Raw genomic sequence first — 72089 nt, 5'->3', positions numbered from 1 at the left:
GCTGTCTGAGGACTCAGTTTCCCAAATCAGCGTTACCCTTTGCCCGTAGCAGATTAGAAATCAGTCCTTCTTACAAGTCTCTTGTTGGGAAACAATTTACTCGCTTGAATTCTAGGTAGAATGTTCACTTTTATGTTCTTTTCTACAGGAATCCATTCATAATAACTCCACAGTCTTGGCAGATTAGCTAACAGATGAGTGTCAGACTTCTTAAAAAAGAAAATTACTTGAGTAAAAGTCTGACTAAACAGCATATGGGTTTTTTTGTTTGTTTTGTAATGTTTTTTGGGGGGGGTTTTTTGGTTCTTTAGTTCAGATTTTTTAAACTTTTTTTTTCTTTATTGATTTTAGAGAGAGAGGACGGGAAAGAAAGGAGAGAGATAGAAACATCGATGAGAGAGAACATCTATTGGCTGCCTCCTGCATGCCCCCCACTGGGGATCAGGTCCACAACCTGGGCATGTGCCCTGACCGGGAATCGAACTGGCGACCTCTCAGTGCAGGGGTCGGTGCTCAACCACTGAGCCACACCTGCCAGGCATGGTTTTTGTTTTCATCAGTGATAAAGACACATAGTTGAAAGAGTGAAATACATAGTTCTTTTATTTAGTTAGTTATTTTTTGGTATGTGTCCCTAGCCGCTTGGGCCTAGCAGGAACTGAACCTGGGACTCTCTGGTCCGCAGGCCGATGCTCCAACCACTGAGCCAAACCGGCCAGGGCACATTGTTCTTTTAAACACATTAGAAAGATCAGGGCCCTGACACCAACTCATTTTTAACTGTCCAACTCATACAGGAGTTTCTCACTCTCTAGTGGTAACCAGTTTCTGTTTATAGCTTTTTGGTCATTGTTGTTCATAGCCATCTTTGTAACTCCAAATAGCTTATACTTCTCCTTTCGATATTTCTGTTTCCAGAATAATCTATAGGTTTACCTCCAGGGAAGATGAAGATTCAGGACTCTTTCCCTTTCCCTCAACCCAACTAATCTCTGTATCATCCTATATTAAGTTAGATTACTATTCCATTTTGACCTTATTTAGGCAAATGCCAGACCATATGTTAATCTATAATTACCTTCCCTTTCTGGTTGGGTAGTAGTTTTGTTTTACCTGGAATTAATAATTGCCACATTTTTGTTTGCTTAGTTCTGTGCATACTTATCCTTAATACATCTGCAAATGTTCCCTCAAGTGTTTAAACTTCCTCTCAGAAGTTTCAAGCATGTTCAGTACTCTTAATAAGTTTATCTCTTGGGAGACATTTCCTTCTGACTGATTCCAGTCCGGATAAGTTTCCTCCAAGGCCGCCTCCCCTGCTGGCTCTTTCTTAACGTTAACTGAAGGTTGGATTCCAGTGTCTAAATCCTATGTTTTCCTCATTGTTAGTTGAGTTCATTTTTTTTTTTAATTTATTTTTTTAATGAATTTTTATTTATTTTTTTGTTACAGATATTTTACCTTTTTACCCCATTGGCATCCCCCACCCCACCCCCCTCCACCCTGTCCCCGGCTTAGTTGTCCATGTCCATTGGTCATGCATACATGCATATAAGTTCTGTGGTTTATCTCTTCCCACCCCCAACCCCCCATCCCCTCTTCTGAGGGATGTCAGTCTGTGCCCTACTTCCATGTGTCTGGGTCTACTGTATTCCTCAGACTGTTATGTTCATTATATTCTGTATATAAGTGAGATCATGTGGTATTTGTCTTTTTCTGCTTGGCTTCTTTCACTTAGGATAATACTTTCCAGGTCCCTCCATGTCATCTCAAAGGATAAGAGATCTTTCTTTCTTACCGCTGCATAGTACTCCATTGTGTATATGTACCACAGCTTTTTGATCCATTCGTCTACTGGTGGACACTTGGGCTGTTTCCAGATCTTAGCTATTGTAAATAGTGCTGCTATGAACATAGGGGTACATATATTATTCCTGATTGGTGTTTCGGGCTTCTTAGGGTATATTCCTAGAAGTGGGATCACTGGGTCAAATGGAAGTTCAATTTTTAATTTTTTGAGGTAGCACCATATTGTTTTCCATAGCGGCTGCACCAGTCTGCATTCCCACCAGCAGTGTATTAGAGTCCCCTTTTCTCCACACCCTCACCAACACTTGTTTGATGATTTGTTGATGGCGGCCATTCTGACAGGTGTGAGGTGATACCTCATTGTTGTTTTAATTTGCATAGTTGAGTTCATTTTTTGATGAGGCATATTATCAATAGACACCTAAAGAAAGCATGCGTGTGAGAAGCAAATTTTACAAAGTCTTAATCTGAAAATATCTTTGTTCTTGATTGTAAATAATTTTCTCTCGGGATAGGTAAGGTATTGCTGCTGACTTCCTACTTCCAGTGCTCTTTCTGAGAATCTAAAGCCATTCTGATTCCTGTTCTCTTGTCTGAACCCCCCACCCCAGGGGGTACTTCTCTTTGCCCCAGTATCTGAAATTCACAATTAAGTGTTTGGTGTATTTCTATGTTTATAGATTAATGCTGCATATTTAATGGGCCCTTTCCATCAACAAATTCATATTCCGCAATCCTGAGTAATTTCTTGAATTTTTTGCTTTAATAATGTCTTCTCTTCCCTTGTCTTTTTTATCTCTGTTATTCAAATGTTAGAATTTATAGATTATTCTTTAATTTTCATGTTTTCTCTTTCTCTCTTTTCTCCTATTGAATATTTCATTTTCGTCATATTCTTATTTTTTTGGAGCTTTCTTTGTTGTTGTTGGCTGATTGTTCTGTTTATACAGAATCTTTTTTATTGCATACATAATATATCTTCTCTTATCTTTTTGTTAAAATAAGGGGTTTTATTTTTTCTTCCTGCATAAGTTGTTTTTCTTTTTGTTTGTTTTGTTCACTTTATTCTCATTAGACACTTTTCTCAGATGACTCAGGATCTGGTAAAGTTTACACTTAAAAAACAAAAGCTGATTGGAAAATACATGCATGTTGATGAGGTTTTATCAGCTGTGAACTGTGACCCTCATTGCATCTGCTGGGCCTTTTTGTGGGGAAATCCTGACAGTGGGTTTTTTTCCCATAGGCCTAGTCAGATTGCCAAGAGAAGACTTTTCCAGTCTCCCACCTTGATGCTAAAGCCTGACCCTCTGTTCGGGGAGCCAAATTGGGGAGGATTTCAGATGTTTCAAAATTAGTACATAAACTTTCACTGAGTCCCTTTGTTCACCCTCAGTTCTTCTTCAAGGCTTCCAGACCCAAACCATCTGTTTCACCCAGGGTTCTAGCATAAAACTGAGGATTATTCAGTAGGATAACTTTAAGATGGGTTAATAGCAGTATGGATGGGAAGTGTATGGCGTACAGTGCGTAAGAAAACCTCCAGGGAGAGAGCTGAACCTCTTTTATCAGCTGGAGGCCCAAGGGATTAGGGAAGGGAATGGTTGCTAGAAGCTAGAAGGAGAAAGTCCTATAAAGAGGCCAGCTTCTGAGGAAATGTGACCCTCATTGGAGAAAGGAAGTCATCCCAAGGTGACCTCACGGGGAGGGAACTGGAGAATAAATGGCCTTACTTTCTTAACAACCTCATCTCCTGCCAGGGCTCTCCAGGGCCAAACTCAATGGGAGGTCAAGGAATGTGGGGTCCATTAATTTAACCCATACAAGTCATCCCCCTAGGGCAAAGGAAGGGCAGGAAGGGTGAAGAACACATCTGGAGGGGCACATGAGAGATATTTAGCACATCTCTGAAAAAGAACTCCAATATTGGCGGGGGCGGCGGGGGGGTGGGGGTATACCAGCCATCAGGTCATGTGGAGGAGGCGAGACATTCTCACTGGGGTTTTGATTTGCACTTCCCTGATGATTGGTGTGATATTGAGTACCTTTTGGATGTCTTCTTTGGAAGAAAAAAGAAGTACCTATTTAGTTCCTCTACTGATTTTTTAAATCGGATTGTTTGTTATTTTGTTATTGAACTGTATGAGTTCCATATATTTTGGATTTTAACTTCTTATCAATGTGTGATTTGCAAATATTTTCTTCTATTCCATAGGTTGTCTTTGTATTTTTATTTTATTCTTTGATGGTTTCCTTTGCTGTGCAGAAGCTTCATGATTCAATATAGTCCTAAATTGTTTAATTTTCCTTTTGTGGCCTGTACTATTGGTATCATATATATATATATATATATAAAAATGATTGCCAAGATAAGTGTCAGGGGGCTTTCTCCATATGTTTTATTTTAACAGTTTTATGGTTTTAGGTCCTATGTGTAAGTCTTCAATTCATTGCAAGTTAATTTTTGTGTGTGGTGTAAGATAAAGATCCAATTTAACTCTTTTACACATGGATATGCAGGGTTTCATTTTGTTTTCCCCCCAAAACCATTTATTGAAGAGATTATCTTTTTCCCATGTGTCTTCTTGGTGCCCTTATGAAATAGTAGTTAAACTTACAGGTGCATGTTTATTTCTGGAATTTCACTGGTCTATGTGTCTGTTTTTGTTTCCCAGTTTTATTGATGTGTTTGTTTTTATACCAGTGCCATACTGTTTTGATTACTACAACTTTGTAATATAATTTGAAGTCAGGAAATGTAATGCCTTCAGTTTTCTTTCTTTCTCAATATTATTTTGGCTACTCAAGGACTTTTATGATTACATATGAATTTTAATATTTTTTTTTGTTTCTATGAAAAACACCATTTAAATTTTGACAGGCATTGTATTGAATCTGCAGATTATATTGAATAGTAAGGATATTTTAACAATATTAATTCTCCCAAGCCATAAACAAGAATATCTTTCCATTTATTTGTCTTCTTTAATTTTCTTTATCATTATGTTATAATTTTCAGTTCACAAGCCTTTTTTTGAAAAGTTATACTGGGAAAGATATTTGTATTAATTTACCCTTTTTATACCAACCAATTAACAATTTGTAAAAGGCAAATTTTAGCAATATTTACTCCAGCATTCGAAAATATTTTTAACTGTAGCAATATTATCTAGCAAATAATATCTAGATTGCAACAGAGATCGTGGTTCAATGAATATTTGCTTTAGAACTCATTGGGCACTGCAATATTTACCCTATATTTACTAAACTTTCCCTTTTTAATTAGAAAGTTAGAGGATTATCAAGTTTAAATCAGGCTCATTGTTCCTGTCTTCGAAAGCCATTCACAACTACTATATACTCATTTTATACACAACTTTATTAGCTTTTTTTAGTACATGGTCATTTCAAAAGCCTAGAGAATACATGTTTTGATCAGATTAGAAAATCTGTCTTTGCTCTCAGCATGAATAAACTGTTGCTATGTTTGCTCATATGGAGGCTGTAAGGCTGATTCAATTATCAAGTTACACCTGTGGTTTCAAATGAGGTCCAAGGGAACTGTGGAAGCACCTGAGAGAGTGTGACCTTCAGCTGCTAATACCTGAAATGCAAAGAAATAACTGAGCTACCAGATCATATTAGCAATGGCCCAAGCCCAGGCCCAGGTCAACAGGATCGCTCAATATCTCATGCTCAATAGTCAAACTTTGACCTTGGCTTAAGCCTCTCACTTTTCAATTTTTCCCCAGGGCCATGATTTTGATATCACTTGAGTTCTTTACTTGTGTTTTTCAAGTATTATTAAGGCAATGCACAGTCTACAATAATAGGGCTAAAAATTTTGTTTCCTTTTCCAACCATTTATGCTTAAAATTATGCTCTCTCCTACAAAATATGGAAGGTGAGATATATATTACTATGGAAAATACAATAAGTTTTGTTACAATGTGACATGTTTCTTAAAATCATGGATGCTATCCAAAATTATGCAATTAACACCACAGAACTTATGGGAAAATGGGGACCAGCACTCAGAAACATTGTCAGGAACACATTGAAAAAGACAGAAACCAATCGTAGAAGTGCCAGGGGTCAAAATGAAGCTCAGTCCCTTTGTGACTTCTAACCAGAGCAAGAAATGGAAAAGGCATTTCATTGCACTTTCTCACATTTGCAAGAATGTTATGTCTTCTCCTTTTTCCAAAGAGCTAAGGCAGGAGTACAATGTTTCCTCCATGCCCACCTGAAAGAACGGTGAAGTTGAGGTTGTTCAAGGACATTCTAAAGGGCAGCAAATTGGCAAAGTAGCCTAGGTTTACAGGAAGAAATATGTCATCTACATTGAATGAGTGCAACCGGAGAAAGTAATGGTCCCTGTTTATGTGGGCATTCACCCCAGCAAGGGTTTTTGTTTTTTGCAGGTGGTTTTCACTAGACTAAAACTGGACAAAGACTGCAAAAGAGATCCTTGAACATAAAGCCACATCTCACCAAACAGGACAGGAAAAGGGCAAAAACAAGGAAGAAACAATTGAAAAGATACAGGAATAAAGTAATCTTATCTACAATTTTCATTATAAAAAGATAGAAAGCTAGTAAAAATAGTGGTACAATTTAACTGGTGATAAGTGCTTAAGAAATACAGAAGTACTACAATAAATGTTGTGCTTTATCCTTAAAAGATGGGCAGTTTAGTGAGCATCACAGGTATGGCAGCTAGTAAACCGATGTGAAGGTGAGTTGAGGGTCAGCTGAAATGAGAGAGAAGTTGTAACACTAGGTGTGGATGAGTGACTATAATTATAACACAGGCTGAACTGAGGTCACCAGTAGATATTTGAGGTGTGTACTTTTTGTGTATTTATAAGTGGCTGTGTTCAGCTAGTGTAATTTTCTACTTTCCCCTAGTGGTTTTTTATAGATGAAACACTGCACAAGTAAACAGAAACTTCTCATGTTCCAATTGTTCCCTAATACCATGTTCCATCCATCATCTTGGGACAAAATCATGCTTTTAGAAGAAGCCTTTATAGTCTCCTCCAACCCAAGCACTTGGGTCTCCTCACTGTCCCCCAGCTTTCCCTTACTTCTGATTCTGCACACAAGCTGAAGACTCATTTGACTGGCATTAAACCCTCCTCTTTAGATTTGGTGACAGGGAAGAAAGACTCCATAGTGTGCAAGAAGAGAGAAGTGGCTAAGTCCCATAATCTAATAATAATTTTGATCTGGTTACATTTTTTAAAAATATGTTTTTATTGATTTTTTTTTTTTTTTTTTTTTTAGAGAGAGATAGAAACATCAGTGTGAGAGAGAGACATCTATTGGTTGCCTCCAGCATGCCCCCTAGTGGGATTGAGCCCACAACCCAGGCATGTGCCCTGACCAGGACTTGAACCAGGACCTGTCAAGTCCATGAGATGACACTTAATTCACTGAGCCACACCGGCTAGGCGACCTGGTCACATTTTTAAAAATAACATGATCTCACTAGCCTCTACTTCCATTAAGGAAAGAATTGTGTCTTTTCTATTTTTATCTCTAGTAAATTTCACAATACTTGGCACACAGTAGGTACCCAATGATGTCTGATGATTACATGAATGTACATTCCATTGGAATAACATTCATATCAAGTTTCAAATGTCCTGTTTCAAACTCTGTAAATAGAAAAATAAGTTTAAAAAGAAGTAAACTGATATAAAGAGAGTTGGTAGTGATGTCTTAACACCAAAACACTGTATATAATGTTTGTGTGTATATATATATATATATATATGATGTATACTATATATAATGTTTGTATATACATAATGTACACTATATATATGTATGTGTGTATATGTATATGTGTGTATGTATATATATATATTATATATACACACACACACATACTCACATACATACAACTTTGAAGTGCAAGAATCTATTCTGCTCTTTCACAAGATGAAGAAGGGAGGATCATGTAATCTAAAGACATGTGGTGGGATATACAAAAGTGTGTTATATAAATGACAGACTAAAATATCAGGCCCAGAGAGCCTATTTTTACTTTATTTCTGTGGCAGAAATTTATGGCCTAAAGTCACCACCAAAATTTGCAAAATTTATGTACTTGCTTGTACTGATTTGTGTCCCAAATCTTCACCAGATCCTTAAGAACCAAAGAAATATTTAGCTGCTTTGTAAGGATTTGAGAAGTATGTGACCACTTCCAAGCTGGAAGAGAAAGCAAATTGGCTATGCCAAAATATTTTCTGGAAAGAATTTTCTGTAATGTTTTTCATCTGAAGCACTAAATAGAAATTGTACATTCTAATGTTTCTATCAAGAAGCACCTATTTAGAGTTTGAGAACTAAGCCTATAGTACATAATTGTTACTCAGCCCTTTCCATTTGTTTTTAAAGATACTTCTAATGGCAAGATTATCAGAGAGTCAGCACATTTTTTTTCATAAAAGTATGCTAGATTTAAAAATAGTAAATGGTCCATTTCTATGTTATAAGGCCTATATGAAAGATCACCAAATATAATTGAATACATTTGGAGAAATGTGTGGGTAAATATTTTGGAAAAATAAAAAAAAAATTTGGAAAATTATTATTTTAAAGAAATGTGTAATAAAATCAATAAAGTGGGGATCAAAATATATGCCAGTCATTATTCACCAATTACAAGACTTACATGGGTCACTAAATGCCTTTGTTTGTCAAAGAAATGATTAAATACAACCAGTTATACTAAACTGTAGATTCTAATTAAGATAAAAGCAATATAGAATGTACCATTCCTCAAAGGGTCAATTTCATTTTGGTGATCAAAATGCTTAATGGGGAACAGGAAGTATAAGCAGGATGAAAGAACCTTTAAAACTGTTGAACTAGTGTCAGTAAAACTTGGCACAATGGAAAATTAAGCTACCAAATGAAAGACAATCCAGCTATGTCCTACCAGAAAGGACAGGTATTCTGTTTTTGTTACCACCCTGCTTTTAGCAAGACAGCATTAATTTAATCATTCAACAGAAGAAATGTAAAGTGTAATACTCTACATCTGTTGTTTGCTATGAGGGATATCCATGGTATATAGTCTCTGCCTTCCAAGAGCTCACAATCAAAATAGGAAGAAATAAAATCAACAATACAAGAGTTAAATATAAAACAACTGCTCAAGATATATCACAGAGCAATGCCTTATTATTTACAAAGTGTATAATCGCCATCTTTGCCTTTCTTTTGGGAAGGTATATAAAAAATCTAATGATTTTACAATTAACTCAATGCCAAGCACTGCATTATTGTGCCTGTGCTATAATAAACATTAACTTATTACAATATCAGATTCAGAGCATACAAATAACTCAATAAAAAGAAAGATATCTTTTGTCTCTGAGTCATTAAAACCCTACAGGGGACTCATATTTCTTTTGGCAAGATGAATTTTCAGAAGGTTTAATAGGGAACTACAAAATTGATTTTGAGTAAAAGCAACAAATATTTTAATGAAGTAATTAAGTGCTAATCACGAGAAAAGAAATGAATCAGCATTCCTTCAGCTCTGCCTAAGAACTTGGCTGGATATAGCAAACAAGGAAAATTAGTTAAAACAGATACAATCGTTTGGGTTGATCCCTTTATCCTCAGCCCCTATCTGCTTCCCTCCCAGGGGCCCCCACTTTCCTTTCCTCCCACCCATATTCCCACTTGCTTCACAACTTTCTCTCCCACTATTCCTCCAAAACTGCTATCAAGTCATAAATGCCTCCGTATTGCTACATCCAAAGATCAATTCTGTTCTCATACTTGACCTCTTGGCGGTCATGACAACTGATCACTCAGCTGTCTAATATGCTCTCTTCGGCTGACAACATGCCCACTTAGTTCTTCCTTACCTCAGTAGTTCCTCTGCCGGTTCTTCCTCTTTCCCCTATTTCTGAATGCTGGGTTGCCCAAGGACTTCACCTTTATCCTCCTGTCTCTCTTTCCTCTCACAAGATGACCTCATCCATTGCCCTTGGTTCTAACCACCATGCTCACACCCTCATCTAGGAATGTAGACCTCCAGCTCCAAACTTCCTCCTGAGTGCTAGACTTGAATATCCAACTACCAACCCAATCCCTTCACTTGGAGGCCTGCTAGCATCTCAAACATACAACATATAAAACTGAACCCCTGGCCTGCCCCCCCTCACTCAAATCAGAGACTTCATTGTCTCAGTCAGTGGCAACTCCATCCTTCTAGATTTTTAGGCCACAAATCCGTTTTCTAATCTGTCAGCCAATCCAAAGGGCTCTACTTCTACACGTATCCAGAACTTGGCCACTTGTTGCCACTTTCAACTGCTATTTTTTTTTTTTTTTTTTTTTATCCTCACCCGAGGACATTTTTTGATATTTTGTTCAGGTAGAGTGGGAGGGAGAGAGAGAGAGAGAGAGAAACATCGACGTGAAAGGGACACATCGAGTGGCTGCCACCCACACAACCCAACCAGGGCCGGGGACAAACTGCAACCGAGGTACGTGCCCTTAGCGGGGACCGAACCCGGGTCCCTTGAGACCGCAGGCCGACGCTCTAACCGCTGAGCCAAACCGGCCAGGGCTCAACTGCTATTTTTTTTATCCATTCCACCATCAGCACTCATCTGGATTGCTTTGCTAGCCCCCTGTCCGCCCCCCCTGCCTTATCTTTGCTGCCCTATCATACATTCTCAGAGGAACTTAAACATGAGTCAGGTCATGACACGTCTCTGCTCAAATGACTCTGAAATGACTCCATGTTTCATTCTGAATACAGACAGAATCCCAAGGCCCTGCACCATCAAGCCTTCTCATTTCGTGCGGTACTTGATCACTGGGCATTCTACCCTCCACGCTGAAGCCACATTGTCCTCCTCGCCCTTGCTCGGATCCCACCTTCTCAATAAGGCCAATCCCAGGTACCTCATTTAATCAAGGAAAACTTACCGTTGCTTTCTTCTTTGCACAACACTTATCACCTGCTAACATACTTTAAAATGTCCTTATGTTCATTTTTATTGTCCTTTTCTTTCAGGGATCTGTGCCAATTTTGCTCGTTGGCATATGTTAGCACTTGGTACAGTGAGTAGCACAAGTCTGCAATTAATGATACTTGAGAGAAGAATGAATAATGGGCTCAACCATTTCCCGGTGGCTCAAACCAAGTACTTTGTAATCACCCTCAATTTCTTCCTCTGCCTATCACTGACCCAATCCATCAGAACAACCTTGTCATTCCTGGCTTGGAAATATGTCTAGAATTAAACCACTTCTCACTCCATGGCCATTGCTCTGACAGGAGCCACCCATGTCTATGGTTAGTACTGGCACAATACCCTTCTTCTTGGCTTCCTCTCTTCCACCCTTGTTCCCCATTACAACCTGCCTTTCACAACACAGCCAAAAAGATGTGTATAAACCTTAATCATGTCACGTCACTCTTCTCAAAACCTTTCAGTCATTCCCATCATGCTTAGAATAGAATCCAAATTCTAACCCAACTTTATAGGGCTCTTCTTGATTTGGACCCTATCTGTCCCCTAAATTTATTTCTTTTCTCTCTCCACTTGCTCACTCCACTCCAGTAAAACTGACTTTCCAGAAGCCCCTCAAAGAAGGAGAATTTAGTCCTGCATTAGATCCTTTGTTTTTATTCATTTATTTATTTATGTGTTTTTATTGATTTTAGAGAGAAAGAGAGAGGAAGGGAAAGGGAGAGAGAGATAGAAACATCAATGAGAAAGAACATCGATTGGCCGCCTCCTGCATGCTCCTCACTGGGTACCTGGCCCACAACCTGGGCTTGTGCCCTGACTGGGAATTGAACCGGCGACCTCTTGGTGCATGGGTCAGTGCTCAACCACTGAGCCACATCAGCCGGGCCTGCATTAGAACCTCTGTACTTGCCCTTCCTTTCCACCCTTCTTCAGTTCCCTCGCTCACTCCCTTCATTGAGTCTCCCCTTAAATGTTAGCACCTGAGAGCCTTCCTTGACCATTCTACATAGAAAGAGTCCCTTTACCCACTTTTAATATCTCCCTTCCACCCTGTTTTATTTTTCTTTATAATATGCAGTATACATGGTAATATTCTACTATATTTTTGTTTATTGACTCCTCAAAAATATAATCCCCATATATCAGGGAATTTATATTACCCGCTGCTCTATCTCTTGTGCCTAGAACACATAGCTGGTACTCAAGAAAACATTTACTGAGTGAATGAATTATCAAGAGATTTACTTTAATCCTTAAACTAGATAAAATACCAAATGGAAATATATTCCAACCTACTAGTGTTCAATGTTAATAAGAACTAAATTCTATTCAATAGATTGAGCTTTAGTCACCAGAGTAAAACATGAGGTCACTCAAAACGATCCATATCTGTACTTGGTTCCAAACTGTAGACAGATACAATTTGTTTTAGACATAAAAATGGCAATGTCTTTTTATAAAGATCTGTGACTTTCTAAATGTATTGGAATGGATTTTATTCTCTACTATTCAGCTCTTACCTCATGTAAAAATTCAACTCCACAAATTAATTGCTGAAGCAAGAATGAATAATCCCAGAACAAGGCTTTGCTTGAGATTAGAGTCACAAATCATAATCACTTGGATTCAGTCCCATCAACCAGATGCTCAACCAAAAGAATTCTCTTTGAGGTTTCTCCCACTACAGATTTTTGCATCACAGGCAATACTTTGCTGAGTATTTATGGCTAAAGTAAACAGATCCAACATTAAACACGTAGTAAGATTTTATCTATAAAACTTCAATGTGCTATTTCCGGTAACTCTATCATCCATCTTCCTAGGTCATAATCAGAAAAAATGGTGATAAGGAGGAAAAAATATGAGAAAAAATATGTACTGACATATCAGATGATTGCTACTATTGGTTTTATCCTGTTTTGGATTTGGGTTTTTACTGTGCTGTCGTGAATGTTGATTTCTGATAAACTTTCATCAAATGTTGACTTTCTTCCCTCAGGTTTTGTCTAAGTGCTAACCATGTGGAAATAATTACAATGTGCCATTATACATACATGAATTATTTTATTAGTAGAGCACGGAAACATCTTTGAGAATTGGCTAAAATCTCAACAATGGTGTATGCAGTAATCCCTGAGCTATTTGCTAAATATTTGAGCAAACAGAGCATTGTTTATTTAGTTCTTGTTAGCTTCCCATGTGTATTCTTGGAATGAGGTTGTAGGTTTTCTGTTTGATTTTAAGGGAGACCACGACCAGAAAATCATAAGCCTAAACTAGAAAAGCTACACAGTCATTCTGTACCAAAAACAAACAACAACAACAAAAAACCCTCAAAAACAAACAAAAAAGAAAACACACACAAACAAAAACCACACTTTTTATCTGATTCTTCACCTGTAACCAATACTCCCCTAGCTCCACTAGTATGTCATGATGATCTCTGCTTTCGCCAGTTTACAGTTTAAATGTGGTCACTGAGCAATTCTAACATCAATTTGTTAACTGCTGGAGGCAGTGGCCTGTGCTAGCCTGGGGATTTAAAAGACGTCAAGGTCATGTGTTCCAGAGTAAAATGATCTTCCTACAGCCGTGCCTAAGAGATCTCAGGCTTGGTTTTGATCGCCCCCTCCTACATTTTCATCTGTAAACACCCACCTCGCAGTTCAGAATGTCAGAGGAGAACATTTTCTCCTGCGGTTTCTGTTTGCGTCCTCCTTAGCTCTGCTCCAAAGGCAATCAGAGCTCTCAGTAGCATGAAAATTAAGGGTGATGAACCTAAGAGTTTCTCTAATCCATCTCCTTTCCTAAGGCAGGAGTACGCCTTAATGATCTCAAGAGAAGGACAGCTTGATACCAGAAGAGCCTGATAGCAATTTGAGATAGTCTCATCCTGTGCTATACAACACAATTGATTATTTTACAGTCTGGGCCTCTCTCAAGTCGTGTCCGTCAGGAAAAAATGTCACAAAACTTGCCATGGAAAAAATCCTTGAATAGCTATATTCTGGCACATTGTCTTAACTTGTTATTGTCCTTTAAAATTAAGACTATTCAGAATAATGGTATTTTCTGGGTATTTATCTTGTGATGCAAGAGAAAGAAACATCAGCACATACTGTCACCTGGACCATCTCCCTAGCTCACAGAACCGTAAATATACTTAAAAACAGCTTGACCATAGAAACATAACTTTTTGTTGAGACACAGTTTGCATGGAAAACACTGTATGTATCTAAAATGTCTCCTGGGATTTTTCTATCCAAGAGGAAACAAAATTCAAAAGAACAAAAATTTTCACATTTTGTTATATTATTGAAGCTACATGTAGCATAATCATTATCACAGTCACATGACACCCTGTTACTTGTACTTATGACCTGCCAGAGACATCTAGGTCTATAGTTAAGAAATCACTGTTTTTACATCATTCTCCCTCTCTGAAATAAAATTTAAACCTTAAACAGATGTTGTAATAGTTGTGTCCATATCTGAGAAATAACCAAATGGCAAATAGCAGCATTACAAAAACAAACAAACAAACAAAACAAAAAACAAAAAAACCCCATCTTGCTTAAATGGGCTATTTTTAATTTTTTCACATTGCTTTGTGTTCAGATAGTTGAGCATCTAAAAATGGATATATGTCCATTTCTTTCTATACTGTTATGGAATTTGTTTATGTTCACCTTTTGTTCATAATGATGATATACTGGAAAATATATGATTTATAGAGCAAAAAGACTGGGTTCTAATCCCAGCTCTGACTAGCTCTGACCCTTCTGATCTGCTTTAAATGGGAGTATTGATCCCTATCTCATGGGACTGTAAACATGTTCATATATGTCAAATAGCTAGGACAAAGCCTCACACCAAAGAGGCATTTTCAAATGTTACAGACTGCCGGTGAGTGACAATGTAAAGGTAACATACAGTACAGCAGAGCACAGTGAAACAGAGGGCTTTTGAATTAAGTATTTTAAACCTAATTTAAGAAAACATTTCTTAAAGAAGACTTGAATCTACAGGTTGTAAAAGGCAAGACTATTTTTCAGGAGAAACTAATCCGGTAGAGCCAACACTGTGGTCTAGCTAAAAAAAATTGTAGAACTTTAAACCCAATGGGCTTATCGAGCAGCTAGGCAAAATGACCACGTGTTTCAGAAGCAGAAGAAAACCCACTTCACATTTTATTTAGGCTGTAAGTGGTGTGGTGTTCCCAGTCAGCACAAGGCTTACACTGCTCTTAGTGTGAATCTTTCCAGAATATGTTAACCTAAGTACCCAATTTTTATATTGGAAAAGAAAAAGAATATACCTTGGTAAGTAAATATAGTTCTGAGTGTTAGATCCAGACAAAGAAGGAACATTGAAATGTAAATAAATTAGAATCAGATGTATTGATTTCTGAAACTCTCAGAGGCATTATTATAGATTACTATTTGAAATATCCTTATGTTGTAATCAAATATGTTAATTAGCTTTTTCTTCCCATATTTCACCTCAAAACACGAACTGGCCCCCTTCAAATGACAACTTTAAAATTAATAAGTAATTTGGTGTTTAACATATTTTTTTCCATTTACTTATGCATCTCTTGCTATATAATTATAAACATTAAATTATTAAAAATAAAATAGTTGCAAATAATTGAGTGTTAACATATTTTTTTCCATTTACTTATGCATCTCTTGCTATATAATTATAAACATTAAATTATTAAAAATAAAATAGTTGCAAATAATTGAGTGTTAGAAATATTGGTATAAACTTTCACTTTCTTTCCCTCTATTTTGGGGAAGTAAGCAGGGGAGCTCGGTAGCAAAGGCCCGATCCATACACCGTCCTGTAACTTCCCTGGCACTTCAGCTCATCAGATTGTGTTTACATGCTAAGTACTGCTCGGGGACACTGGACTGCAAAAGATATGACTTGTCACTATTTAATGAAACATCCTTGCCCCAACCACTGACAACATGAGTCTGTTTTACAAATATAATTTATTCTGATTAGTCTTAACTTTAAAACTATTTTTTAAGATCCATGGCTGTCCATTGAAGGGACCTGGAGAGTATTATGCTAAGTGAAGTAAGCCAGTCAGAGAAAGACAATAGATTAAGTGCTGTTCGTGTAAAACGAGTATATGTGAACTGTTCCAAAAGGAGACACTGTCGGGAGCACTGCAGGGTAAGTTATGGGAGCCCATGTAGGTGGATGTTGTCAATTTCGTAAAGGTGATGGTCTCCAAATATTATCACTGAGCATTTAGCTAAACGTCTTGTGCTAGATAAGAAATGAATTAAACTTAGGCTTTGTGAAACTGACTGAAAAAGCCTCTTACTCTTTCACATATTAAGATATGTGAACTTTTTTTATATAATAAAATGATTTTAATGTAACTTTGATGTTTATGAAGCACCCCTAATTTGTGTGTGTGTATGTGTGTGTGTGTTAATCCTCACTCAAAAATATTTGTCCATTGATTTTTAGATAGAGATAGGGTAGGAGGGAGGGAGAGAGAGAAAGAGAAACATTGATGTGAGAGACACATCAGCTGATTGCCTTCCACACAACCCTAACCAGGGCTGGGGATCAAACCTGCAATCCAAGTACATGTCCTTGACCGGGAATCAAACCCTCAACCCTTCAGGCCAGGGCCGAAACTCTAACCACTGAGCCAAACCAGCCAGGGTGAATCACTTCTAATTTTACATTCCACTTTAAGAAGTTCCTTTAAATAACCGATATAAGTGGTTGGCAAGTGGATAAAAAGCTGTGGTACAGTCACACAATGGAATACTACTCTACTGCATAAAGGAAGAAAAGTGTACCCTTTGAGACAGCATGAAGGGACCTGGGGAGTATTATGCTAAGTGAAATAAGCCAGTCAGAGAAAGACAAGCACCACATGATTTCACTCATGTGTGGAATTTAATGAACAAACTGAAGTACCAAACGAAATAGAGACAAAATCACAGATAGAGAACAGGCAGACAGCTCTAGGGCTGGGGCTGGGGGGTTAGAGAGGTTGGGAGGGTGGAGGGATTGAGCAAAAAAGAATAAAAAAAACTCTTTAAGTCTCAGATGATTTAAGAAAGCTTCCCCCATCCCATTAAGATCTCTCTGAATTCACTTCTGTCCTTTGACTTCTCTGTTTTGGCTATGAAATCCTATGCCACACTCACATTCCTGGTGGAGGATTTCTGAACAAACCCTATAGCGATGAATATCAGCAATTGCTTCTTGATAATGTTTTCATTTGCATCATTCCAGTGTAGCTAGTGAATCTCCTCACTCCTCTTACTCAAAGTTACCTGGAGGCCACACTAAATCCTGATTTGAGGACAGAGAGTGACAGGTCTGCCAGATCTCAGCCATGAAAACCAGGAAGCTGCCTTGCTCAGCCTCTCCGGGCTTCTTTCTCCTTCTGCCCGAGGGGGACTCTGCTTTCCCCAGAGAGCAACAGTCACTCCGTCAGGAAATGTAAATGTGGAAGTTAGTGCTGGAATTTTCCTTCAGCCAATCATTACCCATGACCAAGAATTAGTAAAACTCAATATTCAAATGGATAAATGTGGGTTTTTCCAGCAAAACCAAAAACAGCATTCTACCTTTGTGTAGAGGTAGTTTTTTTTGTTTTTTGTTTTTTGTTTTTTTTATTGTTGAATGTTTTCTTCTCTTCCCCAAACCTCCTCCAATGTAAGGAGCCTGCTGTACAAGAATAAATGTTAGAATGACACATCTAGTTGTGAATTCTTCCAGAAAGTAACAGATAAATGTGTGATCAGGACAAAGAAAGAAAGGGAAAAGGATTCGAAGTCACCCAAACACCAGTGAACAAATCTGAGTTATCTGGTCCCCACGCTCATCTGCTATTTTACCCCCAGCCTCCCAGGGCACTGGAAGGACTGAGTAGTGGAATTATTAGGTATCTGGAATTAGGAATGAATGAAATAAAGTGAAAGGGAGTTGCATGCTCACATTTCAAAAGGTTTTGACAAAAAATAGAATTTCTTTAAATATTAGGAGATACAAAAGTATAAAGACAAATGTTTTATTATTCGTAGTGAGCATTAAATTGTCACAGTAAAATAGTGCATAATGTGTTTAATGGGTTGGTTATTCTAGCAAAAGACATCTGTTAAAAACAAACTTTTAGAAAAATCAACATAGTTAAAATGGCCATATTACCCAAAGCAACATTTAATGCAATCCCCATGGAAATCCCAATGTCCTTTTTTAAAGAAATAGAACAAAAAATTATCAGATTGGTATGAAACTACAAAAGACCCCAAAGAGCCAAAGCAATCCTGAGAAAAAGAACAAAGTCAGAGGTATCACACTACCTGACTTTAAATTATACTACACAGCTACAATAATCAAAACAGCATAGAATTGAGAGAAAACCAGACACACAGACCAATGGAACAGAATTGAGATCCCAGAAATAAACCCACATGAATACAGGCAGATACTTTTTTACAAAGGAGTCAAAAACACACAATGGAGAAAATAAAGCCTCTTTAATAAATGGTGCTAAGAAAATTGAAAAGCCACATGCAAAAGAATGAAACTAGATTGCAGCATGTTCCCATGTACAAACGTTAATTAAAAATGGATCAAAGACTTAAATGTAAGCTTTGAAACAATTAATTACATAGAAGAAAATATAGGTACTAAACTTATGGACCTTGATTGTGGAGAACATTCTATGAATTTGATTCCAAAGGCAAAAGAAGGCAAAAATAAATGAATGGGACTATATCAAGCTAAAAAGATTCTGCACAGAAAAAGAAACTGACAACAAAACAAAAAGGCAACCAACGGATCGGGAGATGATATTTGCAAACAGCAGCTCCAACAAGGGGTTGATATCCAAAATGTATAAAGAATTCATATAATTCAACACCAAACCAACAATTCAGTTAAAAAATGGGCAGATGACCTGAATAGACACTTCTCCCAAGAAGACATACAAATGTCCAATAGATATATAAGAAGATGCTCAACTTCATTAGCTATTAGAGAAATACAAATAAAAACTGCAATGAGATATACCACCTCACACTTGTTAGAATGGCTATTATCAACAAGATGGGTAATAACAAGTGTTGGAGAGGTTGTGGGGGAAAAAAGGAAACATCATTCGCTGCTGGTGGGAATGTAAACTGGTACAGCTACTATGGAAGACAGCATGATAGTTCCTCAAAAAATTAAAAATAGAGTTATCATATGACCCAGCAATTTCTCTTCTAGGTATCTACTCTAAAAACTCAAAAACATTTCTTCACAAAGATATATGCACCCATATATAATGACAAAAGATGATTTGACTTTGGGTGTTGGGCACACAAAGCAATATACAGATCATGTACCATAGAAATGTACGCTCAAAACCTATATGATCCTATTAACCAATGTTATCCCAATAAAATTAATTTTAAAAAACCTGAAATTTTAAAACACTACTTAGATTTGTAAAATTGACAAAAAATGGCTTCTGGAATCAGAATCTGCTCCCCACTTACTATTTGACCTTGACCCAGTTAAGTAACATTTAAGTCTCAGTTTTCTCATTTGTAAAATGGAAATAATAACAGTGTCTATATCAAAGCATTGTTTAGTGTGTTATATGAACAGAACAACTTTAACAGACTGCCTAACACAAAATAAATCTTCAAAAATATTAGCTCTGTGTGAGAAAAGCAAGAATGGGCAAATAGAATACCCTGAGGGCAGAAAGAATGAGAAAAAGAGTCCCACTTTATAAAGGTGAACATCAAATATTTAAAATCTGGATCAAAATCAACTCAGAAGGGACATAGAATACAATTTTTAAAAGGATACCCCAAAGAAGTATCGACCAAAAATATGTTGAAGAAATGTGTCAAGATGACAAATTTATGCGCAGAATTATATAATAGGCTATTATAGAAAACTGGGATGCTTTGAAGCCTATCCATATTTATTTCAAGAGACTGTAAAGGAAGAAAAATATGACCCTCTCAAAAACTCTTTTCCAGCGCAATTGTTGGAGACCAAAGTTCACTTAATGCACAAGAGCAACTTATTTTGTCCACTGATAAGAATTAGTACGAGGCAGAGAGTTTCAGTGGAAAAAACATGACTTTTTCAAGACAGTGATGAGCCCAATCCTCTGTCTATTTCATTAAGTCAACAACTTACTGAGTGCTGTCCATGTGCAGGCACAGTGAAAGGCACAAGGGTTAACAAAAACAAAAAACAAACTAAAAATCCCACTGTGGACAAAAGCCAAAGTGGCCTCGTTGTCTCCCTGTGTTAGCTACTGTGAATAAGAGTGCAGTGAACCTGGAACGCAGATACCACTTTGAGATCCTGATTTCAATTCTTCTGGATATTAAGCCGGAAGTGGGATCACTGGATCATATGGTAGTCCTAGTTTTAATATTAGGAGGAACCTCCACACTGTTTTCCACAGTGACTCCACCAATTTATATTCCCACCAAGGGTGTAAAGGCTTTTGATTTCTCACATCCTCACCAACACAAGTCTTCTCTTCTTTTTTTGATAATAGCCATCCTAACAGGGGTGAGGTGATAGCTCATTGTGATTTTCATTTGCATTTCACTGATGTCCATGTTATTAGAGAAAAATGTGCCTTATCATCCCTTGTTGTTGCTGGGGGTGGAGACCTTGCAATATCCTAAGAAAAAAAAATTTCTGAGACTCGCACGGGAGAACGAGTGATCTTTATTTATGTGGAGTTAAATCCCTGCATTTCCAAGGTCCCATTTCCCTTAGTCCAGTCATAGAATAAGTGCAGCTGGGGTTTCAGTAGGGCTAAAATCAGAGCCAGTGTCCAGAGCAGGGTCCTGTACAGCGTCAAGCTGGTTGTAGTCCATTAGTCCATTGTGTGGGGGGTCTGCATGGCCGTGGGCCACACAAGAGAGTGCCAGGAAGCCAATCATGAGCCATAGCCAAGTGAGCCAAGAGAAACCAACAGAGCAATCTTCTGTGTTTGGGGGGATTATGTATCCCTAATTTACATACACTTGCAATGGCTACACCCATTTTGGCCAACCATCCCTGTGCCCAGGTATGAATAACAGGCAAGTATCTTCCCTCTGTCAGCTCAGCTGTACTGGGTGTGTGTCTGTCTTCCCTATGTGGTTCCTTTCCCCAGTGTTTTACAAGAAATATGTCTCTAATGCCTTTTCTTTGCTCCTTTCATAATATTAATAATTAGCTAATCACAGCAGTGTCATTTAGTGATGTTCAGCATGTCTTAACATACCTGTCGGCCATTTGACTATCTTCTTTGGAGAAATGTCTATTCGACATGTAGAAATAGAGAGTAAAATGGTGATTATGTACAACTCTGTTAAGAGAGAAAAATAAATAAAATGGATGGTGGTGAGAGTTAACAAAAAGCAAAAGCAAACATGGTCTGCATGTTCGTGGTGCTCACATTCGAGTGGAAAGGGGCCGGCTGTCAGTCCAACAGTGACCCCAGGGCTGTTCATCCCGAACTGGAGGCACGTACTGCGGAGGAAGGGAAAATGTGGCCCTAAGAGATCACAGAAAAACACAGATGCTTGAGGGCAGAGTGTAGGTGATAGCTGGAGAGGACAGGTTTGTACTGACATCTAGAGAATGAATAGCAATCAGCTAATTATAGTTCTATGTAATTAACTAGGTGGGAGGTGGACTAGGGGAGAACAGGAAGGGACAGTGTGCCAAGAAAACCCCTCAAGAATGCCACCTGCTGCTACCTGCTTGAAGTCAACATGAACTGAGTGACACTCTCAACTGAGGACTCGATTATGACTCTATCTTGATGTCTGATAAAACTGTGGATACCTCATTTTGGGGGGACGGACAAGCCAGTACTTGGATTCGTATGATAATCATGAAACAGAAATATCAGTAAGGTAAGAGGCAGAAAATGATCAAAACGTTTCTTTTCTGCCCGGCCGATGTGGCTCAGTGGTTAAGCATCAACCCATGTACAAAGAAGTTGCCGGTTCGATTCCCGGTCAGGGCACATGCCCAGGTTGTGGGCTAAATCCCCAGTGGGGGGCATGCAGGAGGCGGCCAATGGATGTTCTCTCTCATTGATGTTTCTATCTCCCTCTCTCTTCCTCTGTCTCTAAAATCAATAAAGAAAAAATAAAATGTTTTCAAAGTTTCTCTCCATCCTCCCTTTATTCCTTACCAATGTCAGTGCTGAGAAACACCCTGGGAGTAACCACAGGACACCTGCACTCTGTCGTCAGCTTTACTGCCTCGGGTTCTAGAGCAGGTACAGGTCACTCTGAGGGCTAGACAACCTCTAATGTGGTATCATTTCTAGAAGAGAGACATTTAAAAGGGATATTTAAAGATCTTATGGTTCTCCTCATTTATCATGAATGACAAGTTAATCTCCAGGAAGTGACTTAAGGACAATACAAACGAGACTCAAAGCGGTTCATCTTGTCCACTTCCCGTTAGAAACCATGTGGTGGCGTTGAGATGACTCCAGGTCCGTGAGGGGACTTTCCTGAGTGAGCCCATAGCAGGCTGTTAAAGCAATCAGGTCAGAGATGCCAAGGGGCTGAAAAGGCAATAATAAGAGGGACAGAGGAGAACTACCAGATACCAAAAGCATAAACAGTCACATTGTCAGGATTTGCGCACGAGAGCGTCCTGGTAGGGAGAGAGGGGAGAAAGGTTATGGCGCTGAGATGCTTCAGTGAAAAGGGAGAATGAGTATTACATGACTGTCAGAAGGGGTTACTGGTCAAGGAGTTTGTAGTTGTTGCTGTTTTCAGGCATTTTAAATAAAAAAACTGAAATTTAAAAAAATTGAATAGAAATCATGGTTCAAAACTTAAATTGTTACTTTCTAAACTAAGTAAAATCACTCAATACCTTAAGAACTGATCCACTTCTTAAATTTCTGGAGTGAAATATATGTCTGTACAGTCTTCTGTTACAAAGGGTCGATGGTCATTTCAGGGGAACCTGGGGAGCCATCTGGTGCCTTGACAAGAGAGACCCTTTCCCCATCCTTTAACGATAAACATTTCCACGCAGGGCAGTGAAGGAGGACACGCTCAGGATTCACTCTGTGAGGCCAAGCTAAGTGACGCTTTTGTCCACGGCTTCAGAAAACCCATTTCTGGATGATAATAATGTCCAAATAACTGTTTGTAAGGGGGAAAATGCAATTTTCTCCTCTTGGGAGCAGGCATTTTTTTTTGCCTATTCGTTCTTCTTTCTAATCACGGGTTTCATAGCATTTCATCAATTTGCGGACTTAACTCCAGTTGAAATGTGTCTGTCTGTCAGTGCCCCAACTTCCTCTGCGAGTTTTCCTGCGACTGCCAACCTCTGGCTGAGCTCTCTCTGCTAGACTGGTTCCCCCTTGACAGATCACCTTAACGGGGGGCTCTCCTAAGCATGGAGGATGTCCTTGCTCTGGGAGCTCTCTATTGACTTTTGGCCTTTAGTAGCACTTGTCTAGGGCTTTGCCTCATTCTTTCAGGGTCCCAGGCCCCTTCTTATTGTGCTGTCAGGGCTACAGGCTGGGTAGGAGCAGACCTTTTGTCCCAAGTGCTATTTACTTAGGGAGCCTGAAGATTTAACAAACGATCTAGATAAAGGGTCTCGAAGCATATCATCTGTCAGTCGCCCAAAGATAAGTGTGACTTATGTCAGACCTCACATAACTGCACGTCAGAATTACGAATGCACCATCTTAGAAGAGTTTGGAGATGATTTTTTAAAAAGCAAGACATTGACAGAGTCCTGAAAAGAGACTGGGCTGGAGACTGTGTGCCCTGGCTCAGCAGGGTCCCCTCAGGGGCACTCGTGTGAGAGAGTGAAGGTAGCAGGACGGTCAGAGAAAGGAGCGGAGGTGTGGGCAGTGGCCACACAGAGGGAAGCCAGGCCCTCAGCAACTGAGCTCGGAAGCTGGGCTGGCCCCTCGCCGATCTTCTGAATTGAGGTTGGAGGCTGGATCTTTGTCATTAGATGTGAGCTACCCCTATCAATGGTCACCTAGTGAAGGGCTCAGCTGGGAGCTGGCATTAGCCGACACTCAGGGCAGCTGGGGCAGTGAGCGCCCCCTCCTGAAGGATTGGGCTTTGCATCCCTCCTACCTCTCCACGCCCTGGTGCATGGAACCACACAGAGGAGCTGGATGTCAAGCAGAGTCAGGAGAGGTTGCTCTGGTTACAGTGGGACGCAGAATCCCACCTCACCCTTGCCTTTCTCCACTTTCTTTCTCCAGGGCACCTATAAGAGTGCACATTCATTTTAGGGTCTCAGAGTTTCTTACTTAATCCTCAAGAATCTCCTCACCCGAGATCCGAGAGGAGCCCCTTTGAGGAGACTACTCCCCGCCTTTGAACGCTGCTCCCTTACACTTCCCACCTCAGCTCTCAAAACCCCCCGCCGCCGCTCACCTCTCGGGAGGGGGCCACTCCACCCCAGGGGAACCAGTAACACTTCATGTCACCTCTAAGGGGAATATGCTAGGATAGGAGTGAAATGATCTGAAAATCACGATCGAGGATTCTCTCGTTGAAAGTGGTTCATCCCTGCGGAGATCGGTCAGGTTTTCTGTCTCGGAGAAATCGCCCCTGCATACTTGGCTTCCTCTTTGAAGTACAATATAATTATAGAAAAGAACAGAGAACACCATGTAGATTAAAATGACAAGTTCTTAGTCCTTATAGAAGCCCCGATGCTGAATTGAACTGCATCCAGATGCCCTGTAGTTCACCTTGCAATGGGAGCTTGTTTCAGAACTGGAAACTTCTCCAAACGAGGCATCCTAGCTGACTGCTCGCTCTTCTTCCACTTAACCGCTTACCTCCCTTGCCTCACGCTAAGAAACACACCAAATCGCCTTCATACGTGTTTATTTTCCTCCAAAACTGCCTTTGGTTAGCATCCCCACTTGTGTCTTTGATATCTTTGTTCAAATGGCGAATAATATACATTTGAGTCACTGCTATGACATTAAAAATAAAACACAGAAGCTACTTGCTGCTCAGAATGTTCCGTACATACATGGCATCCATCATTTACAACTCTCTCCACGAAACAGGGTCACGATGCTTTTCTTTCCCCCCGACTATCCTCACCCTTCTCCCTCACCCGAAACCCCCCGCGCATTCCAATCACTAAGGGCAGTTCTAGGAGCGGGATGCAGGCTTCCTTCTGCCAGGAATGAAACACTTTTTTTTTTTTTTTTTTGCTCATTATTCATAACAGTGCGTTTGGCTGGATGCCTATTTACTCGCTCTGCTTACTCAGCTAAAACATGTAGTCTGGAAAGATTTCAACTGTCAAGTTCAAGAAAGTGATTTTAGGACCGTGTTTGAAAATGGAGACACCTTTCTTGACACATGGTATGAATCCCCCGTTGATGTTTCCAAGAATCTTGTGCCAGGTTACCTCTCTCATCAGGCACCCAAAGAAGAAAGGATGACACCCGGCACAAAAGCATCCCATTAAATATCCAAAGGGCCAACATGCCCAGTAGGAATGATAGGAAAGTTGCATCTTGCCTGTCAGATATAAGCTTTTCTTCTCAGTTGTGTACTTTTCTGAAAAGTAGGAAAAGATTACTTGCATTTCTTAGGTTTGTACATAAAACTTATAGAAAAATAGTACACTTTATTGTTTAAATGAGGCCCCCTCCTTTTTTTTCCAATAGCATAGGCTCCCTTCCCCTTTATGGATGGCTCTCTCCTGTGGCTTCTTTCTCTGTAGAAGCCCGCCTCACCACCTCTCCAGCTGTTCTCTTGAGGGGAGCCCCTGCGCCTCTTCTTCAGGATAGACTCAGCAGACCCCACAGTCGACTGCCCTCTACCTACTTCAGCTGAAACTTGTGAAGCTATTACGATCCAATGAAAACCCAAAGTGGCAGCCACATGCCACACCAGAATGACATTTTTCCATGTGCACATGATAGATCCCTTTTCTATAAAAGCTAACACTGCTTTCTTCAACAAACCACTGGAAATCAAGACACTGAAGCTTGGGTCCAAAGAGACAGGAAGTTCAGCTCCTGGAATCGACAGGGGTAACTTAGTGAGACGTAGAATCACATGGATAAACAGTGAAAAGGGAGTATGCCTTACCTCAGGAAAAGGGTTCTTTAACTGGAAATTTGACCCAGATTAATAAAATTAAGGTTGAAAATGTATTAAGGATTTGCTCTTGTCTTTCTCATACCTGCAACTGCTGCTTCTACCATGGTCTGAAATATATGTTCCTGAAAGTCATAGCTGTCTGTCTAGTCCAATTTGTGTACCTTAAATGGAGGAAGAGAAATCTCTCTTTATAGTCCATCAGTCACATAATCAGATTAACTTTAGAAATTTCACATAGAAAACATGTGGTTATTTACATCAAAGTTCATAGACACCTGTCACCTAGAAACACAGAGACAAATCCACTCTGTTACCAGGTCTAGCTGAAGGCAGCAGAGAGGGGTGCTTTTTGTGCTTTCAAAGGGACAATAGTTGATGTTTTTATCTAAACTAAAAAAAGTCAGGAGACAAGATGATCTCTTTACAAAATTTATTAAGCATAAGCACAGATTGAGTGATGTTTATAAATATTGATTTTGAAAATGATCAAAATAAAAGATTTTTAGAACTAAAAGGGAATAGCTAAGATCTGGAAACAACCCAAGTGTCCATCAGTAGATGAGTGGATAAAAAAGCTGTGGTACATATACACAATGGAATACTATGCAGCTGTAAGAAAGAGAGATCTCTTATTTAAAATGACATGGAGGGACCTGGAGAGTATTATGCCAAGTGAAACAAGCTAAGCAGAGAAAGACAGATATCACATGATCTCACTTATTTGTGGAATATAATGAACTAAACAAGCTGATGAATAAAATAGACTCAGAGACATAGAGGTAGGGAACAGACTGACAAACCTCAGAAGAGGGGATGTGGGGGGGGGGAATAAACCACAGAACTTATATGCATGTATGCATAACCAATGGACATAGACAACAAAGCTGGGGAAGGGGCAGGGGGAATGGGGAGGAGGGTGTCAATGGAGGAAAAAAGAGAAACATCTGTAACAAAAACAAATTAATAAAAATATTTTTTTTTAAAAAAAGGGAATATCTAGCCCCCTCCATCTCATTATTTTTTAATGAATGAAGCCACTGAGGGCTACAGATGTTAGAGAGAGAACAACTTCTACTTCCTAGAATAAATTCAAGAGACCCCACAGTCAAAGGCCCTCCTTCTGTTATTGGTGGAAGTGGGGTGTCCACCAGTAGAAGTGGGGTATCCCTTTTCCCACTGGGTACTGGGGGTCAGGTCCTTATATCTTTTTTTTTTTTTTTTTTTATCCTCACCTGGGGACATTTTTCCATTTTTTGTACAGATAGAGTGGGTGGGAGAGAGAGGAAGAGAGAGAGAGAGAAACATCGACGTGAAGGGACACATCGAGTGGCTGCCACCTGCACGACCAACCAGGGCCGGGGACAAACTGCAACCGAGGTACACGCCCTTAGCGGGAACTGAACCCAGGTCTCTCCGGACCGCAGGCCGACGCTCCAACCGCTGAGCCAAACCGGCCAAGGCAGGTCCTTATATCTTGAGAAAAATAATTTTCTAAGACTTGTATGGGAGAATGAGTGATTTTTATTTGCATGGAATTATATCCCTTGATTTGTAAATACCCATTTCCCTTAATCCAGTCCTGGAAGAGGTGCAGCTGGGGATTCAGCAGACCTAGAAGCAGAGCCAGTGTCCAGAGTTTATGTTCCATGGTGGAGCTGGGTCAGGTACCGAATAAGTCTAGTTCCAGCCCATCAGTCCACTGTGTGTGGTCCAATAAGCCATGTGGGCAAATGCATGGAATTACACCCTCTGCAACAAGAGGGTTAGGAGCATGCGAGAGAGAGAGAGAGAGAGAGAGAGACAGAGAGAGAGAGAGAGAGAGAGATCTCCTTGAAATATGTTTTTTTTTGGTTATTGTGTTTTGTTTTGTTTTTTTAGAGAGAGAGAGGAAGGAAGAGAGAGATAGAAACATTGACGTGAGAGAGATACATCAATTGGCTACCTCCCGCATGCCTCCTACTGGGGACTGAGCCCACAACCCAGGCATGTGCCCTCACTGGGAATTGAACGGACCTCCCAGTCCCAGGGATGACGTTCAATCCACCAAGCCACACTGGCCAGGCTGGGGAGGGAGAGAGGGAGAGAGGGAGAGAGGGAGAGAGGGAGAGAGGGAGAGAGAGAACTCCTTTGTTTAGGAGTTTAAATATCTGAAATCTTCTCATGCTTGCAGTGGCCGCACCTGTTCTGGCCAACGACCTGTTCCCAGGTGTGACTGACAGGCAGGTACCTTCCCTTCCTCACCCAGGCCTTACTGGCATGCGTCCATTCTTCCTTTGTCCAGCCCCTTCCCCCAGGATGTGTGGGGAGCAGACCTGGAGAGTGTGGAACTGCAGCTTCCCCGCACAGACGGCATGCCTGTATCACCTGGCCTTCCCTTTGCTCTTTGTCTGAGGTTAATAAGCAGGTTCATTGCAACTGTGTTACCTCTGTCTACTTCAGCTGAAACTTGTGAAGCCATTAAGACCAGACTCATCTCCTGAAGAACCAAAGCAGCAGCTTTTCACACCAGAATTAGAAACCTCCACTGGTCTCCTCACTCAAAACCCAGTTACTTTCCATATTGTGCTGCTCCCTTAAGGAAGAATAGCATTCATATCATAAAATATCCTGCTTTGTAAATGAGCAATAATATGGCAGGTAGAGATTATTAAATTACCAACAAGGGGTTGTTTACTTGGTCAGAAAACTCTCATATCCTGTGGCCTGATGGTAATCATTTCTCTTAACAACAGGGTTGCATATCAGTTTAGAAGGAAGAATTGGAAAGCTAGATCCATGCTGGATGTTTTTGGTTTTTTTTCAACAGAGACAATAGTAAAGTGCTCTCTCATTTTTAAGACACATCAACTGAATATATATCTGGTATTTATTATATACAGTAGTTAAACAACCACTGTAATTTTCATGTCTTTGGGCAATTTTCTTCAGCTGTATGGGTTAGGTTTAGCAGTAAGGCCACCTGAATGAACATCTTGTGACTTTACTGCTTAAGTATTTGTCACATCTAGATTATTTAGAAAGAGTTTTTCTCTAACAAGGAGAGAGATTGAAATCACCTTTCTCTCCAGTGAGCCCTCTTTAATGTGAACGTAATTTTGAAATCAGTACGTTAGGTGAGGAAATACTTTCTTGCTTGTGTGACTTCTTAGACACAATGATCGAAGGATGAATACTTCTTATTTAGTAAAAATAGTAAAAAATAGCCCTGACCAGTTTTGCTCAGTGGTTAGAGGGTCGGCCTGTGGTCCAGAGAGACCCGGGATCGGTTCCCGGTAAGGGAGCGTACCTTGGTTACAGTTTGTCCCTGGCCCTGGTTGGGTTGTGTGGGTGGCAGCCACTCGATGCGTCCCTTTCACGTCGATGATTCTCTCTATCTTCCTCTCTCTCCCTCCCATTCTATCTGAACAAAAAATAGAAAAATGTCCTCAGGTGAGGATAAAAAAAAAAAATAGTAAAAAATAAACTTCAGCTTGTCTCATGCAAAAAGTGAATATAAAAATACAATGCAGCCCTGGCCGGTTTGGCTCAGCGGTTGGAGCGTCGGCCTGTGGTACAGAGACACCCGGGTTCGGTTCCCGCTAAGGGCACGTACTTCGGTTGCAGTTTGTCCCCGGCCCTGGTTGGTCGTGCGGGTGGCAACCACTGGATGTGTCCCTTCACATCGATGTTTCTCTCTCTCTCTCTTCCTCTCTCTCCCTCCCGCTCTGTCTGAACAAAAAATGCAAAAATGTCCTCGGGTGAGGATAAAAAAACAAAAAAAAACACAATGCATTCAGGGATCCAGTGACCACTGGCATCTGAAATCTTGTTAATGACACGATAACAGTGTTGTGAGTCCCTTAAATTGTCAAGACCAGTCAGAAATGTAACAGTTTACAACCCAAAATTGGGCTGGAAGGGGCAGGGGACCCACATTCTGACAGGCAGTGTTAGGAGTTGATAGATAGTCTTAGCCTATATCTCTTCTTTTAACCTCACTTTTTTGAAGTTATAAAAAGACAAGGATATTGATACATGGGCATAGAAACACCATAAGGAGAAACCATAAAAAAAAACTGAAATGTACAGCCCAGAAAAGATAGTTCAGAGAAAATTTAACTTTTTCTATATAAAGAGTTAACCAGCCTACTTAATGCCAAAAACAGTTACGGTTTCTTCAAAAGAGAGATAAGAAAGCTCCAAACATAATGCAAAATAAAGAAAAATAAATGTGAAACAGATGTCATAAAATCACCCTCCATGCTTCTTTTTTATAAATCATAGAAAAATCATGAGCTTATGTATTCAATAGTTAACCAGTAAAAGACAACAGAACATACACATTGGGAGATCTTCAAGAAACAATTTCTGTAACTAGATTTCTTAAGGATATGGAATGTTATTAGAAGATAAACCTTAATGGATGGAATAGGCTTGAATTAGTCCCTGAGATTTTTTTCCCCCAAAGCTTAAAAGAAGTACAATAGAAAAAAATAAATTAGAAGGGCCCAAGCAAGCTAAGTGCCCCCCCCCCCCATTAATCTGATTTCTGCTGCAGAAGCAAAATTCAAATATGTATCTTTTTTAAATGTTTGAAAGTGCAAGATAAATTTTTCTCTTCAGGAAAATCTAATGGCCTTGGCTCTTGCCTAAGTTTTATTCAGCTGCTCCTAACTTTTTAAGGTTGGTTTCATAATTTGAGACATCTGGAAAGTTTCTCCCAAAAGAACCCAACAAATGTGCAGAGCTTCACCAGGAGCCAAGAAAATGTACCATCCTTGCACCAAAATTTTCCAACAGTGCATTTTGACATCAGTATTTTGCCTCTGAAGGTTTAAGTGATTCAAGCAAAGGTTTACTAGGTTACATTTTATTTCTCACATGGAAGCACTCTTAGTTTAAAAGATATTTGTCTTCATTTTGGTACAGTTGTTTGGTAAACATTAAATTAAAGTTACATTTAATGACTGGATAGAGGGATGAAAAGATAAATTAGCGATAAATCAAATAAGATAATGGTAGAATCTAGGCTATAGAAAAATGTGTTAATTGTAACATTCAATTGTACTGTATATTGGAATTTTTTTTTTTATAATCAAATACTGAGAGGGAAAAAAATCAGTGAAAAAGGAATAACCTTTCTGAACACCACCACCAGCAACCATCTGCAAGTGAAACCAAACTTAAGAACTTTCAAATGAGTTTTGATGGGTGATTAACTCACATCATACAGAGATATTAGACCCAGAGGGCTGGGTCCACATTGAAAAGGCATTTGGCAGGTATTCTAGGTCAGCAAAAAACTGAATGTGTATGAGAGCTGAATATTATTCATTCGAAAAATACACATCTTAACTTCTCTGCAAAGCCTGTACCTTAGAAACTGGTTAGGCACTCAAGACATGTAAGGCAGAAACAGGGCAGACAGGGCTCCTCAAATTAGGAGCACAGTAGTCTCAGACTTTCCTCATCTCCACAGCTGTCTCGGACCCCAAACCTGGTTCTCCTCTCTCTTTACTCAGGATTGGTAAAGTCTCTGTCAGTGAAAGCATCCACAAAACTACAGGTTTTAGCAGGCAACCGGAAAAGGCCCAAGGCTGTAGGAGCCCAGGACACTGTACCTTCAGGCAGGAAGCCCCAGGGCCCGGGGTGGGTCAGGCAGCAACATCCTGAGGCCCGAATGGCCAGGAGGAGCAGCATCTTGTGCCTTCTGGTCCCAGAGCCAGTGTTCAGCCTCATATTTTGGCATTTAGCCACGTGGGGGACAGAAGAGCCTTTAGGTATGACTTTTCAGATAGAGAAAGGCTAAATCCCATAGTTGTGGATGATTCCAGATTAACATAAAACAGCAGTTCTCAATGTTTTATATTTAATCTCAGAAACATTTTACACTTTAAAAATTATTTTACTTTGGCATAATAATCTCAAGATCAATCCATGTTGTCACAAAGGTCAAGATTTCATCTGTTTTATGGCTGAGTAGCATTCTAATTTTCACATGTATATAAAATAAAATATATACAGCCCTGGCCAGTGTAGCTTAGCGGTTAGAGCGTCGGCCTGCGGTCCACAGAGACCCGGGTTCAGTTCCCACTAAGGGCATGTACCTTGGCTGCAGTTTGTCCCCGGCCCTGGTTGGGTCGTGCGGGTGGCGGCCACTCGATGTGTCCCCTTCACGTCGATGTTTCTCTCTCTCTCTTCCTCTCTCTCCCTCCCGCTTTATCTGAATAAAAAATGAAAAAATGTCCTTGGATGAGGATTAAATAAAATATATATATATATAGATAATATAGATATCACATATTTATCCATTCATTTGCTGATGGATACAAGGGTTGGTTCCACATCTTGACCATTGTAAATAATGCTATTAGTTAACATTCCCTCAATAAAAAGAAATAAATAATTTAAAAAACGAAGAAGTACTTGTATGAAGTAAATAAATAAGAACCTCCAAAGTGTTTTTGTTCATGAGGATTACTTATTAATATTTATACTATTATAAGTTAAAATGGAGATTTTTTAAAAAATATGTATTTATTCACTTATTTTTTAAATTATAATAACGAATCATTACGTGAAAATATAAATGACGTTTTTAATGTGACATGGTCTCTGGACAAGTCTACTGTTCTTCACTCTTGAAAGAGAGTGCAAAGAGTCAATAACTTGGTCTAATTATGAAGATAGTCATGGTCCCCTGAGAGGTCAGCACTGCCCCACCCCGGGGCCTGCAACACCCTGGAGGACTGCGGCCGCAGTGACCATAGCTGACACCTTGAAGGCTCCCAGCAATATCTGCCATCGTAAAAGTTGCCTCCAGACTGGTAATGGTAATATACACAAACATAAAAAAAAAGTTTGAAAAGTAAAGACTTTCAGGGAGAGGTGAGTGACCTACTTACTTATATATGCCACCAATTGGCTACTAGAACTTGGAAAAAGTAGGCAAATTTGTTCTTCCAGATTTGAATTCTTCAAAGGCTTTTGCTTCTTCACCTCTGAGCCTTTACAACTGACTTTTTAAATGATTAAGCCGCTTGGCAACACAGTTGCAAATGATTTCTTCATGCTCCCAACCCATAATATGGACAAGTAAATTGACTGAACCCAACACCAGTCATTAGGGGCTGGAAGGTGGGTCTTTACTGTTCGAGGGGCATCGAAGCATGTCCTGCCTCCCTGCGCAAGTCGCACTGTGTTCAACACTAACTCCCCAGACCATCAGGAGCCCGACTCCTGTACCTTCGCCCGCGCCCTTCCTCCATGAAGCAAACTCCGCTCCTTCTAAAGGCCAACCAAAATTGCATTTGACAATCTTTTAGTACTTGTCATCTAATAACTCAGAAATTCTCAGCCGTGTTTTTAAGTAAGGACAAACTGAACCAGGAGAAGATGTAAATCTCCCAGGATTTCATACAATTCATTGGAATAGACAAGAATAATACTAAAGGTATGTTTGATCATTATCCCCATGCCAATTTACTGTCTCCTGCGTTTAGGTATACAAAGTAGACTGTACCCCTGACTCAATAAGTCAAACACATTCCTCTGTCCTGTTAAAGCTGGAAGGGCATTTATGTAATGCTTCTTTTTTGTACTTCTCTAAAATAGGGCCGAGCTGAGCTCTGTAACAATGAACATGATTTGCATTAAAATCTGAACTGCAGGGTTGGTCCAGGGCAAAGGTTTTGCCTACATTTCTTTGGCCTTTCCTCTTTGGCTTTTCCCCTTTGAATTTTCCCCTTTGCACTATTTAATTTTAGCACTAATTGTTTCATCCATTCATTTAGCCAATAAGTATTTACTAGACATCTGTCACAAGTGTAGACGTTGGGGATACATGGTCTCCATGTCTTTCTTATAAAGTTGTTCATACTTGCAGAGTTCCAGATACCTGTGTGATCCTGGTAACACTGATGTATCACCTAAACCCAAATCCTCAAAGCCTTGCCACCACCATCTAAAAGATCATCAGGCTCAGCCAGTGTGACTCGGTGGTTGAGCATCAACCCATGCACCAGGAGGTTGCTGGTTCAATTCCCAGTCAGGGCACGTGCCCCGGTTGTGGGCAAAATCCCCAGTGGGGGGCATGCAGGAGGTGACCAATCAATGTTCTCTCTCGTTGATGTTTCTCTCTCTCTCTCTCTCCCTTCCTCTCTCTAAAATCAATAAAGAAATAATAAGTAAACAAACAAATAAGTAAATAAATAAAAGATCAACAGGTTGCCCCAACTGGCACTAATGCCCACTTCTTTCCTCACAATTCTATCACCCCAGCTGCCACCTCTCTCTCTCTCCTGGAACCCTGCGCCAGGCCCACTGTAACTCACAGAAAAACCAGCTAAATTCTCGGCGCTGCGTGGAACATCCCTTCATCCTTTGGTCTGAAACCTGGTCCAGTGACAACTACAGAACAATGCTCCCTGAAGACCCCTTCAGTGGAAACTCCTATTTCTTCCACACCTACAGGGTCTCTCAGCCTGGAGGTAAGGTGAGGGTCCTACTTGCTCATCATCGCTGCTCCCAGAATTGTGTTCATCTGTCCTCTTCTCCAAAGCCCCAAAACTTTGAAGCTCATGTCATCAGAGTATCAACGCATATTTCTTGAGCATGTATCATGGATCAGACACTGCCCTAGACATTAGAGAGTTATTGGTAAAACTAGAGTAAGATGGTTCTTTTGTCTGGAATCTAGTAAAGGGAAAACATACAAAATAAAGTAAGTAAAATATATAGTATGTTAGATGGTAATGGTTCCTACGGAGAGAAATAAAGCAGAAAATGGGCAAAATAACATGTTACGATGAATGGGGAGGTTGATTTTTATAGGGTGGTCAGGAATGATCTTACTGAGAAAAATGAAATGTGAGCAAAGCCCTCAATCAGGCGAAGGAGGAAGCAATGCCAGTATCAGCAGAGACCAGTGGCTCCGGAAGAGGAAATGGAAAGAAACGCGTCAGAAGCAGCAAGGACAACCAGAAGTTCATCTGCTCACCTTCTTGCTACAGTCATCGGTCACTTTTTGGTCACACCACTTGTTCTTTAAAAGTTTAGCTCCTGGCTCATTGTTACTGTCTTCAATGCCATCATAAATCTTGGTGAATTTAATATCCTTGGTGAATTTAAATCAATACCCTGGCCTCTCACCTCCCAGAACCTCTTCAACCTTATTCATATGTTTATTCCATGGTCATACCCTAGATTTGTCATTCCCAATGACCCACACCTTTCAATACTTCAACTTGAAATATCTCACCTTCTGACCTCACTCTTTTTTTTTTTCCTAGTTTATTTCCTCTAAATCTCCTGCTTTAACAATTCTTCAATCCCAGCGGGTTATACAATTCATGGATACTTCTGCCTTTTCACCGCGTCCCAACCTCCTCATGGCCCCATTGCCCGCCTTATCCAGCCCAGCGTCTCTGGTCCCTTGTCATCCTTGTATACACCCTCTTTCCTACATTTTACTTCCTTAGCAAAATTCCAGTCCTGTTTAAATCGAATCCTCTGCCTACTCCATGCTTAGCAGTTTCCATTTGTTACTGGACACTTAGGTTGTCTGATTTGGTTTGGAGTTATAAGGAATAAAGCAGATTCACCCAGATTTCACCTTTGATCACATAATTTCTCCAACCGTAGGCTGTGCCTAATGTTTTTTTTCTCCCTCTCTCTCTCATGCAGGAATCCAATTACATGAGTATTGGCCAAGGTTCGAGAAGCCAAAAGCTCTTATCCTTCTGTTTGTAAAGCAATTTCAAACTATCCACATATTTTAATAAAAATGTGATATTCACTACCAGGGTTAGAACATCGCTGAAAAGTCTTGTAGAAGTCTGGGCTACCACCACACCTTCTGGCAAGAGGTGATGCAATTAAATATATGGACAAGGACAAAGGAGCACTCAGCCAGATATGGAAGAGCTCACTAAATAACATAACATAAATCACCTCTTGGGGTGCCATGACCAGCACAGCCCCAGCTGTACCCTGAGACTGTGGGGCAAATCCCCATATGCCCTTTGGGGCAACTCAATGCTAAGAATATTAGACCACGCCTGGCACCCGACTCTGAAGCTGTTTTCTCCCCCAGTTCCCCACTAGATCCCTATTTCAGTCTCTAGAATTTAATATTCTGGTTCTCACTTAAGCTAGACATGAGACAGAAAGGATAAACTTAAGCACCCTCAACACAACACGTAGCCAGGTGGCATCAACTCCCCTGACTTAAAAAATAATTTTTTAAAAAAAGGCAGAAATTAATGTTCATATAAAAGTCTTTTTTTTTTTGCATATATATTTTCATTTCTCTTGGGAAATTACCTAGGAGTAGAAATGATAGGTAATCGGGTGGGTGTTTATTTGATTTTATAAGAAACAGTCAAACTGCTTCCCAAGTGGTTGTACCATTTTAGAGTCCCCCAGCCACGTGTGAGAATTCCTCCTGATTAACGCACACGCCTACATTTTAACCAGAAGTGGAAGCCAGGGCTTCGTAATGACTGATTGAAATTCAGCGTAGGCAAGATGATGCACAATGTACCCTTGTAGCCTCATCAAATGACCAAGTGTGCTCCGGGAACAACGGCCATTTCCCCCAAGGGAGAGAAAAATGACATCTGTACTTTTTCATGAAAAATAAAAAAGAAATAAACGCTGCCTTACATTCTATGAATTGAAAAATAATTTGGTTGCTGCTGCTGACACTGGAAACTCCATATCATCTGTCTACTGTAGAGACCTCTACTGTTATGTATTAAAATAGCATTTACTATAAATGGAGTTGGTTACAGGCAGTAACTGTTTGTAATCAAACTTTCATGGGGTTTTGGTCAGTGAACTGAGAAGAACTACAGACAGATAATGAATGGGGCAGGTTCTGAAGCTCTGTGATCCATCTTGGTCGAAGTTCTTCCTGAGCTTGCATCAGCATCGCGGATTCTAATAGAAATGCAGTCCTGTGATCAGTGTCTCAGCACGCTTTACAATAGTTCTGGATACCTTACAATTTAGGAATAATCTTCCAAGAGAGTGTCATTTGTAGTCATTTACCACTGCTACAAGCTGGATAGAGCTACAGAGAGCTGGATTTCTCTGCGTGTCAGACACTAGATTGGGACACAAGCCTTTTAAAACCTCGTGAGTCTGCGAGTCTGCCTCCTCGGGCCAATGAACCACATAAGTTGCACTCAGCAAGGAACAACAGTTTGTTTTTTTTTTATTAATATTATCATAGATGAAGACTTTTTCTCATGACACCTATGTATGTTTTATGAGTTATTCTGGCAATTTGTGTGTGTGTGCCTTTGTTCAAGGAAAAGTTGCAGCTTAATTGGGAAATAGATTTTTTTTTTAATTCTAGGAATAATAATCTAGTAAATAATGTCAGACAGAACTATCATTCCCAAAATGTCATCATTTCAAATGGAAGTTCTTGGTCTACGATCAAAAAAGAAAAAAAAAATTTTTTTTGATAATTTTAATCTATCTCAGCTATTGTTGCTTATCCAACGAGTTCTTTACCTCATTGCCCATCGCCCACATTGCCACCCCAATGCAAGCACACCCCCTTTTTCTCAGCAAATTGGCATGGCAAGTACAGCTTGGTTAATACTGACACCAGTACCCGAGATGAGAAACCCCTGAATTTGGAAAGTCGGGTCATTTCCCCTCATTTCCTGGACGTCCTCTTCAGAGTGCTTAGCCACAGAGCAGGACCATGCTAGTGATGAATCAGTCTGGATTTTTCCTTAACAAAGCTCAACATACATCTAAATAGAAGTTGTTGCTCAGAAAGGGGTCATTAGAAGCTTTGCTTCCGCAGTGCGAAGATTTTTTAAATTCCATCGGGAACAGCTTCTAAGCCTCTGATGCCAATTCCTTTTCAATAGCAGTCACGACGGAGCACAGTTTCCCCTGTGCGAGCCTACGCAGCAGCAAAACGCTGTTTGTTGAGGAGACACCTGATAGGTCGCTGTGGGTGGAAACACGGTCCGTGCTGCAGGGCTGTGGCCGCCACGTTCAACATGTTTCCCCACATGACAGAATCGACAGCAAAATTCCACTTTACCACACGCACTGCACTTGGATATTTCCTATTTGATTCTATTTCATTTTCTAAAATGCTTGCTTCAACCTATGCAACGGAGTTCTCAAGCTGCAACCTGAAAAGTACTAGTCTAGGAGCAATTAGTAAAACACAGGAACGCTATTCTACTCGGAATAAAAAATTAACAGAAAATTGGAGAGGAAAGAGAGGAGTGAGAAAAACTAGGGGAAAGAGAGGTAGAGACTGAGGAACGTGGTGAGGGGTTGGGAGCTGGAGAAACTGGCCAGGGAGAAGTTCTCAGTAAAAAAAAAAAAAAATGCATGAAGACTTCTAAGATGAGAGTGAATATTCTATCTTAAGGTGTCTAGCTCAGCGATATGAAGTAATTAACCACTCCTGTTGCTACAAAACCTTATCAAAATTGTGCTGCATTTTACAGTTTGCATTTGTTGTATTTGGAGAGACAAACAAGAACAGCATACGCATAAGGCAGAAAAAAAGAGAATGCAAAACATGCAAGATCATTCAGAGACTGAACTGTTCAGTGAAATACAGCTCAGAGCCAGGAGAGACCCTATGAAACAACTTCTCTGTCTCTGGAAAAAGAAAAAAGAAAAAAAGAAAAAGAAAAGAAAAGAAACGGGAAATTTTCAAGGATACTAGATGTCTTAGGACTTGTGGATTGGAAACAAGTTTATTTTCAAAGGTTAAGATGATTGTAGATAGAATCTGGGTTACACACCCACGATTTGATTCAGAACCAAGGCAATTGATTGAGGTGAGTTATCAAGCTGGGTTTTTCTATTTGGAGGAAAATGTTTCATAGAAAGCACACTATCTGTTGAGCTCTGTTACAATGAAAGCATCAAGCACAAGGACTTAGGTCATTCTCTTTGTTTTGCATAGACCTTGAATAGTTCAGAACAAGATGCCCAGTCTGCCCTTGTGAAGACAAGTTCTGCAGAGACAGACTAGAGCTCAAAGAAACCATCAACTTTGTGTTCGCTTGATTTAACATATGTACTTTCTTAGGTGTCAGATGTTTTGACTTTGATATTTGGCTTCTTGATCAGAACAAAAAGAATCTGTTATAGCAATATTTACTCTTGTCTTCTCTGGCCCCTGTGCTAGTTTAACTCATTTAGTCATTCAGTTCCTAAATTGATCTTGACCAAAGTGGGTCATAGATCAGTAGGCTTTGATCTACCAGCTGGTACATCTGAAATATATTATTGCTAATAAATCTAGCATCCAGGAGCAGGGGTGAGCCCAGGTCATCTGCCTGCCCATTGGCCATTGGCCATCAGGTAACCTCTGCTCTTTGTTCAAGTCCATCTGACAAGGGTTCTGCCTAAATTCTTAGGAATCTTATCCCAAACACCAGTGAACTTGACTTTGACCCTATTCCCCTGTCTAGCCACTGTATTCTCTCATTTATACTCCCAGCACTACAGGTAGGAATCCTAGTAAGTTGTTTGGCTCCCTCCCACACATGTACACTGATTGACACTCCCAAGACCCTGGGACACCAGCTGCCATATCCCATGCCAGAACTAGATCTTCTTAGAGACTAGCATCAGTGAGGATCCAATCTGGACATGGTTATTTTAAGTATTGGAGAAATCCAAATCTCTGACCTCTAGACGGCTGCTTTATGCCTCACCATACATCCCTGCCCTCCACCCTCAAAACCTCATGCTCACCAGAAGCTCTCATTCTTGGCTTGACTTTGCAAATGCAGACCTTGTCACAGATGCCACTCAAATATGTTTTAAGTATACTTGAATGTATACTCTTTGTTCTAAAAAATTGTTATTTATTTTTATGCTGACATTAAATAACATGTAAACAAACACAGCATAAGATGGCCAACGCTGGACATCAGAGCATGCGCTGTCTGTGATGATGTGTACGCCTCTTGTGGCAGGAGTCACTCACATCTGTCTCTCTACACACACACACACACACACACACACATTAATGCAAGTATATTTAAATTAACTTTGATATAAGATTTAGTATCCTCTAATATTCTTGGAGATTATTGGTAATGCCTGGTAATAATACTGTACAGTAGGACAAAGCAATTCTTTCTCAACCATGTTACCAACTCACAGAGATCATGGCCCATTTGCTGGGAGAGTTTTTAGCACAAATGTTTCAGAATCACCAACCTTTCTGTATTTCAGACCCCACAGGTGAGCCAGCATCAAGGTACCCTTATTCTTTACAGGAGTTCCTAAGTACTTATTTAGTAAGGGAATAATTCTCTTTTGCTTGAATGCAGGGTTGTGAATTCCATTTTTTAAATTCAGTAAGGCAAAGTAATATCATTTGTATTTTAAAATTTCTTCTCTACATGTATGAGAAATTTAAACAGCATATGTGATGGTAAAACATAGGCTTCTTCCAAAAATTTCTTACAAAGTTACAGAGACACATTAATCTCACTTTAACTTTCTTTCAAAACAGCATAGTAGTTTTCAAATGTATTTTTGTGGGAGCAGCTGCTATTTGAGTATACTGAGTCTATACTCACTGCACCCAATTTTTTTTAGCAATAGAGGTGCAAAGAATTATTCTGCAAATGACAAGTAGCAGAATCATTTTTGATGATGTTGACTATGATTTGTCCATCAAAGCCACTCTACTTTTCTGATATGTATGCTGTTGACTTTGTCTAAGGAAAATTACCCTAAGTAGTTTAAAAAATTATTTCTGAATTTCAAGAACAGGTTACAGTAGCTTATGTGACTATAAGTTGACTTTGGGGAATTCTAGAGAATTCAAAATGCATCATGGATTGAGAGTTAGTTTGCTCCCCCCGACTTTCCTCTTAAAGGAAATTTGGCAACTTGGGAAAGTTTGACCTAAAAGAAGAAAGAGTCCTGGCCTGTTTAGCTCAGTGGTTAGCGCGTCGGCCCGCAGACCAGTTTTGGTTCCTGCTAAGGGCACGTACCTCCGTTGCAGTTTGTCCCCAGCCCTGGTTGGGGTCGTGTGGGTGGCAACCACTCGATGTGTCTCTCACACATCAATGTTTCTCTCTCTCTCTACCTCCCTCTCTCCTTCCCACTCTATCTGAAGATAAGTGCAAAAATGCCCTTGGGTGAGGATAATAAACAAAATGAAATAGAAGAAGAAGGAACAGGAGATACTTGCACAGGAAGAGACTTTTCCCCCTCCCCTTTCTCCCCTAATAAAGGGTCTAGATTAGGACCGTGTCACCACTACCAGCACAGAGAAAGGCAGATGGTGCAAAGGAGTGAGTGCTCTTTCCTCTAGTCAAATGAAAAGTAGCGAGATGCAGATTGAAATTACGGTACACAGAGATGTTTCCAGTGTTATGGCTGGCTGTTCAGAACATCCCTGCAAGGCTACATTCATCTTGATGAATTCATGATGCCCCAAGGTCTGGTCTCAGGCTTCCAGGTAAAGAAACCTGATTTTATTGGGTCCACTGAAAGTATCTGTCACCCCTCAGAGGCAAACCTGCCTTAATCAAGTTCACGGAGACTGAGTACCCGTTGTTACTAGATGATGAGGAGCAAGCATATGGGAAGCCAAGTTGTTGGAGGGTTTCGTGGGTAGCATGGAAGCAGAATGCGAGAGTGGAGTGATCTTAAAATGAATCTCCCAATGGAAGGTGCTTCCAGCCCTGTCACCAGCCACAGGAATAGCTCTGTCAGTGGATCCATTATGTCAGATGATGATACAGAAGTCTCCTCCTCCCTGGATGGTATTTGGATGTCACAATATTGATCTGGTTGGGGGTGGGGTCGGGTCCTTCCTTTTGTGTCTGCTCTCATTCCTGACCAACCCCTTGGCTCAGCCTTTTATGGATAATATATTGTCTTCTGTTTGTTCACAACTATAGCAATAAGCCTACCCACTGTATTCAACTCCTAAGTTTTTGAGATGGTTGACTATATGCCCTATGTGCATAGAGGGCTTACTTGCTGTGGTTCCATGTAGTAGCAGCAGCAATTGTGTCAATTAATAAATCTAGAGATAATTAATGAGCACCTATGATGTGGCCAGAACCCTGTTTTGTAAGAAGATGTATACAGGAGAGGTCGAAGAGGTACTCCAGTCCCAAAGGCCTTGGTCTGCCTCAGGAGGGCACTGCCCCATAGGCAAAATATGTTTAAACTATATATGGCAGTGTAGAGCCATAAATGCTACAGAGCTTTTAAATATGAAAAAACCACTGTGTAGTTAAAATAGGAGTGGCTTTCTGGAGAAAGTAGGACAGAGCTAGATTTTGAAGAGTAGAAAAAAATAAGTAATTTTCCAGTCTGAATAGTAGCATAAACAAAGAAAATAATATGGAAATTAGTATAAAAGTCTAGAAAGTGCTAGAACATAGTAGATATAAAAAATACGACTAAATAAATGTAGCTAAGGTTGCACAGTAAGACCACCACAAAAAAATAGAAGTTATTCAGTAATATGGAAAAGAATAGACTACGTTTTAGAAGCCAGGAAGAACAATACAGAATCGATATCTTGTTAGACATTAAAAAAAAAACTTCGACATTCACCTCGAATAGTAACTTTCCAAGTTCCTCTTCTTTTTCTCAATAAAAAGGCAAGCATTTTCACTGTGGCGTAATTCCATCTGCCAAAAAATTCTACTCAAAACACACAGTGCTCAATGTGAAATCTCCAAATTACAGGTAATGATCCAAGCAGATAGTTTTATATAATATCCATTCACCTTTAGCATTCTGCATAATTCTTTTTCAATTTAAAAGCTTTTCCCAACTTTAAAATTATGAGGCAGAGAAAGACCTATTTATTCTCATTTTTTTTTCCTCCCTTTCTTTTTGCTGCATTCCTCATTCATTTATCCATTCAACAAATACAGAAGGCTGGTTATTTTTCAGGCACGTGCTAAGAACAGAGCATGCGCTGATAAAAATAAATAAAGGAATGAATGGACAGATGCCCCCCTGATGGAGAAGAGACAGAAAGAGGTGAGGAAATCAGGACCAAAGTGTGTGCTGGCAGGGTGGCGGCAGGGGTCTAGTGTTCCAGAAGGAAGGAGACAGAGAGGGCCTCGGCCTGTGTGCAGACCCCTGAAGGAGAGCAGTTGGCCTAGAGTGTGTTGAGTTGGAGGATAGGAGGACACTGGAGAAAATAAGCTCATGATGCAGGATCTTAGCAGATGTATGCCCTTAAAGATTGGCCTGGTTTCCTGGAGACCGAGTTAGAAGGATGCAGAGAGAAACCACAGGAGCCACAGGCAGGGCTGGCCCAGTAGCTGGCACAGAGCTGACGGTGGCCTAGCCTGGGAGTCGGAGTTAGAGAGAAGTCAGTGGATACATCCTGGAGGCAGCAAACACGAGACTTACTTATAACGTGGAGGTCAGGAGGGAGGGAATGGAGAAAACAAGAACGTCTGCTTATCGTTCTCCTCACTGCCTCATGAATATATTTCACATCTCTTCATAAACATTTTTATGGAACACAACTCATGGTGCGCTCTTCCTGCCTTAGGTTAAAAGGGAGTTTAACAATAGTAACTCCCACACAAATAAGCATTCTGATTTTTTTTTTTTTGATTTTTTTTTTAATCCTCACCCGAGGACATTTTTCCACTTTTTGCACAGATAGAGTGGGAGGGAGAGAGAGGAAGGGAGAGAGAGAGAGAAACATCGACGTGAAAGGGACACATCGACTGGTTGCCACCCGCACGACCAACCAGGGCCGGGGACAAACTGCAACCGAGGTACATGCCCTTAGCGGGAACCGAACCCGGGTCTCTCCGGACCGCAGGTGGATACTCTAACCGCTGAGCCAAACCGGCCAGGGCAGCATTCTGATTTTTGACAGTGCTATGAATAAGGAGTAGAAGTATCTGATATACAGTTCTCAAATGACACTTTTAATTGTATAAAATAGAAAAGCCGGAGACAATAGCATGCCATACATTTCTCATCAAACAAGAAACCATTATCTTTCATTATAAATCTGCTAGAGAGAGACCACAGTGAAAGTTAAAACGTCTATCCACTGGTGATTTAATTAACAGGAAAGGGATTTAATTAGATGAACCAAGGAAAGTTCCACGCACACGCCTCAATGAAGTGAAGTTTGGTCACTGTAGCCCACCGTGGCAATTGTTTAACATATGATGCCAAGGAAATAGGGGAAGAGGGAGCCTGTGTCACTGAGACCTGCAGCCACAATACAGTCTGGGAAGTCCCTGCACAGTCTCTGTCCCATGCCAAATTCTGTCGCCAAGCTACAGGGCGTAGCATGAAGTTGTAAGTCCTAACTTTGAACACACAGACTTGTTTATTGTAGACATAGAGCAGAACTTTTACTTATCTACATGAATGTGTAACCAATGGACATAGACAACAATGATGGGGACGGGGGGTGGGGGGTTGGGAGGAGGGTGTCAATGGGAGAAAAAGGAGAAACATCTGTAACAAAAATAAATTAATAAAAATAATTTAAAAAAATATTCTCAAAACCACCTTTAGAAAGGGGCTTCCCCCCTTGTTAATTGTAGCAAGTTGAAAAATGAAGCCTGTAGATGTCTTCACCTCCTGAGTCCTTGCCCTCATGTGGTCAACACCAGAAGGGCTTGCTCAGTTTCAAGTCTGCTCCTTAGAAGTGATTTAAAAGCAACAATTGTGCATGGGAGATTTGTTCCTTTCAGGAAGTAGAACACATAACTCCATAACACCCTGTATTCTAAATCGTAATTACGGCCAAAGTAGGTGCTGATCCAAGCACAAAAATCCTTCTCAGATTTTGCAGCTCTGAAATAAAAGTGTCTGCCCTAATGCAACTTGGTTCACAAATGCCAGTGACAAGTCAAACCCTTTTCTTTTCACTGTTTCTGTGGCTCTTCTCTCACCTCTAGCTCCCCTTGCAAGATAGGGACCTTTAGACAGTGACTTGGTCCCACGACAGATATAGCTGAAGCTCCATCTTCTCTTCAGGGACCATATTTGTCTGAGAGAAAAATGTCAGAAACTCAGACATTCAGCCCTAACCTTCAGTCCCTCAAATGTGACCTTTTTGGAAATACAGTCACTGCAGACGTAATTAGTTAAGATAAGGTCATGATGGAGTAGGGTGGGCCCCCAGTGGGATATAATTGGTGTACTAACCAAAGACACGCACACAGGGTGGATGCCGTGTGAAGACGCGTTAAGCCAAGAAACGACCAGAAGCCTGAGGGAGGCCTGGAACAGACCCTTCCCAGACTCCAGAGGGAGCGGGTGGAGCTTTGTTCCAACAGCCCTAGAACCTTGCGAGTGTCCAGCAGCACTTACTTGCTTTGGAACTGCTACACTCTTTGATAAAAGATCCGTTCCTTCAGTGATACCCTTTGTTATACCCACCAAAACATTACCCAGCTCAGAAGCACCTCCTCGCCTACCCCGAGTGCATGTGAAACTCCCGGGTGATTCCCAGGTTCAGCTCCGGTGGAAATCACCATATATCCTGCCATAGGCCTGAGCCTCGGCCGCATAACCACGCAGGCAGAGTTCGGGTGGGTGATCGCCTGGACAAAGCCCCCGACACAGAGACGGACCCCGACTTCCGTGTTAGAAAGAGGGGTGGCACTGATGCGATGGCTGGGATGGAGCCCGTGGGGTAAGATTTCCAGACTAACCTAAGGTATGTTCACCTCAGGATTCAGGAATAACGAGCAAACGGGTGGGACAGGATTTTCTGAAGCTCGTTTACAAGGTGAATGAAAGCATTCCCTGGGGTTAGTGAGGAGGAGAGAGAATCACAGCAGGAGAGTTGATACATAGACACATTTGGTGACAGAAGTGGCCTGGCATTGAAAAGAGAAACCATCGGAGCAAAGTGGAAGCCTCAGCTGTGGATTCGTGGGCAACAGTATAAAACCCAGGAATAACAGTTAAAGGGTATGTGGCACTCGGAGCTCAAGGCCCAACAGCATTGGTGCCTCAGGAAGGAGTGCCCTCACTACCCAGAGAAGACATTGCTCCCGACAGCCGACACGAAGAGCCCTTGAAGGAGGGGCCGCGGGCAGCACCCAGGACCCACGGAAGGAGGGGCCGCGGGCAGCACCCAGGGCCCACGGAAGGAGGGGCCGCGGGCAGCACCCAGGACCCACGGAAGGAGGGGCCGCGGGCAGCACCGCCAGGACCCACGGAAGGAGGGGCCGCGGGCAGCACCCAGGACCCACGGAAGGAGGGGCCGCGGGCAGCACCCAGGGCCCACGGAAGGAGGGGCCGCAGGCAGCCCCGCGAGGACCCACGGAAGGAGGGGCCGCGGGCAGCACCCAGGGCCCACGGAAGGAGGGGCCGCAGGCAGCCCCGCGAGGACCCATGGAAGGAGGGGCCGCGGGCAGCCCCGCCAGGACCCACGGAAGGAGGGGCCGCGGGCAGCACCCAGGGCCCACGGAAGGAGGGGCCGCAGGCAGCCCCGCCAGGACCCACGGAAGGAGGGGCCGCGGGCAGCACCCAGGGCCCACGGAAGGAGGGGCCGCAGGCAGCCCCGCGAGGACCCACGGAAGGAGGGGCCGCGGGCAGCCCCGCCAGGACCCACGGAAGGAGGGGCCGCGGGCAGCACCCAGGGCCCACGGAAGGAGGGGCCGCGGGCAGCACCCAGGGCCCACGGAAGGAGGGGCCGCGGGCAGCACCCAGGGCCCACGGAAGGAGGGGCCGCGGGCAGCCCCGCCAGGAATAAAGAGCAGATCCCGCAACCAGGGCAAACCATTGCCACAGGGCAAGAAGAACTGCATTCAGAACACACGTGAAGCATCTTCAAGGATCTAACAACCTTTCTGGAGGAGTTGAAGCAGGACACGGCTATGGGGGAGGAGCCAGAGAAAGGGCACTTATTTGTGATTCTTTTTGTTGCCCTGGTTTCATTCCCGGGAAAGAGCGGGCTGAGGAGACGGGGCACAGCTTTCGCCCTCACTGTAGCTGGCATTAGTCGCGTGATCTATATGAGCACAGTGTCAGTCACAGGAGCTCAGATGGAAGCATAGCAGGGTGGTAGCTCTGCCTGTCTGGGCCACTTGAGCTAGTGAGTTCACACGATTATTATTTAAAGATCAATTTCATGAATGAGTGCCTATTTACTAATAGTCTCACCTTATCGAGGGCAGGAAAGATACAAATATATGATTGATATGCCTCAAGAGTCCTTAAAACTCAGTTCAAATTCCTGCAGACGAGACGGGCACCAAAGGGGGAGGGTACGTGGACAGGTAGGGCAGCCCTGGGAAGAGACATGGGCAATGCCATGAAGACAGAGACCCAGTGTGGAAGAAAACCAGTAAAAAGCAAATCAGCCATTTAAAAAGCATTCACAAGAACCATATAATATAGTATTTCCAACTTCTCTAACAAAGGAAGCAATTTATCTTTCTAATAAGTATCCTAGTTATACTTCTGGAGAAAATTTTATCTTACAACAGGTTGCTCAGGGGTTAGAGCATCTGCCCTCAGACTGAAGGGTCAAGGGTTTGATTCCCCGTCAAGAGCATGTACCTAGGTTGCAGGTTTGATTCCCCGCCCCAGTTGGGGTCATGTGGAAGGCAACCAATTGATGTGTCTCTGTCACATTGACACCTCTCTCTCTCTCTCTCTCTCTCTCTCTCTCTCTCTCTCTCTCCCCCCCCCCCTTCCATTCTACCTAAAAATCAATGGAAAAATATCCTTGGGTGAGAATTAACAAAATAAATAAATAAATATTTAAAGACACTAAAACTCTTGAATTCCTTGTGGTCCTTTCCTCTGGCCAAAACACTAAGCTTGTAATTCCTTTGCCACCCTGACCTTCCAAATGATCTCAAAGCCTGACACCAACAGTGAATAACCCCCACCCCCTCCTCAGTAAAGGAATTTTCTTTCCCCAGTAACAAGAGTTCTGACATTTTTTCCTCCTGTTTCCCATCATAAATTCTGTCACCAGCTTTCACAGACGCCCCACTTATGAGGCTACATGTTGGACTGTTGGCTTAGGGTCTTCTGATTGAAAACCGGGTGTGTTTCTTGTTTCCCGCCCCTGGATTTGGACACAGCTCCCCTGTGAGAAGAGGCTGGACTGCATCCCCCTGGGCTTTCACAGCTGCCCAAGGGGGTGGGACCCAGGAAGGGCCCTGGCAGGGAGGGGAAGGGGGAAGTGACTCTCGCTGTGAGCTGGGATTTTCCCAGCTGCATGTGTGGCGTGGGTGGAAAGGGAACATCCTGACCAGGAAAGCACAGACGCACTTGAAACATCACTCAGCGGAGAATGAGAACCCTGAGGATTAGCTTAGGATAGAAAGGCCAACCAATCAGAGTATCAGTCCGCGAGAAGGCCTACAGGGAAGGGACGTGTTCACAAATACACCCTTATATTCAGTCTCCCTTAAACAGGAAGGAGAGGATGAAGGGGGGGGGGCGAAAGAGAGAGAGTCTGAGACCCTTACTGGATCTTTTTCTGTCAGTCTACAAGCTTTGTGTTACATTTTACTTTCTGTAGTTGGTATTATTAAAACATAGGCATGTGGGGTGGGGCGTCAGCTACAAGTACCACCTCCCCCATGCCTTCCTGTTTTCTCTGTTGAGATTCTCATACATTTAGAGAAGAAAATAGCCCTTGTCTGCAGATGTAATGTTGCTCAGTTAGAGTAGGTGTGGCCAAGGGAAAGCAGCAAGTGTCCTTGTCCAGAGATGATGGTGTAGTGCCACATGGGGAGTGTCCTAAAGGACTTCCGGTACCACAGAGAATGTTTCCAGCGTGGTCTCAAAGTTCAAGCTACTCTTCCCAACAAAACAAGAAAATTAAGAAGCCAGTTCCCATCATTACTCAAAGAGACGCTGATAAACAGGAGCTGCAGCACCAGCTCATCAGGAACAGCACCATTTCCTGGGTGATAAATAACAGCCATGACTGCTTTTGCAGAACCCTGGATGGAGAATAGACCACTTGGAATTTATGGTGAACTTGGAATTTTTTATTATAAGGTCAGACGAAAGCTTCTGAAGTTTTTTTCCAGGTATCTGCCCTTGACTGGAATCAAACCTGTGACCCTTCGGTTCAAGGGCCAACACTCTTAACTGCTGAGCCACACAGGCCAGGGAAAGCCTTCTTACTTTTTTTGTTCCTTATTGTTGAAAGTATTATGGATGTTCCCCCTCTTCCCCCCACTGACCTCCTCCTTCCCACTCACACCCCTCCTGCCTCCCCCACCTATTGTGTGTGTCCATTGGTTATGCATATAAGTTCTTCGATTTATCCATTCCCACTCCTATCTATCCCCCTCCCTCTGAGGTTTGTCTGTGTGTTCCCTACTTCCATGACTCTGGATCTATTTTGATGACCAGCTTATTTTTTTTTTTTCATTATATTCCATAAACAAGTGAGATCATGTGGTATTTGTCTTTCTCTGACTGGCTTATATCACTTAGCATAATACTCTCCACTTCCCTCCATGTCATCTCAAAGGGTAAGAGATCTTTCTTTCTTTCTTATAGCTGCATAATATTCTGTTGTGTATATGTGCCACAGCTTTTTTACCCACCCATTTACTGATGGGCACTTGGGCTGTTTCCAGATCTTAGCTATTGTATATAGTACGGCTATGAATATAGCAGTACATATATTTTTTCTGATTGGTGTTTCAGGCTTCTTAGGATATATTCTGAGAAGTAGAATCACTTGGTCAACTGGCAGTACTATTTTAAATTTTTTGAGGAAACACCATATTGTTTATTTCACAGCTCTAAAACAAATACTCCAAAAGTTTATATAGAACCAAAAAAGACCCCGAATAGCCACAGCAATCTTGAAAAAGAAGAACAAAGTTGGAGTTATCTAAATACCGGATATCAAGTTAACTGTAAAGCCATTATAATCAAAACAGCCTGGCACTGGCACAAGAACAGGCATATAGATCAAGGGAACAGGACAGAGAACACAGAAATCAACTCAAGACATTATGTGCAATTAATATTCAACAAAGGAGTCAAAAACATACAATGGAGAAAAGACAGTCTCTTCAATAAATTGTGTTGGGAAAATTGAACAAGTATGGGCAAAAAAATGAAACTAGAGTCCGGCTGGTGTGGCTCAGAGGTTGAGTGTTGACCCATGCACCTAGAGGTTGCTAGTTTGATTCCCAGTCAGGACACATGCCCAGGTTGTGGGTCCAATCCCCAGTGAGGGGCATGCAGAAGGTGGCCAATCAATGTTCTCTCTCAGTGATGTTTCTATCTATCTCTCTCTTTCTCCCTGTCCAAAATCAATAAAGAAAAAAAAGTTTTTTAATGAAACTAGATCACCAACTTACACCATACACAAGAATAAACTATAAATGGATAAAAGACTTAAATGTAACTTGTGAAACCATAAAAATCCTAGAAGAAAATATAGGCAAAAAAAATCTCAGACATCATATGTAGTGGAATTTTCACTGATATATCACCTAGGACAAGAGAAACAAAGAAAAAAATTAATAAATGGGACTAAGTCAAACTTAAAAAGCTTCTGTACAGCCAAAGAAACCAACATCAAAATGAAAAGGGAACCCACTGTTTGGGAGAAAATATTTATCAATGATATATCAGATAAGGGGTTAATATACAAAAAATGGGCGGAGAACATATAAACAGGACATATGAAAGGCCAGGAGACAAAAATGCTCATCATCTCTAATCATCAGACAGATGCACATTAAAAAGACTATGAGGTATCACCTCACACCTGTCAGAATGGCCGCCATCAACAAACTAACAAAGAACAAATGCTGGTGACGGTGTGGAGAAAAGGGGACTCTAGTACACTGCTGGGGGGAATGCTTCTGAAATATTTTAATGTTTAATGATAGTTGTTTTTCTATTTCTGCATATGTACATCAGTCAGTTTCAATACAGAATGACATAAGGAGAGTCTGGAGTAGACTCTCCAAACAGAATCAGCAGCGCATGAATCACAGAAGATGAATAAGAGAATCCCTAGCCCTGTCTGGCTGCAGATGCCCCCAATTTCTACTGGCGAAAAATTAAAAGGTGAGAAGTTCATAACAGAACATTATTATGTCTGGTTCACAGCATAATTTAATTTCAGTTCACTGTATTGTGAGTGATTATTCTCATTTCATAAGTTAATTCTGTTTCAAATAAATTCAATGGAAAACTTCCATGGATCAGGAAGTGTGCTAAATAGGTACAGGAGATACAAAACGTATGAGTTCAATAATTGTCAAAATCCTTGTATCTTTTTGCAGTCGGTAGCTAAATCCCCCTCCGAATATTGCTTTAATAAGCCAAGGGGAGCTTAAACAACCAGACACAATCCCAGTGGCCAGTGAGAGTGCAAAATAGGTCAGCATTCCAGCTCAAGAATTCCACCTTAACTCTTTTTCCCAACTAGGGGTGCTACATGGTCAAAATGCATTTGCTTTTTCCCTGATTGGATGTTTTCTGGTTGATTTTAGAAACTATCTGGTACTATACCATGCATTAAAATGGAATCTTAAAAGTTCAAAGGAACATTTGAAAACAGACACCCAAAGTACATTTTGAACCCTCTAAAATTTTAAAGCGAATATTTTTGAGTTTTGCTCATTAATGCCTATTTCTCTACTAAAAATGGAGCCTCCGTTGTTGAACTCATGTGTAAGTGATCTGACGACCTGGAAATCTGGGGATTTCTAACACCTTGCTTTCATCTCTGGGCAAAACTATGAGCTTTCATTAAAATGAAAATCAAACTTAAATAGCTTGGACACATTCAAGCTGTGAACATCAACCATATGTGCAAAACTGGGCAAGTTTTGTCTCTGTGGGGTTTTGTGAGTGGGAGGAGGAAATGGATGATCAGATAACTGGACAGATGTTCAAAGGGATCCTGGCAGTGGTGAGAGAACCTGAGTCCATTTCAGCTTCCTTAGAGGGGAACAGAAAGAACAAAACAAAAGCCTGAAGGTAAGGCAAAGCAAGCTAATTGCAGGCCAGTTGATAGAGCAGCTTAAAGACACAAGACTTTATTAACAGCCAACACATTTTCTTAGGAGCAAAACAGTCACTGGAAAGGGAAGTAAAATTATGGTGTTAGTACCTTGTAAAATGTGTAACTCTCCCAAAGGTTTGAACCCAGGACAGTTTCTCAAATTTATGCTTTGTAGCTGAGGTAAAAAGAATTAAAAAGACAAAAGCCTCAATTCACATTCATCTGAAGTAGCCTTCCCTCTGTCTTTGTCCTTCAAACAAATGCTGTGGGTAATGTTTTCTTCTGCTTTCAATGACTCCCAAGGGCATATATAGGAATTGATCTATGAAAAGAAGTTGGAAAAGGCCCCATGGAAACCTAAGAAGAAAGTGGAAGGAAATCTTAAAGAATCTTTGTTATATGTTGTTACTCTCTAAGGGATCTTTTTCAGTGAGTTTTCATACTCTGAGCATTGAGTCATGGCTGTACAAGATCAGATTTCATAGCGGGTCCAATTGTACAGAAATGTGCCACCAAGACACCTGTTATAACACCGTTAACCAACCTGCCCCGGGACCAGCTGGTTAGAACCATTCCACAGCTGTGTTCTTGGGGTCCACCCTTACAGCTCTTCACAACCAATCAGCTTCTAGCTTTTCTGAGTTACACAGTGAGAGATATTGTTAGATGTGAAGTATCACTTAAGCTGACCTCATACCTCATCAGGCAGTGATGAGAATGGGTAGAAGAAGGTATATTTTACCATGTGGTTGCCTTCTGTACACGCAAGATATCTTGTTAGGACTTCCTTTCATTTGACCAAATCCCTCTCTGCTTTGACTTAGGAGTTCACTTCCAAAAAACATGTTTTGCCAAAATAAATGCTTACAGGCTCAATTGTCCACTGAAAAATAAAGGTTGAATTACTTAGGTTCTTCCATTTCCCTGCTCCCCAAGGTGGGGATTTATCCGTTTCTGATTTTCCTAACCAAGCTGTTATAGATTCTTTAAAAAGTTAGAGTCTCTCTGCTGCTATTAGTGCATCTAACTGTATTTCACATTTAAATATTTAAATAAATATAACAAATAGTTGTGTTTACACAAAAACCTGCACACAAATATTTATAGAAGCTTTCTTCATAATTGTCAAAAACAAGGACGATCCCAGATGTCCTTCACTTGCTGAGTGAACAGACTGTGGTGCGCACAATGTGATACTACTCAGCAGTCACCCTTTATCACTGCTGAACCTGTGACAACACGGGGAAGTCTACATTGCTAACTGAGAGAAGCTAGATTAAAAAATTATGTACTGTACTATGTAATTCAATATACATGACATTCTGGAAAATGCAAAATAGGGCCAGAAAACGAACTGGCGATATCCAGAGGCTGGGGGAGGGTTGACTACAAAGGGACAAAGGAATCTGAAGGACAATGAAACTTTTTTTTTTTTTTTAATTTTTTTTATCCTCACCCAAGGACACTTTTCCATTTTTTGTTCCGATAGAGTGGGAGGGAGAGAGAGGGAGAGAGAGAGAGAAACATCGATGTGAAAGGGACACATCGAGTGGCTGCCACCCGCACAACCCAATCAGGGCCGGGGACAAACTGCAACTGAGGTATGAGCCCTAAGCAGGAACCAAACCCCAGTCTCTCTGGACCACAGGCCAACGCTCTAACTGCTGGGCCAAACCGGCCAGGGGAATGAAACTCTTCTTTGAGTGTATTAATTACACAACAGTATGTGTTTGTCCAAGAGTGAGATTTTACTGTATGTAAGTTATACCTTAATAAAAAATGAAAAATAAGTTAATTACATCAAATCTATTTGATGGAGGTTTAAACACAGAAATGTATTTCTCACAATTCTGGAGACTGGAAGTCCAAGATCAAGGTGTTAGCAGGTTTGGTTTCTTCCAAGGTCTCTCTCCTTGGCTTGCAGATGACCACCATCTCTCTGTGTTTCCACATGACCATCCCCTGTGTTGTCTGTGTCGTAATCTCTTCTTATAAGAACACCAGTAATAAGCCTGTCTTACCTTAATTACCACTTTAAAAGCCCTGTCTCTAAATAGGGTCACATTCTGAGGACCTGGGGGTGGGAGGTGGTAAGTGATTGCAGTTGCATATAGTGGGAGGCCAGGGATCCTGCTAAATATCCCGTAATTCATAGGACAGCCCCTCCCATCAACAACAAAAAATTATACAGCCCAGTACCTCCATGGTCCCAAGATTGAGAATCTGCCTTCAAGTAATGCTGACATATAATGGAGGCCATCCATATTTCTGTATCATATAATAAAGTGATTTGTTGTAATGAGATCAATTTGGGGCAGGATTTATGCAAACTCTTACCAATTTTTTCCAATTAAAAAGCCATAACCTTCATTTTTATTTTTTCATTTATTTTTGTACAGATGTTTCTCCTTTTCCCCCCATTGACACCCTCCTCCTGATCTCGCCCCCCACCCTTGGCATTGTTGTCTATGTCCACTGTTTACACATACATGCATATAAGTTCTTTGGTTTATCTCTTCCTTCCCCCCACCCCCCCTCCTCTGAGGTTTGTCAGTCTGTACCCTACCTCTATGTCTCTGGGTCTATTTTGATCATCAGTTTATTTTGTTCATTATATTCCACAAATAAGTGAGATCATGTGATATTTGTCTTTCTCTGATTAGCTTATTTTGCTTAGCATAATACTCTCCAGGTACCCCCATGTCCTCTCAAAGGATAAGAGATCTTTCTTTCTTACAGCTGCATAGTATTCCATTGTGTATATGTACCACAGGTAATTTATCCACTCATCTATTGAAGGACATGTGGGTTGTTTCCAGATCTCAGCAATTGTAAATAGTGCTGCTGTGAACACAGGGGTACATATATTTTTTTTTGATTGGTGTTTCAGGCTTCTTAGAATATATTCCTAAAAATAGAATCACTGGGTCAAATGGCAGATCAATTTTTAATTTTTTGAGGAAACACCATATTGTTTTCCATAGTGGCTGCACCAGTCTGCATTCCCACCAGCAGTGTGCTAGAGTCCCCTTTTCTCCACACCCTCGCCAACACTTGTTTGATGATTTGTTGATGGCAGCCATTCTGGCAGGTGTGAGGTGATACCTCATAGTTGTTTTAATTTATGTCTCTCTGATGGTTAGTGACATTGAGCATTTTTTCATATGCCTCTGGCCATTTGTATGTCCTAGATCCTCTGCCTATTTTTAATTGGATTCTGTCTTCCTTTGGTTGAGTTGTATAAATACTCTATATATTTTGGAAATTAACACATTGGCAATTATACTCTCCCATATAGTGGGTTCCTTTTCTATTTTGATGTGCAGAAGCTTTTTAGTTTGATGTAGTCCCATTTATTAATTTTGTTTGTTTCTCTTACCTTAGACATTGTACCAGTGAAAATTCTGATGCATGTAATATCTGAAATTTTGTTGCCTACAGTTTCTTTTAGGATTTTTATGGATTCACGAGTCACACTTAATCTCTTATCCATTTTGAGTTTATTCTTGTGTAAGTTGGTGGTCTAGCTTCATTTCTTTGCATGTAGCTGTCCAATTTTCCCAACACCATTTATTAAAGAGGCTGTCTTTATTCCATTGTATGCTCTTGCCACTTTTGTCAAATATTAATTGAGCATAGTGTCTTGGGTCAATTTATGGATTTTCTGTTCTGATCCATTGATCTATATACCTGTTCTTGTGACAATATCGGGCTGTTTTGATTACAGTGGCTTTGTAGTATAACTTAATATTCAGTATTGTGATCTCACATACTTTCTCCTTCTTTTTCAAGATTGCTGTGGTTATTAGGGGTCTTTTTTGGTTCCATATAAACTTTTGGAGTATTTGTTCTAGATCCATAAAATATGTCATTGGTACTTTAATGGGGATTGCATTGAATCTATAGATTGCTTTGGGTAATATGGACATTTTAATGCCCGTATTAATTCTTCCAATCCATAAACATGGTGTATGTTCTCACTTTTTTATATTTTCCTCTATTTCTTTTTTCAATGTCCTGTTGTTTTCTGAGAACAGGTCCTTTACTTTTTTGGTTAAGTTTATTCCTATGTATCTTAGTGTTTTTTTTTTTGTTTTGTTTTGTTCTTCTGCAATGGTAAATGAGATTGTTTTATTATTTTGTATTTTATTTATTTATTTATTTATTTTAATTCTCACCCGAGGACATTTTTCTATTTATCTTCAGATAGAGTGGGAGAGATAGGGAAAGAGAGAGACACATCCACTGGCTGCCTCCCTCACGACCCTGACCAGGGCCAGGGACAAACTGCAACCAAGGTACGTGCCCCTGGCTAGAATCAAACCCAAGACTCATTGGTCCACAGGCCGTCACTCTACCACTGAGCCAAACCTGCCAGGGCCAAGGGATTGTTTTCTTTAGTTTCTCTTTCTGTGAGTTCATTACTGGTGTATAATAATGTCGTCGATTTCTTGATGTTAATTATGAATCCCGCTACTTTGCCAATTTTATTCATTAACTCTAGTAGATTTTTGATGGAGTCTTTAGGGTTTTCTATGTACAATATCATGCATGACCTTCATTTTAAAGAGTCCAAATGGTATTACATAACACATGTCATTCTTTTGGCGTTTTCTCTTTCTCTTGCTCTCACATATCTCCATCCACATCACAGACGGCAAGGCAATGGGAAAAGTATAGCAAACAAGAGAGCATCACCTTCACCACAGATCTACGGAGATCCTTTACCTGGGCAGACCTATTTGCACTTCACAAACAGATTTTTCTTTTTCTATTCATTTAAGTTAGTGAATGAAGTTGGTTAAACAAGCTGTGGCCTGGTTAAAGTTTGGCACTTCCTTAAAAGTTTTACCTCATAATGTGGGTTTAACATAAACATGAAATCAGCTTGATTAACTTTGATCATCAGAGCTAGAAAAAGTCTTCCCAGCAGGATTTCCCATAAGCTCTGGGGCACAAGCAAGACTGTTTTACCACTAACCCACCTTTCTCCTGAACCACAACCCTGTGATTTTCTAGTCATTTCCTCCTTCATATTAAAGAAGAGGAAAATAAGCAGAGCAGATAATGAGTGAGGATAAATAGACAGATGACAGAATCATGCCCTGCTTTATATTCCACAAAGATAATTTATGACTCAAAGTTTCAGCTCTTTTGGAAGGGAGCAGTCCATCTGCTTTCTGGCCTTAGGGTCCAAAAACATTTGAAAATATTTTCTCCAATTTTCTGTCAACTAAGATAGCTTGGGTACAAATGTTGACAGTTTGGGGAAGGAAGACCAAGACTTTTTCTGGAAAGGAACTGCATTTCTTACCTCCCTTCCTCTTTGTAGCCAGTTGGCTGGTGTCTGCTAGCCTTCAGGACAGAGTGACAGGACTACCTGGGGTTCTGATTTTTTCAAAAAAGAACAAAGGGGGAATTATATGGGTTTTAGCCCCTAATTTTTTAAAAAATATTTTTTTCTTTATTGATTTTTAGAGAGAGAGAGATAGATAGAAACATTGATGGGAGAAAACATTGATCGGCTGCCTCCTACATGCCCCCCCACTGGGGATCGGGCCCACAACCTGGGCATGTGCCCTGAATGAGAATCAAACCAGCAACCTCTTGGTGCATGTGTTGATGCTAAACCACTGAGCCATACCGGCCGAGCTACCTCCTAATTTTTAATAACTCTGTGTTTAGTTTTTATTTATCACTGTTCGGGTGAAAACTGATTATTCAACACATCATGTTGTGAACATGAAAATTAATAATAGAAGAAAAAACAGATGATTCTATCACCACTGACCATCAGTGCCCAAAGAAACTGGGATCCAACTGCTTACACACACACACACACACACACACACACACACACACACATTACCTACTAAAAATGCTTAAAGGTAAATCCAAAATTCCCAGGCCACGCTATTAAAATAAAACCAATGAATAAGCATTCTTTAGATGAGAAAACAATTCTAAAATGTTCATTATTTCATTCATTCATTCATCTAAAACAATTATAGAAAATCTGCTATTATAAAAATATTTTTATAAACTGTAGTGAACACAAAGATGAAACAAATAAAGGTCTGTCCATGAGGAAGATATAGTCTAGTTTAGAAAACATATGTAACATATGCAATTATAATGTAAGCTGGAGAAAGATAACAAGTGAAACAAAATCTTTCAGCTAGTCTCATAACTTGCAAAATGAAGTTCAAACTCCATAGCTCACGACACAAAACCCTTTCTGATTTGGCTCCTGGCTACACTTCCTGCTTCATTTCCTGACACCGCTCTTTCTATGCTATTTACTTCCACCAAAAGGAACTACTTGCACCATTCTTTTGCACATAACGTTCCCTTTAGCTGGAATATGCCTCCCATTTCTCTTTTCATCTAATCAATGCTTGGCCTTCAAAATTCAGCCCAAAGTAGCACTCTTGTAGAGTGTTGCATGAAGACTCCATTCTAGACTACCCTGCGGCCTGGCCTCTCTTTGTCCTTGCACTCACCAAACCACACAGTAAACAGTTTCATTTGTCTGCCCAGTGAAGTTCTTGAGGGCCTAATATAGACCCTGAACAGTGAAATAACTTAGAAAATAAAGAGATTAGAGATATTTCTTACATCATTTAAGTTGTACCAAAAAAATGGTAGAATTTGGACAGTCAGAGGCCAGAAACGTGTCTTCTTCCCTGATGGATGAATTGAAGGTAAGAACAAAGTTACGTACAAGACAGGTGCATGTGCAGAGGAGGCCCTGTGCTTATGAAATCTCTGCTGGATGCACGGGGTGCACAAGTTGCGCCATTAATTTATCTCATTTCATCCCCACAGCAGCCAAGAGAAAATACCATGTCTAAAGCTCACCTAATGGAATAATGGAAGTATAACTGGGAAAGGTAAATTGGAGCCAGAAAAAATGGTTCTGACTAGGAACATTGCCAAACCTGAGAAGCATTTGGAAATATCTGAATGTCAGAGTGACAGGAAGACCATGCATACTAAACATCTTTCTATGTACAGAGCAGCTCCTCGCAATAAAGGACTGTCTTGTTGAAATGTCATTATGAACCAACTGGACATTCTCAGAAGTCCTAAAAGTCAGGCTAAAGAGACGGAACATTATTTGGTACCTGATGGGAAGTGACTGAGGATTTTCTAGTTTCACAAGGTATGTAAACAAGACTTTCACCTCTTGCACACATCTCCATAAAGTGCTGGTCACATCCCGGGGGAACCCAAGAAGGAATGGCCATGGAAACAGAATTACTCACTTATCCTTTTCTCAAGTGTAGGTGGAGATCAAAGCATCCTGGCCAAGACCTTGTTTGGAAGCCTGCAGCATGACAGTCACCCTGTCCCAGATGTGCTGTGTGAACTCACTGGAATTCCACTGGAATCAATCTTGAACTTCCTCAAGTTTTTCTGAAAGCTTAGGCTTGGTTTTGAAAGGAAAAACAAAACTTGTTTTACTCTGAGTTGAGATTGAAATTGAAAGACATTTTTATGGCTTTTGGGAAAGACTTCAAATGAGCAACTTTTCTAAAAGAATGCGTCATTAAACAGATGTTAGAAGTTGAACCCCGTTCCAGAGGTGTTACAACAATGATGGCTTAATTTTACCATCGGCCCTGTGTGGCCCTGCCAGGAGATGTGGTCATGAGCCTTCAAGCACGAAACACAGCAACATCCCAGGCCTCTGATATGAGAAGAGGCTGAATTTAAGTGATGTTTCTGAAGTAATTCTGAAACATTCTGGTAGAAGACACTGTCCTGTGTGCCTTGAGTCTATACACTTAACAGTGGAAACTTCTAAAGTAAAGGCATTGTTTCCATAACTTAGGATTCCAAAAATGGGGCAGAACATGGGAATCAGGAGGATAATTTAGTAATTTGACCATTTTGGTGGACAAATTTATACCTCTGCTGGCCCTGATGGCTCATTTACAAAGATGCTGTGAAGTAATATAAACCTCACACACCTGTACACGAAAGACAAATCGCCCCACCTGGGGAACAGCAAATGGCAGGCACTTCATTTTAGAATTTTATACCACAGACTATATTTTGCATTTTATATTTGCTTAAATGATGATATTCTGTACGTTTTCAACTCTTTTCCTTGGTTCTTCACATCACCTGCCACTACATATTCATCTACCTGGATTTGCTAAAGCGCTCCAAAATAAAATTTATAAATGTCCTTCAATCCTCAACTGAATCCTGTTAACAACAGCTGGTTAACAAGCTGCAAAATATCATGAGCTAATGACTTGAATTAGGATAAACTGGGAGAGGATTATGGATGTGAACTGATGTAGTTAAGAAGTCAGGTTTCCTTCTTGATGCATCTTTTTTAAAAGACATCTACATTTATTAGCAGATGCAAATAGTTCTGATTTGTGGGATTCTCGTCAGATGCTCTAAGGAGTCCGATCTTCCTTCAGAAGCCCAGGGTCAGAGAGTGGCAAGAAGGGGGAATGAAGATTGGCTTCACTGTAGTACTTCATTGAGTTAAGATGAAGGGTGCCAGAAAAATACATTTACATTTGAACTTCAGATATAGAGGGAATAATGTTTTAATATAAGGCATGACCCATGCAGTATTTGTCCAAGTATTGCATGGGACACACTTATACAACAGTTTCCTCTCATCTGGAGTTTTGCTTTCTGTGGTCAACAGGGGCTCAAAAATATTAAATGGACAATTCCAAAAATAAACAATTCGCAAGTTTTAAATTGTGTGCTGACCTGAGTAGCATGATGAAATCTCCAGCTATTCTGTTCCCTCTTGCCTGGGAGGGGATGCATCCCTTTGTCCCGAGTCTCCACAATATACATGCTCCCAGCCCTTCAGTCACTTAGTGGCCCTTCCAAGTAACAGGGAGAGAGGAAGAGACCGTATTCACATAACTTTGATTACGGTATATGGTTTTAATTGTTCTATGTTATTATTAGCTGGTATGGTTAATGTTTAACTGTGTCTAATTTATAAATTAAATTTTGTCATAGGTATGTATATATAGAAAAAAATAGTACATATAGGATTTGATACTATCGCTGTTTCAAGCTTCCAATCAGGGTATTGGAATGTATCCCCTGCACATAAGGAGGGACGACTTTACTCAAAAACTATTCGTCGTATATTTGAAATTCAAATTTCACTGGTTGCCCCGTATCTTTGTTAAATCTGACAACCCTAATTAAGATAAAAATTGATGAGCAGAGGCATTCTTTTAATTCCCAAATTTCAGCATGTTGAAAGGGAGCAAGTGATGCCATTAGTAACGACAACACAGGCACAACGTTTTACAATTTACATTTAGCTTTGAGGCACACTGGGGTGTTTATATCTGAACATGAGTGTGCTGTGATGTTCTCGGAATTCACATCAGTAGAAACGGTCGCGAGGCCACGGAAGGAACTGAGTGTTATCTACGGTTCCCGCCAGCCTCTGCTCCCTTCCCTGCTCAGTTTATCTCTGCCAAAGTGCATGCTCCTTCTCAAACTGATGGAACAGACACCGAAGCAGGAAGGTGTCTTTCCGGAATTTACAACTGAATGAAGTTTCCACACTTCATGTAGAACTTTTTCCTTCTTATAGTCTTCACTCAAGTCTTAAAAAAGTAAAGAGGCAGAGAGTGTATCATTTGCCTCCAAGCAGGATGCAATGCAACCATTATAGCATGAATTTAGAAGGAAAAAAAATCATCAATGATATGCTATCGGCACATTGAAATGTCCATATCCTGTGACATGAAGTGTTAGCTTGGGTCTCCAGAGCTGTGTGCTGCTGAAAAGAGCCAAGGAAAAAATTGCATCCTGTCCCAGAACCCAAAGTGCCTCCTACCTTGTTCTATGCCAGTAGGACAAGGAAGAGAGGCCAAGGCAGCCTGCGTGGAAATCAGCCAGCGGTGTTTTTAAACCTCCCTTGAAAGCCCTGAGGACGAACACAGATACTGAGACAACACTGTCTTCATAAAACAAAGAGCAGTGGCACAAAGGAAAACCGCACTGCAACAAATTGTGCCTCTGGAGGTTGGGAAACCTGATGCGTGGGAACTGCAGTGACATCCATTGTTTAGGTTTCTGTGGCGCTGCCTGACTTACACGCCGAACAAATAAACACAATGGCATAGACCAGGCGATGTAAACAGTGTTTACCAACCATGTCTCGTCAAGATGTTGTGGAAACAAGCTACAGCTGTGGCTCGTGAGGAGTCCATACTGCAGCCTGGAGGGCTCAAACCAAGTTATTTGTCGTACAAATCTTGAATCAAAAAGCTCGGGTGGAGTGGAGAGAGGTGCTGGAGAAGCCACACTTCTGGAAACAGCTCAAGACCCGACATGAGCCTGCACCTTACTACCTGGTGAGACTCATATACTAGAAGATTTAGGGACAGGAACATGACCCCCAAATCTTGATGGTCACATTATTTGGCAGAGATGTGGCTGGGAAAACACTGAGATTTCAAAAACCACAAAACTAGAGAAGGTGTGAGAGTGAAATTCTAGTTACTTAAATATAAACCTGATTTAAGTCATTTAAGGCCCAGATGAGTGAGTGTAGCCATTACCACAGATGCTGAACTAGCTGTAACACAAAACATAAGATGTTCCTCTCTTTCTAGTTACTTCTTTTCTTTTGCAAATCCAAAATATTCCAATCCTTGGGCTTTAAACATCAGTTTGAACATCAGAGAGGCTTAGCTAATGAATTAGATATAAAAGCATTTGCTAATCTTAGCTTTGATCTGGAAAAGTAAGGATAAATCAGTCCTCAAGATTAAACCTCTGGCTTTATCAGCCGGAGAAGTTTGCTGATTTTCAACGTCCTCCGGGCAAATAGGGCAAAATGGAGAGTCTAAGATAAAGAGATTGCGAAGTGATTAAAAAAAATTTAGTAGAATCTACAAATATATAAGAAATTATTGCAATTTTCAAATGTTGGTACAATGGGACTGTGATAATGGTCTGCTACCAAGGATCGTTCCCAAGTGAACTAACGCAACATATAAAATATAGGCTCCCATGTATCGAACAGTAAGAATTCTTGGTTGAAGGTAACATTTTATCTGGGGTTTTAATATTAATGAATTATATTTTGCAACATAATATTTTATGTATATATTATATTATATAATGTATTATGTATCATTATTATAAATATTATATAATTATACTATTTTACCATTAATTAAGTATATCCACCAACACGCCCATGCCTGATTGACAAGTGAAGAAATGAAGTTTTCAGGGGGACAAGAAGGGTGTGTGGACCGAATGGGGCATCAGGGCCGCAGGGAAAGGAAGAGAAGAGAGCTTGTGAGGACTGGAGGGAGACCAGAGGGAAGAAGAAACACATTCAAGTGCAGATGGAAAGGCCTCAACTAACCAGTTTTCTGCCAGATGGATCCCAGGCAGGTTGGATGCCGGAGGCACACCGCCCACGCTCAGCTCACGCGTGGTGACACACCTCTGCTGTGAGACTTAGGAGGGGAAACTGGAGGACTCCGTACCGTGACAGGAGGTGGCAGCAACCCAATGAGAATGGAGTGGGTAGTAAAATATAATTGAGACTGTGGTCGGATAGCTACATTTCAGGATGGCTGGGCCATTTGTGAGGAATATGATTCTCTGACACGTGTGGCAATAAGAACTTCATGGTTTCCAACATCATTTTCCTTCTGCCAGGCTATTGCTGCCTTGAGATATAGACCCATCTAGCCATTCTTATTTACCACTTTAATAAATATTCACGAAGCACTTGATTGCAATCTTTTCAGGCTCCCACGCTGTGAGGATGGTACAATTAAGGTTCCCTGGCAGTCCCCTTCCACAGAAAATGCTGTGATATACATCTGTTTATACTCTGTGTGTCTTGTAGTTGAATTTTCATACCTGGAATGTTTATAGCTTGGCTCTAACAAGAAGTGCCACCTTCCCCTTGAGATCAGGATTCAGTATCGAGATAAAATAAAGGTCACTTCATGTGGAAAACTTATCAATAAGCCACTGCCTCAGACAATCAACCATGGTTCATTTTCTCCCTTTCTATCCTGTTATCTATAATGGAGAATTGCCTAATTAACTTTTTTCCTGGTAGCTACAAAATGGTCTTTTACTCAAAACAAGTCTATATAATCATTTGACTTAAATTTACGAAGCTAAGGAATAATTTTAGACTTACGTCTCTAAGAGCTAATGTATTTGCAAGACCTTGATGCTGTAAGGAATTTTGTTTCTATGAACAAGATATTCATCTGCAAGGAGTGTTCCTAATCTACAATTGAGCTGCTTTCTTTCTTTCTTTTTATTTTTCCTGTCTGAAACATTCTTCCCAGCACTCAGTACTTTTTCTGATGTCTAAATTTTTATTCCCATTACAATGGTTTGGGTTTGTTGATTTGTTTAGGAGGTGGGGAGTTTCTCTCTCTCTCTCTCTCTCTCTCTCTCTCCATCTCTTTCTCTCTTTCTTTTTAGAATGGCTTTCAGGCACTACATTGGCTCTCCAAGCTCATTGATTTTGCGGTGTGTATTCATGGCTGCCCATTGTATCCGGCACTTACTTTTTCTTAGTACATAAATAGGATTTTCTTCTCATTGCAATCAAATTTTGCCTGTCCTTGCCTCAGCTAATACCATGTTAGCTTTGGAACTGCAGACAATGAAATACAAATAAATTATTTTCACTCTGAACTGGGCGACTTTAAAGTGGGACCCGTTAACATTCTTTTTTATTCCATTTTATGCTTCAGTCATCAAAGCTTTCCATGTAGTTCAGCAAAGAAAGAGCATTTGCCACTATTATTTACCTTATTTCTTACCTTGTGATGAGTACCCCCAAAAGCAAAATAACAAGTAAATAAAACTAAAATTCTCACTTCTCAGCAAGAAGATAAGTGAAATAAAATAAAATAAAACACAGTGGCTTCCTTTCCTGCTTCTGCCTTTCGATTCTTTTCTGACACCTTTCCACTTTGCATCACGCTGTGGCTCCATCACGCTGTCATCTCCACTCCACCCAGCCTCCAGATGTCCCCTTAGGAAGTTTCAGGTAAATTAACTTACTTCTGTGACCTGAGATTATGGTGTCCTCTCTCTGAGGATTTCATCTGAACAGGAAATACTTCTTAATCCAAAGGAATAAATCTCTAATGGAAGAATTTCAAGTATTCCTGACTGGTAGAAAGGAAAAATATTTAAGGTCATTTTTTTGGTATCTTTCAAGTTGTGCCAAATTTAATACTTCTTTGACCTGTACTTGACATCTTTTGAAAAATAGATTTGAGGTAACTTACAAAAATAGACAAAAAATTAACAGATGATAAAAAGTTAACACATGATAAAATTAGGGGTGAGGGTACAAACAATAATAGAGGATAAGATAGTCAGGGATAATATTAAAACACAAAATATATATACAATAACAGCTTGGATGATTGCTAGAACTGACCTTCAAACTTACCTCCAAGCATCCTAGAGACAAAAGCAAAGGGAAAATATAGCTAGTTATAAATTCACAGCATTTATAAGTTTGCAGCATTATTCAGAAGAAGCTACACTCACTAGTAACCAACTAGCTTCTGTGTGGGGTTAGTCTTATACATAATTCATAAAATGTAAGTCCTCACAAAAAATTGCAAGAGATTATCTTTTTAAAAAAATAACTTTTCTTTATTGATTTGAGAGAGAGTTAGAAACATCGATGAGAGGGAATATTGAATGGCCGCCTCCTGCATGCCCCCTCTGGGGATCAGGCCAACAAGCTGGGCATGTGCCCTGACCAGGAGTCAAACCAGCGACCTCTTGGTGCAGGGGTAGACACTCAACCACTGAGCTACACCAGCCAGGCACAGGAGATTATCTCTAGCAGCTTTCACAAAAGCCCCAAACTAGAAATGACCCAAATGTCCATTAAATAAATAAACAATTATGGTATTACATTCAGTAGAACACTAGTCAACAACACAATGGAATGAAATACTGATAGACACAATAGCATAGGTGAATTTAAAAATCATTATACTGAGTAAAAGGAAAGCACACAAGCATACACACTATATAATTCCGTTTATACAAAATTCTTAATAATGAAAACGAATCTCTTGTGACAGAAAACAGACCAGTGGCTGCCTGCAGATGGGGGCACAGGAGGGATGGACTGCAGGGTCCCAAGGAAATTTTTGAGGGTGATGAAAATGTACTGTTGTGGTTTCACAACTGTGTACACTTGTCAAGACTCATTAAAGTGTACACTGTAAATGTTTTCTTGAAAAAAATTTAGAAACTTTATTCATAACAGCCAAAAACTGGAAACAACCCAAATTTCTATCAACAGGAGAATGAACAAACAAGTTGCGACATGTCCGTGTGTGGACTACTACTCCTCCACGATAAAAAGGAATGACCTGCTGATTCACACAACGACACGGACGAATCTCAAAATAGTTATGCTGGATAAAATTCTGAAGAAAAATAACTAATATAGAGTGACAGAAAGTATATAATTATTATGAATAGGGATGAGTTGGGGTAGGAGAAAACACTGGGGAATTTGGGATATGTTCATTACCTTGATTGTGATGGTTTCATAGGTATAGACATAAACCAGAATACACCAAATTGTGCACTTTTTAAATAAATGCAATTTATGATATGTCTACTATACCTCAAGTAAGCTGTTTAAAAATAGAAACAGAGAAAACCCTCTTAAGTGTCTTTTTCTTTTTTCTTTTCTTGTTGCCTATCATTATATGACAGTTGTCTTTTCTGTGTCTGTGTCCACCGTTGGCTGTAAGCTCCCGCAGGGAAGGAGCTGTCTATGGTGCAGCAGGTGTGTTCCTTCTTGGGCGTGGCCTGGCTCATGGATGGAGCTCAATCAGTGTCTGTTAAACTGTATTGCAATGTCTGAGAGTAATGGCTACCATTTCTGGTGTCTATTACCTGCCAGACACTATCTTAAGAACTTTTTGTTGTTTGACTCTTTAATCTTCCCCATAGTTCTCTACATTAAGTCCTGTTATTACTCTGCTTTGCAGTTGAAGAAACACAGTTATCCAGTTCCAGAGCCCTCGCTCTCTTTAATATGCACTCGACATTGCCTTTATGTGTCATGCTCAAAACAAATGAGAATCTTCAAGCATGTAAAGCCAAGACCATTGAGCATGGAGATGCCAGAGAGCTTAGGAACTAAGACAGTGAGCCCCAAAGACCAGATGCATGGGACTGAACTTGGAGTTAGAAAATGTATTAAGTCCTGACAGATTTATTAAGCCACCTCATAGTTACTGCAAGGATCAAATGAGAAAATGGCTAGAATCTCAATGACAACTGAATGGTGTCATGATCATACTCTAGGATAAATTCATTTGGATTATAAGAATTGAGTTGAGAGAGAAGGTTCATCTGATATCTGGTTCTCACACAGCACATTTCCTCTCAATTGCAGGGACAAATTTAGATTTTACATGCCAAATAGCTGGCACAGTAACCCTAGAGCCACCTCTTGTCAACCACATAGTTGTAATATTGCCACACATGGCATGTGGTTCTTCTTTCAGAATATTCGTGGTTTCCTTATTTTAAAGTCATGAGAATCTCATGGAATGGGTGCTTTGCTTTCATTGATTTCTCTGGCCTCTACTGTTTTGTTTAGTTCTTTTAAAATCAAGTATTTAGTCCAGCCGGTGTGGCTCACTGGTTGAGCGTCGACCCATGCACCGAGAGGTCACTAATTCAATTCCTGGTCAGGACATATGCCCAGGTTGTGGGCCTGATCCCCAGTGGGGTGCATGCAGGAGGCGGCCAGTCAATGTTCTCTCTCATCGATGTTTCTATCTCTCTCTCCCTCTCACATCCTCTCTCTCTAAAATCAATAAAGAAATTTTTTTTAAAAAATCAAGTATTTAATTATAAAGACATTGTGTATCATGTTTTTATTTTTATGAGCTTTATCCTACGCACCATACATCTTATCAATTTTTTTTTATTATTTCATGAAAACAACTCTTAGTTTTTGTTGTTGTTTTATTTTGTTAATCCTCACCCAACAATATTTTTCTATTGATTTTAAATAGAAGAAAGGAGTGAGGGAGACAGAGAGAGAGAGAAACATTGATGTGAGAGAGACACATTGATCGGTTGCCTCTCACACGACCGCAACCAGGGCTGGGGATGGAACCTGCAACCCAGGTGTGTACCCTTGACTGGGAATCAAACCCAAGACCTTTCGGTCCATGGGTCAATGCTCTAACTGCTGAGCCAAACTGGTCAGGGCAACAATTGTTAGTTTTGTTGACTTTTTGTACTTTTTTCTCCTTTTCTGTTTAATTTATTGCTGCTCTAATCTTTGTTATTTCCTCCCTTCTGCTAACTTTGCCTTGGCTTGCTCTCTCTCTCTCTCTCTCTCTCTTTCTCTCTCTCTCTTTTTTCCTACTTACTTCCTTAAGGTATAAAGTTAGACTGAGATCTTTCTTTCTCTCTCTTTTTTTTAATCCTCACCTGAGGATATTTTTCTATCTATCTTCAGATAGAGCTGGAGGGAGAGAAAGGGTGAGAGAGAGAAACATGGACATGAGAGGGACACATTGACTGGTTGCCTCCCACAAGACCCTACCACGGTCGGGGATGAACCACAACAGAGGTATGTGCCCTTGGCCAGAATCGAACCCGAGACTCATTGGTCCACAGGCCAGCACTCTACCGCTGAGCCAAACCAGCTAGGGCTCTTCTTTTTAATGTATGTGCTAATTACTATGAACCTCCCTCTCAGAATGACTTTTTCTGCATCCAATAGATTTGATATGCTGTATTTTTCCTTTTATTTGTCTCATGGAATTTTATAATCCCCTTTTTATTTCTCCTTTGACTTAGTGGTGGCTCAAGGGTATATTACTTCATTTCCACATTTTTGTAAAATGTCCCGTTTTTCTTCTGCTACTGATTTCCAGTTTTCTTACATTGTGGTCAGAAAAGATTTTTTAGTATAATTTCAATTTTCTTAAATGTGTTAAGACTTGATTTGTGACATAATATGTAATCTATCTTTGAGAAAGATCTATAGCATGTTTGAGAAGAATGTGTATTCTGTTGCTGGGTAGAATGATCTGTATGGATCTGTTAGGTCTCTTTGGCCTATCATGCTTTTTTCAAGTCCTATGTTTCCTTTTTATTTAAAATTTTTTTCTTTATTGATTTGAGAGAGAGAGAGAGGAAGAAAGAGAAAGAGAGATAGAAACATCAATAAGGGAGAATATCGACTAGCCGCCTCCTGCATGCCCCCCACTGGGGAGTTGGCCCACAACCTGGGCACGTGCCCTGATAGGAATTCGAACTGGCGACCTCTTGGTGCATGGGTTGATGCTCAACCACTGAGCCGCACTAGCCAGGCCTATGTTTCCTTTTTGATCTTCTGTCTGAATGTTTTATTCATTGTTTAAAGTGAAGCATTAAATTCTATTTTTATTGTATTGTAGTTTTCTACTTCTGCTTTCAAATTTGTCAATGCTTTATATATTTAGGTACTCTGATGTTGAATACATATATTTTCTAATTGTCATATATTTCTGGTAGATTGACCCTTTTGTCATTATGTAATGTCTTTTTTGTCTCTTGTGATAGTTCTGAAGAGTCTATTTTGTTTTATATAAGTATAGCCACCCTTCTTTTAGTTACTGTTTGCATGGAATATCCTTTTCTTTTCCTTTTTTTAACATTGTTAATAAACCCTAATGTATTTTATTTATTTTGATTTTATCTTCTTTATTGATTTAAGACAGAGAGAGGAAGGGAGAAGGGGAGAGAGAGAGAGAAATATCGATGGGAGAGAACATCTATTGACTGCCTCCTGCATGCCCCCCACTGGGGATTTGGTCCACAACCGGGGCATGTGCCCTGACCGGGAATCAAACTGGTGACTTCTTGGTGCATGGGTCAACGCTCAACCACTGAGCCACACCATCTGGGCTGGAATATCCTTTTCTATACTTTCACTTTTATCCTATGTACGTCTTTAAAACGAAAGTGGGCTTCTTATAAGCAGCATATAGATAGATCAAAATTTTTTTAAGTTTTTGATTTTTATTGATTATAGAGAGAGGAAGGGGGGGAGACAGAGAGAGAGAGAGGTAAATATTGACGTAAGAAAGAAACATCAATCAGTTGCTTCCCATATGCACCCCAACTATAAATCAAACCTGCAACCTGGGTATGTGCCCTGACCAGGAATCAAACCCGCAACCCTTGGATGCATGGGATGTCGCTCCAACCAGCTGAGCCACACCAGACAGGGCTGGATCAAATTTCTTTTTTTTTTTTTAATCTTTATTGTTGGATGTAAAATGTATTACAGATGTTCCACATTTTTCCCCCATTGACCCCCTCCTCCCCACTCCCGCCCCCCTCCCACCTTTTCCCACAGTATTGTCCATTAAGTTCTTTGGTTTATTTCTTTCCACCCACCCCCCAACCCTTTTCCCTTTGTGGTTTGTCAGTCTAGCAATGAATTTGTGCTTCTTAATCCCTTTACCTATTTCACCCATTCTCCCAACCCCCTTCCCAACTGGCAACCAACAAAATGTTCTCTGTATCTATGAGAATGTTTCTGTTCTTCCTGTTCATTTTGTTTGTAGATTCCATTGTTGATAGATATGTATTCATTGCCATTTTGTTTGTTCATACATTTTATCTTTTTCTTCAAAAAGACCCTTCATCATTTCATATAATAACGGTTTGGTAGTGATGAACTCCTTTAACTTTTTCTTCTCTGGGAAAGTTTTTATATGTCCATTGATTCTAAATGACAGCTTTGCAGGATAGAGTAATTTTGGTTGTAGGTTCTTGGTTTTCATCACTCTGAATATTTCTTGCCACTCCCTTCTGGCCTGCAAAGTTTCTTTTGAGAAATCAGCTGACAGCCTAATGGGTACTCCCTTGTAGGTAACTAGCTGCCTTTCTCTTGCTGCTTTTAAGATTCTCTCTTTGTCTTGAACCTTTTGCATTTTGATGATGATGTGTCTTGGTGTGGGCCTCTTGGGGTTCATCTTGTTTGGGACTCTCTGTGCTTCCTGGACTTGTGTGTCTGTTTCCTTCACCAAGTTAGGAAAGTTTTCTGCCATTATTGTTTCAGACAGGTTTTCGATTTCTTGTTCTCTCTCTTCTCCTTCTGGCACCCCCAAGATGCGAATGTTGGCACGCTTGAAGTTGTCCCAGAGGCTCCTTACACTATCCTCATTTTTTTGGATTCTTTTTTCTTTTTGCTGTTCTGATTGGGGATTTTTTGCTTCCTTATATTCCAAATCGATGGTTTGCTCCTTGGATTTACATACTCTATTATTGAAGCTGTGTAAATTATTCTTTATTTCAGTTAATGCCTCCTTCAATTCTAACTGTGTATCCATGATTTCTAACTGGTCCTTTTTTATGCTCTTGAGGCCCTCCCTAAGTTCACTGAGGTTCTCACTAAGTTCACTGAGCATCCTTATAAGCAGTATTTTGAACTCAGAATCTGTTAGGTTGCTTATCTCCCTTTCGCTTAGTTCTTTTATTGGGGTTTTGTTCTGTTCTTTCATTTGGGACCTGTTTCTTTGTATCCTCATTTTGGCTGCCTCCCTGTGTTTGTTTCTGTGTATTACTTAATGAGAGGTATGGGGCTCGCTGAGACCCAATGCTGCTCGTTTGAAAGAATTTAGGAAAAACCTGAAGCAGGATCCAAGACAGGCCAATCCTATGGTTAAGCAAGTGGCAACAGCTTGGGTAGGCTTGAAAGTTGGGTGGGGCGGGGCCTCAGGGAGTCAGCAGGGCGGGGCTACCAGTGTGAGCCAGGTTGCTGGAGTCCCAGATATGGCTTCTGTCTGCTGCCCGCGGGAAGGGCTCACCAAAGGAACAAAGGCCTCTGACAGCACGTTTGTCCCCGAGGAAGCCCCCTCTCCAGCCCTCGCTCCAGTGCCAAACAGCTCAGTTCTTCCCTGTATGTCTCTGGCGCCCTTCGAGCTGCCTCCCCTCCGAGCTTAGAGGGAGAGAGTCCGATAAGTCCGTGCGCGGGCCCTTTAAGGAGCTGCCTGGGGCTCCAGCCACCTCAGCTTCCCTGAGCCTCAGTTCCCGCTGGTTTTTCCAGCCAGAAGTTATGGGGATTCTCTTCCTGGCACTGGAACCCTGAGCGGGACACCT

Source organism: Molossus molossus, unplaced genomic scaffold, assembly GCF_014108415.1.
Source record: "Molossus molossus isolate mMolMol1 unplaced genomic scaffold, mMolMol1.p scaffold_m16_p_1, whole genome shotgun sequence".
Classification (NCBI taxonomy): domain Eukaryota; kingdom Metazoa; phylum Chordata; class Mammalia; order Chiroptera; family Molossidae; genus Molossus; species Molossus molossus.
This window is presented reverse-complemented; position numbering follows the sequence as displayed.